Below are 72,089 nucleotides of genomic sequence, written 5' to 3' on the forward strand. Positions count from 1 at the left end.
AGGAAGAGGAATGACAATCTTAGTCAAACACCCCCACACTTTGACATATTCATAAAGAGGTCATCTACCTTTCCATAAATCATATGGAGTTTCATCTGATCCTTAAGGGTACTATATTCAGGATATACTAGTTAAGAGGACTTCCTCCTCCCACAAGACCGCAGGTAATCCTGAACTAATCAACATGGTAATTATGATCTCCTTAAGGATACAATTATATGTTCAAGGCTTCTAATTGGTTTCAACTTCAAGTTTATACATCTTAAGGCTTCTAAGGCATCATCCTTATCCCTAAGAAATTATACAAGATAGTACCTCGTACAATCATCTACGGAAGTTATAAACCATCTTTTACCATAGTGGTTTTGGGTTGAACTCATGTCAACTAGGCCTAACTGAATTAATTCTAAGGGATTAGAATTACTATGAACATTTGTGCTAAAAGATTTTATAGCATATTCATTTCACTTTTGTGTTCAAGATCCAAACTAAATTTGGGTACGAAGCCTATGCTAGGCAGTTTATACATTGACTTATAATTTTACGGTTCCAAGTCTACCATGCAAAACATTCAAAGACACACAAAATAAAGTACAAGAATCAACTATGTTCACTTTATCAGATTTTCCTTCAAACTTATATAGACCCTAAGTCCTATAATTGTTGCCTAAAAAATCAATGCCCTTAGTTATAAAAAGTTTTCCACATTTAATTAAGATCTTCAATCTTTTACCATCTTCAAGAGAACAAGATACAATATTATTTCATATGCTCGGAACATGAAAACTTCATTCAGTGTGAGAATATTACAGATATGAACTTATGCTCGACCTTTCCCTTTTATGCAACTTCTGTCGCAGATGAGTTACTCATATAGAGTTTCTCGACATCCCTTATCCTCTGATAAGAGGTGAACATGTCTCTGTTTCAACAAACATACTTAGTGGCTCCAGAGTCCACCCACCAGTCTCTCACATTGGTTATTAAAATAACTTCCGACATCATGGTTCATTTTGTTTCAACTAAATTAGCATTAACTTTCTACTTATTAAGGTTTTATGTTGTCTACACATTACTGCCGTATGGCCAGGAATTTTACAAACATAACAATCACCCTTAATTAAAGTAATGTCGGATTCAGTTTTAGGAAACATACCTTTATTATGAAGACTATGCTTAGAGTTATGTTTGATGTTCTCGCATTTGTCAGCTTTGGAAGACTTGTGTTCATCCACATGCGCCTGGTAGCCATGTTCCTTTTCAATTTCATGTCACAAACTTCGTTTATACTCTGACCACGGACACGGTAATTTCCCAATCACCTAATACACCATATCTCACAAACCTTAGTTCAGATAAAATATGAGTTTTGAAGATAATATCTAGATTTATAAACTTCGTTTAAACCAGCGTTTCAAAAAACTCATGGTTACCCCACAAAAATTAATTTAGTTAACAACAAATTTCTGCTTGTCAGAATTTTTTAGAAACGTTTTTCTGTTTTGTAAAATATCAAAAAAATATTTTTACAACTCCAATAATTCTGAAATTTTACGCGGGTAATTATCAGGATGTCTACTACGTTGTGTCAAAAGGGGTTATCGAAATTCCTTCTATGTTGAGAGATAAATTCGAAACTCTACAGCTGACCAAAAATTCGTTTTTTGTTTTTCACTCCACAATTAACATCCATGATTCACAAACCAACCAACCATTTTCGACTATTACAAATTATAATGTTTTAAGATTGTTGGGTGCAATAATCAAAAACAAGGAAAAATCAAATAAGCAAAAGTTATTGATACTTAGCTCCTTTATAATGGAAGTGATTGATTTGATGAAACGAATGAGCTCCTTATATCTCCGCAACAGCAACAAGGCAAAACTTTGGAAAAACAGAGTGAGTCACGTGTTCAACACGTTGCCCTTAAGACATTAGCGCCCGGCTACACTCAAGAGTGATGCTATAGCCCTCACAGGACGGATATCTCCAGGATAAAACACCCTAATACACCTACTACTAGCATATGTAGTAGATGCTCAACTTGAGCTTGGCAACTCCGAAAAAAACCATAAAGGAAAATCTCGAACGCTTGAGAAAAACAATATAAAATATTTTTTTTCCCTTGGGGGTCCCTCTAAATATTTCCCATAATTTTTACAAAAATAGTGAATTTGTTTATATAATTGACAAATAAAACTTAAGAAGAAAAACTCCCCGATGTGGGACTAAAAGGTTTATATAGTTTCATAAAACTACTAAAAATTGGAAACTCCACGATGTGGGACTAAAAAGTTTCATTCACAAAATAAAACAATAAATTATAATTTTTTATTAAAACTTTAAAAAATTATTTTTTTTATTAATCGTTTTCCAACATATGCTTAACACAACCAGCACCAATTCCTATGCCATCAGCTACAAGACCACCTGCTCTAGCTTCCATCCAACACTTCACATTGAGACAGCATCAAAAACATCCAATACTGGTCTGTAGCATCAAAGCCATTGCAGTTCAGCTCAACTCTGCAGCTTCTTTGATTCAGAACTTCACCCAAATGACAGTCACACACCACCAAGTTCACAACCTCAATCTTTCATCTATTTCTTGGTCTGAGAAGTAACTCAAAATCTCAGCTTCTCAGCTTCGATCATTGTCTCAAACCTAACCTGTAAACACACATCTATGCATCACACAGCACCACCAGCAGTTCAGCTAAATAGCAGTTGTACCACCAGTTCGAGTTCACCTGCAATACTCAATTGCAGCCTATACCCACAGGCCACAACTCCAGCTGCACTTCATAGCATCATCAGATCCCTGCAGTTCTTTGTTGGCTGTAAACTTTGCCAACTGCAACTTCAGTTCAATCCATCAACTTCAGTTCAGTTCAGCCCATATACCCATTCAAACTGCATCTTCACTTGCAATTTCTGAATCAAAAACCCATTACAGCACATACAGAGCCATTCTCCATTGCAGACTCAAACCCTCCTTCCAATTCACCTCAGGTACTGCTCCATTGCCACTGCAGCTTCAACTGAATCTTACCACCATCAATGCCAGCAGCACCATCAGCTATTTGCACCTTGCAACTTCATATTTTTCTCAGCACAAACTAAAATTTCTAACTCCTTGAAGCAACACCAGCTCAACTACACAGCTTACCTGAAATGCCCATTAAGTTCTCACTGGAACACCAATTGTATTTCCTTCTTGACTCCAAATCTGTAGCCAAACCCTTCGATTATTCTCCAAATCAACTGAATCAACATAGCATCATCAATTAACCCTTGTTGGTGATCTGAACTTCATTTAAGCGTAAAATCAACCAAAACCCATCTCGAATCGAACCCTAGTTTCACCATCTTCTCTTCAATTTCAGTTCAGGACAAACTAAACCCATCTTTAATTCATCTCAATCACCATTTCCATGTTTCCTCATATGAATTACGACCTACATCTGCTATTGCCTCCAGAGAAATCACCAGAACCCCTCTTCTGATTCATCCCCTTTCTCGATTCAAAACAGGTTCAACAACCCTAATTTCACCTCCATCATTAACATCTCCTCTGATTTGTTGACTCGAAACAAACCCAAATCTATTTCAATCAAAACCCACTTCAATTCGTCATCTACTCACTGCAAATCCCAGGTTCAACCATTACACCCTAATTTCACTGTTCTTCAATCACTGCTCAAACCCTCTTCATCTCTGTGTTATTCTCTCCATTGAACTCTCTTACAGCAGTCTCTTGATCCCTAATCTCTCTGAATTTCTCCCTTTCATCGAATGAAGCTGCCATCACTTCTCGGTTTCAGACAGAGGGTGAGGAGTAAAAACTAGGGATGGCCATTTGCCCCGCCCAAACCCATCCCCGTGGGTGCCCGCCCCTATTGGGTAGGGTTTTATCCGTACAAACGGGTTTGGGGTTGGGTATGGGTAATATCCGAAATTAGTGAAGCGGGGATGGGGCGGGAATGGGATTCCAGGTCCCCGCCGCATACCCGCCCCGTACGTTCCCATTTTAGGATCTTATATTCTTATTAATTATTTATATTATATTTAAACTAAGATATTATATTATATTATAAAAGAAAAGGTAAAAGTATAAGATATCATTAATTATTTATATTATATTTAAACTAAAAAATTATATTATATTATATTATAAAAGAAAAGGTAAAAGTATAAGATATCATTAATTATTTATATTATATTTAAACTAAGAAATTATATTATATTATATTATAAAAGAAAACGTAAAAGTATAAGATATCATTAATTATTTATATTATATTTAAACTAAGAAATTATATTATATTATATTATTTAATTATTGTATTGATTATATTATATTATTTAAGCTTTCTTTATTATATATATTATATTACTTTATGTGTATATTACACAGTGGTCCCAAAATGACAACTATATCCACACGATGTGAATCCGAACAGTCTGAACACCATGTCGAGACAATTCCAAGTTCTCCAATGGATGATGATCATGGTGAAACTGCCGAGGCAAACATTACAGGTGATTGTGATAATATCGAAGGTGAAATTGCTATAGTTTCAGGGAAGAAAAGATCCATAGTGTGTAACCACTTTGAAAAGAAAAAGATAAAAGGGGAAGACAAAGCAGTTTGCAAATATTGTCATAAACCATTAGGAGGAAAAAGCACAAATGGGACTAAGCATCTACACGCACACATGAAAAGATGTCCTCGACGTAAACAGCAAGATATAAGACAATCAATAATCACTCCGAGTAAAAAAAGTGACGGAAGAAGCCAGCTTAACACGTACAGTTTTGAGCAATCGTTCGCTAGGAAGGAACTTGCTTATGTGATAATCATACACGAGTATCCGCTTTCCATCGTTGAACATGCCGGATTTAGACGATATTCAAATGCGCTTCAACCGTTGTTTAAGGTGGTATCTCGGAGCACAATTAAAAGGGATATCCTTAAAATCTATGATGAAGAAAAAACTAAAACAATGGAGGTGCTACAAAAACATCAAGGTAAAATTGCGTTGACTACTGATATGTGGACTAGTAAGCAAAAGAAAGGATACATGGTTATTACGGCTCATTTCATCGATGAATCGTGGATCTTGCAAAGCCGAATTATCAGGTACGCGTATTCATTTAATGATTTCAGGCATTGGATATGCACGTCATAAATGAAAAATCACTACCATTAATTTTTTTACTGATTAATTACTAGTTGCTACGTAGTACGGTCTAATCAACCATCTGAATTTTATTTTGTATTAGGTTTATGTATGTGCCATGTCCGCACACGGCTGAAGTCCTGTCAGCCGCATTGATGGAGTGTCTGCTAGACTGGAATATCGATGGTAAAGTATCCACTCTTACTGTAGATAATTGTTCCACTAATGATCTTATGATCCAACTTCTCCTAGAAAAATTATCAAGTAACTTACTGTCGGGTGGAGATATTTTTTATATGCGTTGTTGTGCACACATATTAGCTCTTATAGTCAAGAAAGGATTAGAGGGGATCAAAGGAGGAATCGAATTGATTTGTAATAGTGTTGCTTACTGGAAAGCAACACCAAAACGAGTTGAGAAATTTGAAGAGGCCGCCCGTCAACTAAATATTTCGAGTATAAATAAGTTAGTTCTTGATTGTGAGACAAGATGGAACTCAACATACCTGATGCTTAATACTGCTATTAAGTATCAGAAGGTTTTTGCTCGACTAAAGCAACGTGAGCCACAGTATGATTGTTTGCCAGATGATGAAGATTGGTTGTTGGCAAAGGAAATGTGCGACAAACTTAAGATATTTTATACCTTCACAGAGAAGTTTTTCGGAGTAAAATATCCTACCACCAACCTTTTCTTTCCAAGTTTTTGTGATATTAGATTGTCATTAAATGAGTGGAAAAAATCTAAAGTTGGTGTGATTAAGGAAATGGCATATGAAATGATAGAGAAGTTTGAAGAGTATTGGTTTGTGATCAATGGAGTAATGGCCGTAGCAATTATGTTAGATCCAAGGTTTAAGATGAAATTGATTGAGTTTTATTTTCCACAAATTTATGGTCAAGCTTTTTCAAAAATCGAAATTGATCGAGTACGTGATTTATGCGTTGATTTGGCGACGGAGTATGAACTGAAAGTAAAATTTGCTGAAACATCTGTTAGCCAAAATGATTTGTATTTCACTTCAGAGATGCATGGTTTTAACGATGACGTAGATCCTTTGGAAAAGTTTGATATGTTTGTCTCTAATACTGCTCCTACTAGTACTGTTAAGTCAGAATTAACCAATTACTTAGAAGAAGATCTTTTACCTAGGATTGGTAATTTTGACATACTAGCATGGTGGAAGACAAATGAGATTAAATATCCAGTCTTGCAGTGTATGGCTAGAGATATTTTAGCGATTCCAGTTTCAACGGTAGCTTCCGAATCAGCTTTTAGTACCGGAGGTAGATTTGTGAGTGTCCAACGTAATAGACTTCATCCAAAAACGTTGGAAGCTTTGATGTGCGCTCAAGACTGGCTATGGGATATGCTGAATGGTAATGAAATTCTCTTTTTATTGAAATGTGTTTTTTTTACATTTAATACATCATTATGGTTATATGATACACTTTCTTATTTTGGCTAGGTGGATCAAAATTCGATGGTGAAACATTTTGGGAAGAAACTGAAGCATACGATGAGGTGATCAACATGGAGGAAGATACTTGATAAGAAATAATTAAGAACTAAAATGAGTGATGCTCGTTTATAGACCAATTTGTTTTTCTTTGCTTGTTTTACGATGAATTTATGAGTTTGAAATTTTAAATTATTATTATTATTATTGGTTGAACTTAGGTATTTATTATTAAATTAACTCATCATATTTGAACTTAATGTATGGGTAATCCATAAAAAAAACCTCCCCGTACGGGTATTTCCCATACCCGTCCCGTCCCAGGTCAAGCGGGTAATGGGGAGGGTGTGGGTTTTTTTTTGAACGGGGCAGTGACTGGGATACAAGATCCCCGCCCCATACCCGCCCCATGACCATCCCTGGTAAAAACCAATGATAAGAAGAAATAATTTGTGCTCTCTGATTTTTAGGTTAAGTGTAGGAACCAAAACTGCTATTGGCACCCCAGTTTAGTGGTTAAGGGATAACCAGCTCACACATGGCCTGTCAGTTATGGGAAACTGCCAGTTCATTGTCCACCTCTTCCTTGCGAAACCTAGTCTGCTCTAAATATAACTCGCAAGTGAATTGATATTTTTTCCCTTTTACGCTCAAAATGTACGATTTCTCCTTCTTTTGCTCCAAAAGATTCCATTGAAACCTAATGCCTTGTGAAACCTAGTCTGCTCTAAATATAACCTATGAAATTCCCCCATACTTAGACTTTGCTAGTCCTCGAGCAAATGAAACAAAACTTATTCTAAAATATACATACAACTCTCGTGAGGGTTTACTAGAGATATACCCACAAAACCTACTTTTCTAACTTACTAGTTCTCCGAAATGATAGCATCCAACGTGTTAAGAAGACATAGAAATTCTGCACACTAGTCATAAGAAGTTAGACACATAAATGAACACAATCCCTTATTGAAAGAAATTCGGGTTCGGAGTGATCAAAAGTCTCGACTCTGCCTCACAAGAAAGGGTTTTATGAAGTTGTTCTCAATAATAAATAGCTCTTTATGGGTCACACATGTGTCGAGGTAGGAATGAAGAGAGAATCCTGCGACACGTTGAATGGTAGGAAGGAAAAAACCCTTCGAATTTTTTTGAAAACCCACATCTTTTATTCATTTTGAAAACCCTTTTTTTTCTGACGATCTATAAGAAACGAAATCAACCACTTAACGAAGGTGGGAATATGCTTACTTACCTCGTTATCCGTTCGGCGTGCAGTTAGCACCACTCTCACAGCATCCATAGAAACGTCTTCGGTCTTCAATCCTTGTCTTCATCTTCGTGTTCGGTCTTCAACTTTTGATGATGAAATCATGAACTTCGTAGAATCTTGACAATGTGATTCTTTCCTCTAATTCCTTGTTGCTTGAAACTTCATTATTGATATTCCTTCTTTCCATTGGCTTTATTGAATGAATACAAAATCAAAAACGAACTAAACAGACCAAAATATGATGCAATGGATTTTTTTTTTTTATTTTCAATTTTTTTTTTTGAGATGCAAGATAAATAAAGTAAAAATTAAAACAAACAAAAAATTAAAACTAATGATGGACCTAATAAACTTTTCTCTTGTCTCTTTTTTTTTCTTTCTTTTTTTTTAACAAGGGACCTAGTATAATGATGACCATGTCCCAAGTTTTTTTTTTTTAGACAAGAGAAAGTAAAATACAAATTAACAAATAAAAATAAAGATAAAGATAAAATACAAAGGCCACAGTGTAAGTACTTTACCGCTCGATTCTTCACAACTTATATGTCTCGATATCATAAATTTCTTGACTCTCATCTTGATAATATTCGCTCTCGTACAATAGCCTTCAACTTGTAAAAATTCTGCTCCTTGTCTTGTTGCTTTACTTGAATCTGAAATCTGCTCATTTCTGTACTGTTGCTTGTAAACCTAAAACGTCTTCAACTTTCCTTCGAATTTGTGATGCTCCTCTTGTTGATGATGATGGTGTTTCTATGGATCTTTTGTTGTAGAGAGAGATAAAGTGGATGGTGCTAACTGCGAACAAGATTACAAGTGGTATGTAAGTTAGCAATTCGATGTCACCATTCATGATTGATAAAATAGCACTCAAGAGATCAAAATAGTGCTTCTATTGGTGGGAGGTTGGGTAGCTCACCATTCTACCCAGAGTTTACGTACGGTGACACACACTCTAAAAGCACAAATTTAGACAGGTACAAAGAACTGAAGGTCGGTGCCTCTCATGATGTAACATGGGTAGTCTCCACTATAGCGGATCACAAATCTAATACCGAATTCAGTCTGCACCTCATTTGCCACTGGGATGGTTAAATCCAACTTTAACTCTCATACAAGTAAGAAAGTTCATCGGGTTGAAAGTGAAAGTCGCCAAAAAGTGGCGGATTGCTTTTGAAACCAATGAAACCCGATCATGTTCTCTGTCATCTCTAAGTTCAGTCACTCTTATGAGAATCTCGATGTAATCTTAGCGACATGTATACTATGTGACTCTAAACTAACTAGAAGTTTGAGTTTTCTTATTCACTATTTTACACAAAAGTTGAAAATTTCATGAAAAATTTACAATGCAAATGCTTAACCACTCCCCCACACTTAAACTTTACATTGTCCTCAATGTAAATTGAGTCATCCAAAGTAAGTCAAGGTGGGAAATCCTACATGATAATGTGACAAGAAATCAGAAAAAAATAAATACAAGACAATAAAAAGCTAAAAACAAGACAAGAAAATAAAATATAAGACAAGAAATACTCATCCGATGGGTTGTCTCCCATTTAGCGCTTGGTTTAAAGTCCTCAGCCCGACTATCTCCTTGCTTTCTATGACTCCTCCATAGGGAGTGCATCCACAAAGTTAGCTCCTTCCACCACTTCGGAAGTGAAATTCTCATAATATAGTTTCAACCAGTGACCGTTAAATTTAAGTTCCTTGCCTGTAGCTATGCTACGAATTTCTACTGCACCATGAGAAAACACATTAGTAACAATAAAAGGTCTGATCCAGCGTGACCTTAATTTACCCGGAAGTAAATGCAAGCGAGAATTAAACAAAATCACTTTCTTCCCAATGCAAAATTGTTTCCTAGAAATCATATTATCATGAAAGGACTTCGTTTTCTCCTTGTAAATGCGCTTTCAAATGCATCATTGCGAATCTCCTCTAGCTCTTGGAGTTGTAACTTCCTTTGCGTTCCAACCCCATCCATCTCCATATTGCATTGCTTAATAGCCCAAAACGCCTTTTGCTCAATTTCAACGGGTAAATGACAAAGTTTACCATACACAAGCCTAAAGGGAGACATCCCAATAGGTGTCTTGTATGCGGTTCTATAAGCCCACAAAGCATCATTAAGTCGCATGCTCCAATCTTTCCTTGTTGTTTCACCGTCTTCTCTAGAATAGATTTCACCTCCCGGTTAGACACCTCGGCTTATCCATTTGTTTGGGGATGATAAGGTGTTGCAATCTTGTGCGACACATTCTACTTCTTCAACAAGGTTTGTAAGATCTTGTTTTTGAAGTGAGAACCCCCATCGCTAATTATGGCTCTTGGAATTCCAAACCTCGCAAAGATATTAGCTTGCACAAAATCTGAAACCACTTTAGAATCATTAGTCGGGGTGGCCTTAGCTTCCACCCATTTGGAGACATAATCAACAACAAGTAAGATATAAAAATTCCCATGAGAGTTGACAAAAGGACCCATAAAATCAATACCCCATACATCGAAAACTTCAATAAATTGAATAAAAGTTTATGGCATTTGATTTCGGGCACCTAGATTGCCTGTTCTTTGGCACCTATCACTAGTTGTACAAAATATATATGCATCTTTAAACAAGGTTGGCCAATAGAAACCGCTTTCAAGTACCTTGTAGGCGGTTATCTTACTCCCAAAATGTCCTCTGCAAGCATAGGAGTGACAAAAAAACAAGATATAATTAAACTCGGATTCGGGAACGCACATTCGTAATACTTGGTCACTACCTTGTTTCCATAAGTATGGATCATCCCATATGTATTGGTTCCCTAACCTCTTCAGTTTGTCCCTCTTAGCACGAGACAAGTTCTTTGGGATTTGTTTAGACACCAAGTAGTTGACAATATCGACATACCATGGTTCTCCAAAGGCAATTGAGAATAGTTTCTCATCCGGGAAACTTTCAGGCAATGGGATAGCTTCCTTGTCCACAGCAAGACAGCTCAAGTGATCCGCAACGGTGTTCTCAATTCCTTTCTTGTCTTTGATTTCAATATCAAACTCTTGCAAGAGTAAGATCCATCGTATAAGCCTCGATTTTACCTCTTTCTTCATTAGCAAGTACCTAAGTGCTGCATGATCCGAAAAGACAACAACTTTTGTACCAATTATATAAGAGTGAAACTTTTCCAAAGTGAAAACAATAGCAAACAACTCTTTTTCAGTGGTAGTGTAGTTTTTTTGGGCCTCATTTAACGTTCTAAAAGCATAATAAATAGCATGAGGTATCTACCCCACACGTTGCCCAAGCACCGCACCAACCGCATAGTCAATTGCATTACATATGAGCTCAAAAGGCTTGCTCCAATCCGGCGGTTTAATGATAGGGGCTGAAATCAAAAGTTCTTTCAAACGATTGAATGCCGCCATACACTTTTCATCAAAGTTAAAAACCACATCTTTTTGCAATAAGTTGCAAAGTGGTGATGCTATCTTGGAAAAATCCTTGATAAATCTACGATAAAAACCTGCATGATCAAGAAAAGAGCGTATCTCCCTCACCGTAGTGGGAGGGGTTAAAGCACGAATAAGGTCTATTTTAGATTTATCGACTTCCAAACCTTTAGAAGATATTATATGGCCTAAAACTATGCCATGAGTTACCATGAAATGACACTTCTCCCAATTTAGCACAAGGTTTGTTTCAACACATCGTTCAAGGATTAATGACAAGTTGTGCAAGAAAATGTCAAATGAATCACCAAAGACACTAAAGTCATCCATAAACACTTCGATTATGTTTTCAACATATTATGAGAAGATACTTACCATACACCTTTTAAAGTTAGATGGAGCATTGCACAAGCCAAAAGGCATCCTTCTATGAGTACGGAAAGGAAAAGTGAAAGTGGTTTTCTCTTGATCCTCCGGTGCTATCATAATCTGATTGTAACCTGAATAGCCATCAAGGAAGCAATAGTAAGAGTGTCCAGCTAAACGTTCAAGCATTTGATCAATAAAAGGCAATGGAAAATTATCCTTCCTAGTGGTGGCATTCAATTTCCTGTAATCAATACAAACCCCCCAACCAGTTTGCACACGAGTTGGGACAAGTTCGTTCTTATCATTCTCCACCATCGTCACACCTGATTTCTTTGGTACTACTTGTACCGGGCTCACCCACTTTCTATCGGATATGGGATAGATGACACCCACGCCCAAAAGCTTTAGTATCTCCTTTTTCACAACTACCATCATGGGAGGGTTCAAACGATGTTGCGCTTCCCTTGTAGGCTTTGCATCGTCCTCCAAACGGATTTTGTGCACACACACGGTAGGGCTTATACCCTTGATATCAGCAATTGTCCATCATATGGCCGTCTTGTACTTCCTTAGCACCCTTAGAAGTTTTTGCTCCTGTAATTCACTAAGCTTGTTAGAAACAATCACAGGTAAATCTTCCTTGTTACCCAAGTACAAGTACTTTAGGTGATCGGGAAGAGGTTTCAATTCTAACTTTGGAGATTTAATAATGGAAGGTACAAGCTTTTCATCACTGCATGGTAAAGAAATAAAAGAGATATTATGAGTTTCCGGCCATCCTTGTAGTGAATTAAGATCACCAAGGGATTCATTGACTTCATTACCACACTCTACACCATTATCCATGGATGTAGTTAAAACGGTTTCCAAAGCATCTTCACCATTCAATTCAAACACTTGTTGTGTCAATGTATCCGTAACATCAATGGAGAAACAAGAGTGGACATCACTAGGATATCTCATCGTTTCGAAAATGTTGAAACGTATTGTTTCTCCATCAAACTCCATAGTTAGCGTTCCCTTTTCCACATCAATAATGGTTTTCGCCGTTTTCATGAAGGGACGCCCAAGTAGCAATGGAAGAGACGAGTCCGGTGACCCTTCATTCATCTCTAACACGCAAAAGTCAGCTGGAAATACGATTTGATTAACCTACACAAGAACATCCTCAACAATACCCATTGGGTAAACATTAGAGAGGTCGGCTAATTGCAATACAATTCCAGCCTTTTTAAGAGGACCTAACTCAAGTGAATTGTACATAGATGCAGGCACAACATTAAAGGATGCACCTAAGTCCAACATAGCTTTGTTAAATGTGGCATTACCAATTGTGACTGGAATGTCAAAGCTACCGGGATCCTTACATTTCAGTGGGAATTTGTGTTGTAAGATTGTCGAAGCATTCTCCCCCACACTTAGCACTTCATTACCTTTGAGCCTTTTCTTATTGGTATACAAGTTCTTCAACACTTTTGCATACTTGGGAACTTGCTTGATCGCATCTATGAGTGGTATGTTCACATGGATCTTTTTTAGAACGTCTAAAATCTCCTTTTCTAGTTCCGCCTTCTTGGAGTTTGCAAATCTGTGAGGAAAAGGTAAAGGAGGAACATAAGTAGAAACCGGAGTTTTAGAGTTAGGAATAGGTACCTCAGAAGTTTGGGGAGAATCATCACTCTTCTCCTCCAAAACAGGTCCCTTTGGTGTTTCCACCTTGCCCGAATCAGTAACCTCGGGTTGCACAAGTTGCGTACCGCTTCTTAACGTAATAGCATTGACACCCTCTTTTGGGTTAATAGGTTGAGAATGGAGTTTTCCACTATTTTGTGCCTTCAATTTGTTTATATCAACCGCCATGGAGCGCATTTGTGTCTGCAACTCCTTGATAGCACTCTTAGTTTCTGTCTGACTTTCTTTAAACATGGTAGAAATGCCTTGCATAAACGTTTGAAGCTTTGCATCGATAACAAAACCTTGATTTTGAGTTGCTTGTTTTGTTTTTGGTTGCTGAAATTGTTGTTGTTGCGGTTGGAATTGTTGTTGTTGTGGTTGAAATCCACTCGAACGGTTGAAAGTAGGTTGTTGGACCGCTCCTTGCTTGTTGGCATAACTAAAGTTGGGATGATCTCTCCATCCCGGACTGTAAGTGTTGGAGTAGGGATCATACCGTCTTTGCTGATTTGGAAAGACCGCGCTAGCTTGCTCCAACTCTTCACCATATGAAGGTAAAATAACTGCAGCCATCTTTTCCATCATTTGCTCCATATTATCCATCCTTTGATCACAGTGTGATGATGAATCTGTAACTTCATTCACTCGCCTAACCATTGGTTCACCTCTTGTGTAGAATTGTTGCGAGTTTGCAGCCATGATTTCAATCAACTCGGTAGCTTGGGCCACCGTCTTGTTCACTAGAGCTCCACCACCCGCTGCATCAAGAAGATATCTATCACTTGTTTGGAGGCCTTCATAAAAGTATTGGATTATCATAGCGTCACTAAATTGGTGGTGTGGAAAGCTTGCCACCAATCTCTTGTATCGCTCCCACCATTCATGCAAAGATTCTCCTACGTGTTGCTTTATCCCACAAATGTATTTGCGAATTTGAGTAGCCTTTGACGCAGGAAAATACCTCTTTAGAAATAGTTTCTTCAACCCGTTCCATGTAGTGACACTTCCGGATGGTAAATAATACAACCATTCCTTAGCATTGTCCGTCAAAGAGAATGGAAAAGCTTTCAACATTGCACCATCGGCATTAGTCTCCGGTGGTAGCATGGCCGTGACTATGGTATGGAAATCCATGAGATGCTTGTTTGGATCCTCATTCGTCATGCCATGAAACTTCGGTAACTCTTTAATCAACCCCGGATTGATCTCGAAGGTTGAATTTGTTTGGATACACCATTATTGTGTATCAATCCTATGAGAAGCCAAGTCCTTGAGGGTACGATCACCCATTGCTTCTTCTTCAACTATTGGTCTTCTAAGAATGGAACCTCTTGTTCTTCTTCTAGTTGTAACTCTTCTTCCACTTCCAACTCTTGTTCTTCCGTTGTGTCTTGACTTGGTTGGAGTATTGTGCCTCTTCGAGTAGCTATCCCGCACCTTGGATAGTTCCAATCTTTAGAAGACAGGAATTAGGTACCTGAAAACAATTCTCACAAACAAGTGAGAAACAAAACAAGAAAACAGAAAGCAGGGATAAAAGCAGAAATGATGATAAGAAACTAAAAACTTAACAACCAGCCGTATGCCTCTCCGGCAACGGCGCCAAAATTTGATCGCAGTCGTCTGCGTCAAAAATAATTTCACTTTCTTACTTAACTAAAATAAATGAAGTATGTGATAAGAAAGAGTTCGTTTCCTCAGAGAGGCAATTGTTGTTATGCAATTTTTCAGATTCTTAAGTAACCAAGGGGGATTTTTGTTTATCAATGCAATAAAAATAATTGGAAGCAAAGTAAATAATTGGAATAATTAATGGAAGAAGATATTGGTCACCGGATAGTATCATTCACAAACGTGTATTTTCATCAATGACTAGAATTGAAATTTTAATATCTCATTTACTAAAAGTCCTAGGATACCTTGATCGCAAGTATATCCCGTTAATTCCCTGATTTCATCACAACCACATTGAAAGATGTATATGTGAATTCTTCCTAGAAAGCAACCTAAAGTGTAAAAGCACAATTAAGTTTAACTCCCTAAAAGCACTAAGTTCTATGGAATAAGACTAATCAAGGAAATCAAACGTGTAAAAGCACTAATTCGATTTAACCAAACTTATGATTCATATGTGACTAGTAGGATATATCACTACAAGAACTACTCACATTTAAGCTACTTGTAATCAGGAATTTATCACTTTTTCGTATAATAAAACCTAATTTAGCAATAGATATGAAGACCAATCAAATTGATTCCGTACTCAATCAAACTAACACTCAAATCATGCAACAATATTAACAATGAATCATAAACAATAAAGTTGAGACAAAACTAATCCACTGATTTAAATATCATGCTTGAGAAATCAACTTTTATCCCATAACCAATAATATGAGTTTAGTTACTCATAGCTTTTGAGTTCATCAAAATCATAATCAAAAATGAAATGAAGAAGATGAAAAATAAACAAAAGCAGACCCTAGTCGCCGCTCTCCAAAACTCCCAATAGAAAAATACGTGATCCACAAAGAAAGTAGAAACTTTCTCCTTTTGTAGCTTTTCGTCTTTCCAAAACTAGGTCAATCCTCCAAAATCCCATATCCAATGTGGTTCACCAAGCCCATATGTGAAAATACCCATGTAGAAAGTATACCCCAAAAGTGCTCGCCGGAAAACTGGTAAAATGGCCGGAACTTGGCCGGAAATAAGTCGGGAAAAGTATCTCAGGTGACCGGAAAAGTCCACCCGGTCACCGGTTAAAGTTTGTCAACGGGTCAACTCGGAAAAACTGACGGTCAATGTAGGATTAGAATCTCGCAATGATAATGTTTCAGCGAAATTATCAATGACACAGCATAACAGCATCGCAGAACAGTTTCAGAAATGATAGAATAAATGACGTCATCTAAGATCATGAGAAAGATGTGATAGTCCTGCGAAGATTAGAGAGTTTGCGAAATTAATAATTGTAAGGTTGCGAGAATATTGCAAATCATATCCGAAAATAAAGGACAGATTAGCTGTCATCCACTATGTATTTTCTTATAAATAGTTGTTCGAGTTGTAAAGGAGAGAGAGAGATATCTTTTTGAGTAAGAAACAAGTAAATAGGAGAGTGAAAGTTCAGAGCAGAGATCATTCTTAATTTCTTTATCTTTCTTGTAAGAATATTCAAAGATTTATCAATAAAATTAAGAGTGTAAACCTAAAAATGAGTTGATCAACAATGAAATCATATGAGGGGTGTAGTGTAGGATTTCCTGCAACTACATAATGGCGCTAGAAACAGGGACGAGTTGAAGATTATTCTAGAAAAAGCTAAAGATTGATATTGAGATTTTTGAAAATTTAAACTGATTGATTAAGAATTTTTCATAATTTTTTGCAATACTGTTAACATTGAAGAAATGGCTAGAAGAAGAAATATATCCGAACAACCGACTACTGTTAGAAGAAGCAAAATAATTGCTGGAAGAGCAAGAAGTGAAATGGGAGAATCCACTAGAATGAGAAATAATAGAAAAAATCAAATTCAACCGCCAATTCAACAAACACTAGTTCAAGAGAGGAATACAGATTATGATAGGGTGAGCGTACACACTTGGCGATCAAATTCAGCAGAAGAAATAGAATAAGAGCAACAAAATAGAAATTATAGACATGAAGAGAGAAATCAAGAAGCAGATGAAGGAATAATTCATGGAGGTGAGGAAATTGGAGCGTTAGAAACATTGAGACGAAGAATACATGAAGAAAGAAGAGCTGAGGCAGAAGAACATGCGAATTTAACAAGGCAAAATCACAAATTAAGGATGGAGAATATAAGACTACAGAATAGAAGATCGAGAAGTATTACAAAATCACATTCAAGATCGACTAGAAGAGAAATGAGGCGAAATTCACCCACAATCAATGCTGGAAACAATATTCAAGAAGAAATATCAAATCTTAATGAAGCATATCGCAAAAATAGAGAAAGAATTGATGATCGTTACATTCCACAAAATGAAACTTTTGATGATGGGCAAATTGGAGGAAATCAAGAGAACGAACAAAATCAGGGACAAAATAACCAAGATGGCGAAACCCAAAGAAATCAACAAACAATTGAATAAGAAATTGAAAGACATTATGCTGAACAAGCACGTTTAATCTGCGAACGTGAAAGATTGAGAGCGGAAATGGAAGAGCAAGAGCTTCAGGAGACAATTCGCCAGAACAATGATGACAATCGAGAAAGAAGGGGTACACAAAACCGGAATAACGACAATCTCAATGAGGAGTATGATAGAGTAAAGAGAATGGCTGAAAGACAGCAAATTGAATTGATAAGAAATGAACAAAATTATGGAAGGGAAAATGAAAGGCATCATCATTTGCGAATTCAAGATAGAGATGAGGAAGAGAATCGCAGAAGAAGACGAGATGATGCAAAATTTCGCGAGAGAAGATAGACGTGAACGCAGAAGAAGAGAAGCAAAATTAAAGAGGCCAATGGATCAAGATTCAGGTGTAAATAAACAAATCTTGAAAGAATTAGAAGAAATGAGAGGAATGCTAAATAACAGAGGAGAAGTAGGTAGAAGACAATTGGATAAAGAAATAGAAGAAGCTGCGAAAACTCCATTTACAAGGGAAGTACAATTAGGAGGAATACCACCGAAATGCAATTTGCCTGCATTAACTAGCATTTTTTATGGAACAACTTGTGCAATTCAACACATTAAAGCCTATGTGAGGTGTATGTTACAATGGGAAAATCATGATGCGGTATTGTGCAAATATTTCGCATCCAGCTTAACAGGAGAAACGTTAAAATGGTTTGAAGGTTTACCAAAGAATACAATAACCTCCTTCAATCATTTGCAGACTACATTCTTGGGGGAACATATAAGTAACAATTCCTTACGACCTGGTATAGAAGATGTGTTTGGATTAAAACAAAGGATTGGCGAAAGTTTGAAACACTTGACTAAAAGATGGAGAACTATGTGTAGCGAAATGTATGGCCGTGTATATGAGAGATATCTCATATTATTATTTATCAATGCTATGTTTGCAACAAACCTATTGTATGTCCAAATTTTCAGAGTCAAGAATACGATTACAGTGACTGAATTGCGAGAACTTCAAGAAGAATACATTGCTCTAGAGGAAAGGCAAAATGAAATGGAATCATATCCATTTGCGAACACCAGCTCATAAACAACGAATTCAAGCTTATTACCCAATCTAATAAACACAGTGGCGAATACTTCGCAAGTACAACAAGAGAAGGTGATAAGTAACAATCAGCAGAAATTGGTAGCTATGGGGAGCCGAGATCAAGAAGAGTATGAAAGAGAAAGAAATTTCTACAATCATGGAGGAAATAACAAGATTCAAAGGCTCGATCAACCGCAAGAAACTTATGGAATTCAAAGGAAAAACTATAATAAAGGACAAGGAAGTCACAAGGTAATATGGGAAGAAATCAAGATGCCACCTTTAAATGCAAGTGTTGAAAATATATGGGAAGCTATAATCTTGATGGAAAATATACCAGGGAACGGAACCACCTCCAAACCACATAAGTCATGAATTTTGTTCTTATCATCATTTTCATGGACATACCACAAACGATTGCAGAAATGTAAAAAGAATTATTTTTATAATTATAGATCAAGGAAAACTAAACGACTTTTTGGTAGGGCATCCGCAATCTCAACCATTACCACCACCACCAGAACATCAAAAAGTGAATACGATGAAAAAGAAAGAAACATTCTTCATAGAAGTTGGTGCAAAAGCAAAAAATCTATTCTGTCACTCTATCGTACATTCATATAAGACAATTGAAGATTTCCATGATAATGTTTTGAGTAGAGTGTTCGCAAGAGATAATGATGGAAGAGAAATTATGAATATTGCGAAAATCTCGCCATTAGAGGAATGGCAGAAACAGATCATTTCTTTTATTGCAGAAGAAACTCCCGAAGGAGAAGAGGTGCATGAAAATCCATTGGTAATAAAATTAGAAATTAATCCAAAACCGAAAGAAGAGGAGGATGATGAAGCTGAAGATTCATGGGCAATCAATAGAATTCTAGTCGATACTGGAAGCTCTGTGAACATCTTATTTTATCATACTTATAAAACCATGGGTGGAAGAGATGATGATCTTATACCATCAACATATAAGATATATGGTTTTAATGGTACTGCTAACAAGCCTAAAGGGGAGGTCACTATGCGAATTCCATTGAAGGGAATATCTTCTGAAATCTCATTCTGTGTCGTTGATGTAGAATCACCCTACAATGCGTTAATTGGTCGACCTTGGCTACATGGGATTCTAGGTGTAGCTTCAACTTTCCACCAATGCATCAAATTCTCTCACCCCAATGGTGTAGGAATCATAAAGGGAGATTGGGTCGAAGGAAAGAGATGTTACGAAACTGAGATAGAATCTTGCGAAGGAAGAGCAAACAAAAAGGGAAACTGGCGACACAAAATCAAAGATGTACAAATAAGTGAGAGGTTGATGGTGAATAAAATCGAAAGGAAAGGAGAAGAGATGTTGCGAAATTAATGCTAGCTCGGAACAAAAATGATGAACATACCACTACCAAGGAAGCAGAGGATGGCAAAGGTAATAAAACAAGAAATGTATGAATGATTAAGTTGTTGCGATAATTTCGCAATAAGTAAAATTCTCAAAACTACATTTGATTGAACAACAAAATTGAGATTGCGAAATTCAGATAAAATATAATGATTTGCGAGACTCTCGCAGAGATAATGAATTTTACAGAAAATAATCAGAGAAGAATGAAAAAAGAGAAATAGGCGAACCTTTATGGTGTACACCCTAGTTCGCGAATACAAATTCGAGAGGCAAATGTAAGACCTAAAGTACGTCATATAAGGAGGTACCTATTGCATGACTCAGGGAAAGGCTACACCGCCACAGGAACCTGAGTCATGGAGATTTGGGGTCAATGAAGCCCATCCGGGAGAGGCACCTTGGATTCTCAACATAAGCATATGACTTAGGTTGGGCGACTAAGGTAATAAGGACTCTCCCAAGGAGTGCAGATCTGATCAAGGCGCCGAGGTACACGGTTGAGTCAAGAGTGCCATATACGTTTGAAGCGTACTTTTCCATTCTTGACAAGTCTTGGATTATACTGCACTCGGCCTGAAGAAAACCCCACTTAGGGTGCAGTCTCGTAACCATAAACCCTATAGGTAAAAGGGATAAGAGGCTGCGAAAACAACTGGTTGTTGTTAAGACTGGATGGGAGGATCTAACCTTGTATGGTAGAAGTACGCCTCCTTGAAGGGGCAACCAGGGGGAAGATAAGGGCGGCACCCTCCATTAGGGAGATGATAAGTGTCTTAAGACGCAAATGTCATGAGGCTTCTTATTCACAAGGATATTAAGACTTGTCATATTTGTGCAAAAATCCTGAAGAGAAAATAATACAAAAGAAAAGGATAAGACGAGATCAATGGGTTTTCGCATGAAAGTGTGAAGACGTCCTGCGATTTCGTCGCAATACGGCAATGTCATGGGGCTTCATTTTCGCAAGAATATTTAGGCCTATCATATTGTCGCAACATTCCTGAAGAGGCCATAATACAAAAGAAAAATTTAAGGCAAGATCAATGGGTTTTTGCATGAAAGTGCAAGGACGTCCTACGCTTTTGTCGCAATGACAAGAGGTGGCATAATAATACCTTTAATTAGGAAGGCAAAATAAGACCACACAGGAATGAGACTTTGAAAAGAAACAAAATTCACTTCGCAAAAGGTTGCGAAGTTATACAATAAGAATTTTTTTATAAAATCTCTCATTTGGATTCAAATAACAGAGGCAAGTATGGGAATGTATGAAATTAGAAAATGTTATTTGTCTCCATATGAGAGATTTACTCAAAAATTCAAGAATTAATGATTATATTGATTAACTGTATTGCAAAGAAGAATTGTTTTAATTTATGCAGGTCAAAATGAAAGAAACACAAATATACAGAAAGAAGAAATAAATGTACAAGTATTACAAAGAATCAAAGAAAGAAGTAAAAACTATTTCTTGGTTAATCCTTCATTATCTGCATCAGACTTGTTTCCTTCTTTACCTGCGTCAGAATCTTCATCACCATCAGAACTTCCATCACTATCAAATTCTTATCATCAGCTTCACTATCAGAGATAATCAAACTAGAGCTGGCAAACCAAGCCAAAACCCGCGGGTTGGCCCGTCCCGTCCCGTGAAAACCCGCACCCGTCCCGGATGGTAACTAAACAAGACGGGCGCGGGTTGTACAATTAGTGGCTTGTGAAGAAACGGGTTAAACCGGCCCGTACCGTGAAACCCGCGGTCTGGCCTGTAACCCGTAATTTCATACCCTGCTGAAACTAAAACACGTAGCTTGTTACGTGTCACCCAAATTTCTATCGTATAAATCGGAAAAACCCTAAGCTTTTCTATCTTTCTTCTTCGGTTCTTCCTCTCTTTTTTTCTTCTTCCCTGACTCAGAGAGAGTCTCCTGAGTCCTGACGGACAGAACAACAAATTGAAGAACTATTAGATCTAGATATCAAAGGCAGTTACTTTGATCTAAAGATTCAAGGCTAGCATGTAATCAGATTTTAATTTTTGTTTTCTTCTTTATTTTCTTCTTCTAGGAATCTAGGGTTTTACATAGGAATCCCAACAAATCTTTAATATTCTTAGTATTGTTGTGATGGTGATTCTGTGAAGATCGGTAATCTTTAATATTCTTAATTTCATGAGGAAGAAGAAGAAGCGGCTGCAAATCACAACATGGTAAGTCCCTCTTTCAATCAAATGAACCCTAAATCATGTTTCAATCTTCATGATAGATGTTGATTTATACAAGTTTATGATTTTGAATTTCTGGTGATTTTGTTTTGATTTTTGTAGACGTTTAAGCGAAGGAATGGTGGTCGTAACAAACATGGCCGTGGTCATGTTAACTTCATCCGTTGTTCAAACTGTGGAAAGTGTTGCCCTAAGGTAACTAATTGATTTCATTTTCACAGATTTGATTTGATTTTTTCTTGGGATCTGATATGAATGGATGTAGATTTTCTGATTCAGTAGTTGTTTTTTGTGGTGGTGGTGGTGATTTGGAATAGGATAAGGCAATCAAGAGATTTTTGGTGAGGAACATCGTTGAACAAGCTGCTGTTAGAGATGTTCAGGAAGCTTGTGTCTATGATGGTATGTGTTTTTTGGAAATGATTTTTTTTTGTTTTTTGGATTGATTTTGGGTGTTTACTGTGATTTATAGATTGATTTTGATTTTGGGTGGGTGATTGATTCTTTATGTGTAGGATACACTTTGCCTAAATTTTACGCCAAGATGCTTTACTGTGTGTCCTGTGCTATTCATTATCATGTGGTGAGAGTTCATTCTAGAGAGAAGAGGAGGAACCGTGACCCACCTCAACGTTTCAAGCGTCGGGTATGTGCCCTGCACTTTTGTTTCTCATTATGAATGATTGGATGGTATTGTTTACTTTATTTTTTACCTGTGTAGCTGTACTTTCTTGTGTCGGTAACGAAGAGTTTGTCTCATAGTTTTGCGTGATTTTGTGAGTTAACTAGTTAGTAACCAATGTTGTGGACTCTGGTGAATTTTTTTAATGTGTAATGCCGATTTTGGTTTTTGGAATGCGGCATTGGGTTTGTTCTGAAGTAATTGGTAAATGCCAAAGAGGTGCATCTGAGAATCCTTGTAGCTATTCGTTCATGATGTACATTAAACTTAAACTGCTTCCATTGATCATGCATACTATTAGGATCACTATGCTTTGTGTATTAGTGGTTTAACCAGTTAGTAGCCACAGTTGTGGACTATTGTGAATTTTTTTTATGTGAAGTGTCCAATTTGGTTTTTAGCATTATGCAATGTGACAATGGATTTGTTGTGATGGAAATGTAATTCCAACTTTTATAATTGGTTTAGTGTAAGTATTAACTGCCGAAGAGGTATATTACATGCATTCTTGTAACCATTCCTCTGTTTTGTTCTTTTACGCTGCTTCTGTTTATCATACACACCATAGTGCTCTATAGTTAGGTTCATTTATGGTAGTGTGTACCTTCCCTTCACCCTGTTCTTTTCAATGACTTGCAACTTAAACAACTGTTAATTATCATGAAATTGTATGTGGTTGTAGTTTGAAGTTAGAGGTCCATGGTGAATTGTTTACGTGAAATGTCCATTTTGGTTTTTAGCATCATGCAATGTGACAATGAGTTTGTTGTGATGGAAATGTAATTCAAACTTTTGTTGCTGGTTTAGTATAAACTTTTGTTGATGGAAATCGGACCATCGCTGTGGATAAAGGATGAAAGGATTAGAGATGTTTTTTGGAGCAACTCAAAGATAAACATGGAATATGAGAATGTTTTTTGGACAGACAGTTATTTATCACTTACCAGTATCTCCAAATATTGCATAAAAAAGAGATTGGAGATGTTTTTTTGATAGTTAACATTTTTTTTGATTAACCACACAATATATATTTTGTGCAGGAAGTGGTTATTAATATTGTCGCACTTGGTGATACAAATTAGAAACAACGGTATCTACAGTCTCGGTCTCGGAAGTTTATTTTCATTATTTATCAATAATCATCATGAACTGATGAAGTATTGTGTAACTGTAACTAAAGTACTTAAGTACTAAAGTAAACTACTAATGACTAGTATGATAGTATCTGTGTCTGTGTTTCTTTAAATGCAAAATTAGTTTAGTTTTGCAATTTTGAGTTTTTGAATTGATATACCAAATGAATTGGATGAATGTTAGATACTTAGGTTGTAGCTTGTAGGTTAAGGAACTTTAGATGGCCTGAATGTGGAAGGAAATAGCCCAGAAATCGATTTCTGGCGAGTTGACTCAACAAAAACCAGGTAACCCGTGAGCACCCGTGAACCCGCGAGCTTTACCCGGGACGGGCACGGGTTGGATAAATGGCCACCCGTGAAGAATTTCAACCCGCAAGCTTAGGCTTGTATTAACCCGTAACCCGCGGGTTGGTCACAAGCCAGCCCCGTCCCGCCCGTTTGCCAGCTCTAAATCAAACTGAGAGTATTCTGTGGGATTTCTTCTAAAAGACAAGGATAATCAGAATGTGGGATATTATGATCATCACAAACCATTTGGATGGTTTGATTGCGAAAATGCATAGCATCATTCTTAAAATTCGCAACAGTGATCTTGATTTGATTATTTAATCTAGAATACTTGTCGTTGCGAGAAGAAAGATTCTTTGCGAGTTCCTCCTTTTCTGCTTCAAGTTCTTCAATCTTTTCACGATATTAATTTTCAGAATCTGCGAACAAAAGACAATCAATTATTAACTTGATGAAAATTCATAAGAAGCAAAAGATTAGTAAAGAAAAGCAATTAGCAACCTTCTCTGTCAGAAATCATATCTCTAATCAAGGCTGTATGTTCATCTTGGAGACTAACATTTACGCCTAAATCTTTTCTAGCATCATCTAAAATTTTAGCAACCCAAATAAATTCATCCTCACTACTTATGAGAAGACGAGAACGAATTTTATTTTCCCTTTCGCATAGTTCAATATTCTTGCGGTTAGCTTCATCTCGCTCAAGTTGAACTTCAAGGAGAGCCTCTTGGAATTTCTCCAAAGCCTTGGCACCTTGATCAGAGATACGATCCTTATCATATATGAGACCACTAATTTTGGTTCTTAAATCATTGGTTTTCTCTTTGGAATCAATAAGGAGACGCTTAAATCTGTTGGATAAGCCTAAACTAGATCTATGATCAACTTCTAAGAGGCGAAATTTAGATCTAAGTTCATTTAGATAAAGAGATGAAATTCTATCATTTGAGAAGCTATTTAAGGAATTGTTAAGACGTTCAAGAAGGGTATCATTATCCAAGGCATTAGGAAATGAGCGAAGAAGGGTAGCTTCATCAGAAAGACCATAAATGTCTGCAAAAAGGATCATTTAAATAAGATAAAACAATAGGATGAATGAATAAAGAGAAAAGTAACATACCGTAAAGCTGATCATTAGCTTGTTGAAGACTAGAAATTTTGTTCTTATACGAGGAAAAATCAATTTCTAATTGTCTATTCTTTCCGCGAAGACCTTTAACTTCAGCTTCCAATTCTTCATTCTTTTTGCGAAATTGAATATTCTTCTTTTCAAGATTTTCACGTCTTCTCTCTAGATCTGAGGCAACAGCAAAAGAAGCTTTTCCATCCTGCGAAAAATATTAATATAGAAATAAATTTTGAATTATAACAATGAAGAAGTAAAAGGATAAAGATATACCAGACTATTGAGAGAATGCAAAAAATCGGGAGTCACAAATCTGGAAACTCCACGAAGAGAGCTATCACCATCCAGTAAAGGAACATCGCAAAGAGTAGCGAGAGCTTTGCAGGTATCTGCGAATTGGCTATATCCCATTCCGTGTAGAGAATCAGAAAAGAGGCCAGATAACTTAGCCATAGAAGATTCAGGTGGAGAATCTTCGCTTGCAGCAATATCATCGTTGTCCTCATCACCCTTATCACTTTCATAATTTTAGTGAGGAGGAATATTTGAAGGGGAAGAAGAACGAACTTTCCTTTTCTTTGGAGGAGGACCAGTTGATTTTTTTCTGCGAAGAGCACCTTTACCTTTATCACCAATCTTCGCAACATCGGCAGATTCTTCTACTTCAGCAATAATCTTCACACACAGATAAGAATAAGAAATAGAAGCATGGAAGTAACAGTACTATTTAAAATCATAAGAGATAATTTCTTACCTCATCTGTGCATGAGCGAAGAGCTAACATAGTACTAGATTTCCCAGTCCTGTTATAACTATCTTTCAGTTTTTGGATCTGCGAAATGTCGCAAGAATTAGCGAACATAATAGAAAAAATCAATGAAGAAATATAAAATGAGTTAAAGGGGAAAAACATACCTCTTTCTCCTTTTCGGGCCAAGAGAAAACCCAAGGTTGATAAGCAGCGAGATTCGCAGGAAGAATATTTGATCCAGCATAGTAGGGTCCCTTTAGCATTAAAGGAAAAACACACCATTTATCATCTTTAGATTAGCGAGGAGTTGTGCTTTTACCAGAATGCCAGTCAATATCTTGCATGAGAACTTTTGATTCATCAATATTATCTTTCCTTTTTAAACGAATACCCCAGCGAGTATTCTCTTTCTTTATGGAGATAAGTTCATAGTTCTCAAAGAAATTCGCCACTGTATACTTCTCAGCAACTATCTCTAGGTTTGCGAACTTAGGATCCCTAAGTTCTTTGGAGTACAAAGATCCTCTACCAGCACCACGATTAGCGAACTCTAGCATCAGACGGATGCAGTCCCCACTCAGTTGGAAGATGGCTCGCGAAAATCCCGAATGAACGAGAATTTCATAAAATAAAGGAAGATCTGTGTTATAAAGAGGAATGGGGAGACATGTGAGAATCCGACCTAGCGAAATTATGATTGATTGATCATCACAATATTGATCAGAGAAAATCTTGACAGAAAGAATTGATTTGGCATTCTCACCAGGAATGGTGGAGAGTGTGAAACCTTTATCAGCGAGATCTTTTTGGACATCTTGTAAATTCTTCTCATATCTATGACCACTTGGAGCCATGTTTGAATATAGAGTATGGGAATGTATGGAAAGTAAAATGATTGAAGGAAGAAGAAGTTACAGCAGCAGAACTTGCAGAAGAATAACAAAATTGCAGAAACGAGAGAATAAAAATAGAAGAGAAAGTAAAAAGAAAAATAGAAAGAAGAGTAAGATGAATATATAAAGGAGATTTTTTTTTACTCGAAGAAATAAACACCATTAAGACGAAGAGACGTGAGTGGTTGAAAAGTTGTGGTTACAGAAGACGTGTCAAGAAACAAATGGACCAAAGAATACGTGTGATAAATGCAGAATATGAAAAGATGAGCAGCTGCGGCATTTCTCATATCATTCCCTACTTTGCAGAGAAGATATGAGAATAGGCAAGATGTAGGATCAGAATCTCGCAATGATAATGTTTCAGCGAAATTATCAATGACACGGCATAACAGCGTCGCATAACAGTTTCAGAAATGATAGAATAAATGACGTCATCTAAGATCATGAGAAAGATGTGATAGTCCTGCGAAGATTAGAGAGTTTGCGAGATTAACAATTGTAAGGTTGCGAGAATATCGCAGATTATAATCGAAAATAAAGGACATATTAGTTGTCATCCACTATGTATTTTCTTATAAATAGTTGTTCGAGTTGTAAAGGAGAGAGAGATATCTTTTTGAGTAAGAAACAAGTAAATAGGAGAGAGAAAGTTCAGAGCAGAGGTCATTCTTAATTTCTTTATCTTTCTTGTAAGAATATTCAAAGATTTATCAATAAAATTAAGAGTGTAAACCTAAAAATGAGTTGATCAACAATGAAATCATATGAGGGGTGTAGTGTAGGATTTCCTGCAACTACAGTCAAGATAACGGAACTAATGGACGCTGAGTTAGATGTTGAGTCAGGAACGAGTCAGCTTTGAGTTATCTGACTAGTCCCAGGACAGGCCAGTTGCACAGGCCTAAGTCTTGCATGAGCCATAACATCTTTGTTGCACCATTGTGGTGCATCACAACTCCACTCCAGCTACAGCTTCTCTACCAATTCCTGCAAATTCATCTTGCCAGCACCAGATCCTTCTCATTGCAGCTGCATTCAACTGCAGCTCATCATCTGTAACTCCATACTCTCACCTGCAATTCAATTAACCATTTCAGCTGCACCAGATCTTGTAAAGTACCACCACATCCTGCAGCTTCAGTTCCACCACAGCAATGACCCAAACTACCAGAACCCATCAGCTATAATTCTACCTGCATCTATGATGAATCCAACAACGACCCTGTAGCTTCTTGTCTCACTTACTGTCACGACCACCGCATGACTTGAACTACAACTCAAGCACCACCACCGTTTCCATATCAGGTTCACCACCATATGCTTAACACAACCAGCACCAATTCCTCTGCCATCAGCTACAAGACCACCTGCTCTAGCTTCCATCCAGCACTTCACATTGAGACAGCATCAAAAACATCCAATACTCGTCTGTAGCATCAAAGCCATTGCAGTTCAGCTCAACTCTGCAGCTTCTTTGATTCAGAACTTCACCCAAATGACAGTCACACACCACCAAGTTCACAACCTCAATCTTTCATCTATTTCTTGGTCTGAGAAGTAACTCAAAATCTCAGCTTCTCAGCTTCGCTCATTGTCTCAAACCTAACCTGTAAACATACATCTATGCATCACACAACACCACCAGCAGTTCAGCTAAATAGCAGCTGTACCACCAGTTCGAGTTCACCTGCAATACTCAATTGCAGCCTATACCCACAGGCCACAACTCCAGCTGCACTTCATAGCATCATCAGATCCCTACAGTTCTTTGTTGGCTGTAAACTTTGCCAACTGCAACTTCAGTTCAATCCATCAACTTCAGTTCAGTTCATCCCATATACCCATTCAAACTGCATCTTCACTTGCAATTTCTGAATCAAAAACCCATTACAGCACATACAGATCCATTCTCCATTGCAGACTCAAACCCTCCTTCCAATTCACCTCAGGTACTGCTCCATTGCCACTGCAGCTTCAACTGAATCTTACCACTATCAATGCCAGCAGCACCATCAGCTATTTGCACCTTGCAACTTCATATTCTTCTCAGAACAAACTAAAATTTATAACTCCTTGAAGCAACACCAGCTCAACTACACAGCTTACCTGCAATTCCCATTAAGTTCTCACTGCAACACCAACTGTATTTCCTTCTTAACTCCAAATCTGTAGCCACACCCTTCGATTGTTCTCCAAATCAACTGAATCAACATAGCATCATCAATTAACCCTTGTTGGTGATCTGAACTTCATTTAAACGCAAAATCAACCAAAACCCATCTCGAATCGAACCCTAGTTTCACCATCTTCTCTTCAATTTCAGTTCAGGACAAACTAAACCCATCTTTAATTCATCTCAATCACCATTTCCATGTTTCCTCATCTGAATTACGACTTACATCTGCTATTGCCTCTAGAGAAATCACCAGAACCCCTCTTCTGATTCATCCCCTTTCTCGATTCAAAACCGGTTCAACAACCCTAATTTCACCTCCATCATTAACATCTCCTCTGATTTGTTGACTCGAAACAAACCCAAATCTATTTCAATCAAAACCCACTTCAATTCGTCATCTACTCACTGCAAATCCCAGGTTCAACCATTACACCCTAATTTCACTGTTCTTCAATCACTGCTCAAACCCTCTTCATCTCTGTGTTATTCTTGTTGGAGAAAGTACTAATAATGTAACTGAGAAGAAGATACTTAGCTCAAAATAATGTTGCTGATGTTGCTGCACAGAGAATGTAGAGGCACGTAAACTACGCTGTCCTAAAGGAAATATCGCCTGCCACTCCTCTGAGATGCTACAGCAGTTGGCGAGTCACCTCCAGGATACAACTACAGTTAGTACCCCTCAATGTAGCATACAATGAGGGTACCCTTAGAGCTTGGCAGAACTTAAAACAGTAGAAGAAATGTTTACAGAAAAACAGAGGGAGAGTAGAAGAGATGTTTCTCTGTGGTGTGTCAAATGAGCTCAAGACTCCTCCCTTATATAGTGTTTAAGACGTTACAAACGAGAGGAAAAAATGCATGCAACCAAACCATGCGTATGACAGAAATACTGGTAATGTTGGGTTAAAAACAGTGTTGCTTTTGTCAGGCTTAGAGCAGTGTGTTGTCAAGAAGCCAAGCCAAACATGTACGGACAAGAAACCCAAAACAAATACGTACAGACAAGAAAGCCAGGACAAACATGTGCAGACAAGGAAAGCAAGACAAACACGTACAGACAAGAAAGCCAAGACAAACATGTGCAGAAAAAGAAGAAGATTCTTCTACATGTGTGTAAAACACGTACCAAAAGTTTCAGCAAAAAGATAGGATCTAATGAACCCACACCCGAACCCGAACCCGAGCCCGAGCCCGACCCGACCGGACGGACGGCGGCGGCGTGCGTGCTTCTGTGCGAAGCACCGCGCGTACGGGAAAGGCAACCTTGCCCTAGTCTAAGCCTTCCCTCCAAGCACAAAAGTCTAATGACCCAAGGGCCATGCCCTTATATCCAATTCTATGGTATTTATGTCTAAAACTCTTTAGATTTTAGTCAATGTGGGACTATTGTTTTATCTATTCAAAAGAAAAAACAATTAATGGGCAATAGGTCTAGGGATCAAAACATAGTCCAAGGAAAAATTGGTAATTTTAAATCGTTTTTTCTAACAATCCCCCACATGAATGATAAAACATATCGACGAAATACGAGAAAACATATTACATCAAAATTAGGCTAAGGTGTTCCAGAGATTGAACCTTAACATAGTGAGAGGTTACCGGAACTGCTTGTTGTTTCGGTGAACACAATGTCTTGAACCGTCAACAGTGAGTGCAATTCAGAAATAACAACCACACTTTGATGTCTCAAAGAAAAAGAAAGCTGCCAAGCTCTTGCCGTTGTGCCCGTTTTGGCCGTGGGCTTAATCCCGGACTTAATGAATGTCTCTAGAGAAAAAGCTCAAATTCTCATAGGAAGCGGCCCCACTTCCAACATCCACATAGGTGAGTCCATTAAGAGTGTCCTGCCACACTCCGTTTTAAGAAAAGCCATGGAACTCATTAAGATCTTGACAGATCATCCTAAAACATGCAGGCAGCACTATCATACGGTTACACCATAGGGAGGGACAAAGATAGTGCTTTCTCTCGACATCACCAAAAATTAGTTATCTCATTGAACCTTGATCTTGGAGCTCCGTTCACAAGGTTGAGTGTCCTTCATGGCGATTTATTGTATGAGCTTGAGTCCCATCCCCTTCGATGTGGATCTAACTACCTCTCTAGATAACCCTTTCGTCAAAGGATCTGCAATATTCTCTTTAGACCTTACAAAGTCTATAGAGATGATGCCAGTAGAGAGTAGTTGTTTCACTGTCTTGTGTCTTCTTCGAAGATGTATAGACTTTCCGTTGTATACACTATTCTTTGCGCATCCAATAGCAGCTTGACTGTCACAGTGGATTGCGATCGAAGACACAGGCTTGGGCCAGAGTGGAATCCCACCCAGGAAACCTCGTATCCATTCAGCTTCCTCTCCAGCTTTCTCCAAGGCTATAAACTCAGACTCCATGGTGGATCGGGCTATACATGTCTGTTTGGTAGACTTCCATGACACAGACGCACCACCAAGTGTGAAGATGTACCCACTAGTGGATTTGCACTCATCTGAGTCTGATATCCAGTTAGCATCACAATACCCTTCTAGCACAGCAGGATACTTCCCAAAACTTAAGCAATAGTTTGAAGTTCCTCTCAGGTACCGTAGAACTCTGTAGAGAGCATTCCAGTGATCCTGCCCAGGGTTGCAAGTGTACCTGCTTAATCTACTCACAGTATAGGAAATATCAGGTCTTGTACAGTTCATTAAATACATAAGACTGCCAATAACACGAGAATACTCAAGTTGATAAATACCCTCACCCTTGTTCTTTTTCAATTTGCAATTGGGATCATAAGGAGTAGTTGCAGGTTTAGAATTTTCATGATTAAATCTCTTAAGCACAGTTTCAACATAATGAGATTGACTAAGACTATATCCATCAGACATCTTTCTGATTTTCATCCCTAAGATTACATCAGCAGGGCCTAAGTCTTTCATGTCAAAGTTTTCGTTAAGCATGCTTTTAGTGGTATTAATACTATCAAGGTTACTACCTAATATGAGCATATCATCAACATATAGGCACACAATAACATGAGAATCATCCACAGATTTAATGTAAACACATTTATCAGATTCATTAACCTTGAAGCCATTAGATATCATTACATGATTAAATTTTTCATGCCACTGTTTAGGTGCTTTTTTTAAACCATACAAAGATTTTTTCAGTTTGCGTACTTTATCTTCAAAACCTTTCACAACAAAACCTTCAGGTTGGTCCATATAAATTTCTTCATTCAATTCACCATATAAAAAACAGTCTTAACATCCATCTGATGTATATGCAAATCATAAATAGAAGCAATAGCAATCAACATCCGGATAGAAGTGATTCTAGTGACCGGTGAATAGGTATCAAAGAAATCTAATCCTTCATGTTGTCTGTACCCCTTAGCTACCAACCTAGCTTTGTGTTTTTCTATAGTTCCATCTGTTCTAAGTTTCCTTTTGAAGACCCACTTGCAACCTATGGTTTTACTACCAGGAGGTAAGTCTACAAGGTCCCAAGTTTCCTTTTGAAGACCCACTTGCAACCTATGGTTTTACTACCAGGAGGTAAGTCTACAAGGTCCCAAGTTTCATTTTGTTGAATGGAATCCCACTCATTAATTGAAGCTTCTTCCCAGAAGGGAGCTTCCGGAGAGGTCAAATCTTCCTTATAAGTTTGGGGTTCAGTCTCTACCGTAAGAGTCACAAAATCTGGACCATAACTTTTCTCGGTTCTGACCCTCTTACTTCTTCTAGGTTCGGTTTCAGCATCTAGAGACGGGGGTTGACTAGTCGAAGGAACATCTGAGAGATCATCGCGGACCCTTTTATGAGGTCCAGACCCTAAAGGGAAAATGTGTTCGAAAAACACTGCATCTCTGGATTCCATTATGGTGTTCTCACCAATTACCATGAACCTATAAGCACTAGTGTGCTCAGGATATCCTAGGAAAACACAATCTACAGTTTTAGGTCCTAGTTTGGTTTTCTTGGAACGAGGAGTGGCCACCTTGGCCAAAAACCCCCACACTTTAAAGTATGCATAGGACGGTTGTCTTCCTTTCCATAACTCATATGGAGTTTTATCGGATTTCTTAAATGGAACTCGGTTCAAAATATAGCAAGCAGAGAGAATTGCTTCCCCCCACAGTTTCGAAGGTAGCCCTGAACTAGCTAACATAGCGTTCGCCATATCTATGAGTGTTCGGTTTTTCCTTTCAGCTACTCCATTCAACTCAGGTGAAGAAGGTGCAGTAGTTTCATGAATGATGCCATTAAGTTTGCAGAATTCTCCTATAGGTATCACATACTCACCGCCTCGGTCCGACCTAAGAGTTTTAATAGTGACACCTCTTTGGTTTTCTACTTCAAGTTTATATAATTTGAAAGCGTCTAAGGCTTCATCTTTACTTCTAAGAAGATAAACCTGACAGTATCTTGAGTGATCATCTATAAAAGTGATGTACCATTTTTTACCTCCTCTAGTTGGTGTTGATTTCAAATCTCCCAAATCTGAGTGGATTAGTTCTAGGGGAGTTGTACTACGTTCAACCTTTTTGTTAAAGGTTTTTCTAGCATATTTAGATTCAACACAAATTTCACATTTATGACCTCTGTCAAAGTTTATTTTAGGAATGCAGCCCAATTTAGCAAGTCTTTCAATAGATTTGAAATTAACATGTCCTAGTCTATCATGCCAAACATGTGAGGAGTCACAAACATAAGAATAAGAAGATGCATTATCATTCAAGTTCAAAGAAAGTACACTAAGCTTAATCATGTTATCAGTGACATATCCTTTTCCTACGAAATCACCTCCTTTAGAGATTACAACCTTGTTAGACTCAGCTACAAATTTAAAACCTTTCCCAAGTAAGATGGTTTCTGAGATAAGATTCTTGAATATGTCCGGGACGTGATACACGTCATTCAATGCGAGAGTTTTTCCTGAAGTGAGTTTCAATTCAACCTTGCCTTTTCCCACCACTTTAGAGGTAGAAGAGTTTCCATAAACAATTTCTCATCGTCTCCTACTTTGTTATAGGAGGAGAAAGCATTTCTGAATTTACAGACATGCCTAGTGGCTCCAGAATCAAGCCACCAGTCTCTCACATTGGTCACATTAGAGACAAGGTTGACTTCAGACACCATGCCAGTAAAATATCCAGAATCATCTACTACGTTTGCCTTATTTTTCTGTTTAGGATCATTTTTGGTCTTTTTAGGTGCCCTGCAATCTTTGGCCATATGACCAGTTTTCCCACAGTTATAGCAGTCGCCTTTGATGGTGTTTTTGGAGACACCACCCTTTGGCTTAAGATGGTTACCTTTGGAGTTACGTTGTTTGTTACGTTTACCATTTTTGCTGGATTCTCCGTGCTTTTTCTTTGACGCAGCATTATCGTCCAGGACATGAGCTTTGTTTGACATGTCTTTGCTCAGCATCAGGCTCTTGTCCTTGCAGCACAGAAGTTCCTCCACCTGGATCTTTTTCCCCAGCTCCACCATGGTGATTTCACGATTCTTGTGTCGCAGCCTCCTCTTGTACTCGTTCCATGAGGGTGGTAGCTTTTCAATCACTGCAGATACTTGTAGAGATTCATCAATATGCATGCCTTCAGCAAGAATTTCGTTGATGAGTAGCTGGAGTTCGACGAATTGTTCTACAACAGGCTTTTCATCAGTCATCTTATATTCCAGGAACCTAGCCACCAAGAACTTCTTGCTTCCATCAGCTTCAGCAAGATATTTTTCTTCTAGGGCTTCCCATAAATCAAAAGTAGTAAAATTCTCTTTTGCATTATAAAAGTCGTACAAGGAGTCATCCAGACAGTTAAGAATATGGTTTTTGCACATGTAATTTTTTCTAGTCCACCTATCCAGTCTATCTTCATAACCACGGTCATGAAGCCTTCTTGAGGGTCTTTCTAAGGCAACTTCATCTAGTCTTTGGTCTTTTAAGAAGAATAACATTTTGGACTGCCATCGTTTAAAGTCTTTGCCACTAAACTTTGGGGGTTTGTCTACAATACTCTTTCCCATGTTGTTACAAAATATAGTAAAGAGGATATTGCCTTTAGATTGTTGGAGAAAGTACTAATAATGTAACTGAGAAGAAGATACTTATCTCAAAATAATGTTGCTGATGTTGCTGCACAGAGAATGTAGAGGCACGTAAACTACGCTGTCCTAAAGGCAATATCGCCTGCCACTCCTCTGAGATGCTACAGCAGTTGGCGAGTCACCTCCAGGATACAACTACAGTTAGTACCCCTCAATGTAGCATACAATGAGGGTACCCTTAGAGCTTGGCAGAACTTAAAACAATAGAAGAAATGTTTACAGAAAAACAGAGGGAGAGTAGAAGAGATGTTTCTCTGTGGTGTGTCAAATGAGCTCAAGACTCCTCCCTTATATAGTGTTTAAGACGTTACAAACGAGAGGAAAAAATGCATGCAACCAAACCATGCGTATGACAGAAATACTGGTAATGTTGGGTTAAAAACAATGTTGCTTTTGTCAGGCTTAGAGCAGTGTGTTGTCAAGAAGCCAAGCCAAACATGTACGGACAAGAAACCCAAAACAAATACGTACAGACAAGAAAGCCAGGACAAACATGTGCAGACAAGGAAAGCAAGACAAACACGTACAGACAAGAAAGCCAATACAAACATGTGCAGACAAAGAAGAAGATTCTTCTACATGTGTGTAAAACACGTACCAAAAGTTTCAGCAAAAAGATAGGATCTAATGAACCCACACCCACACCCGAACCCGAGCCCGACCCGACCGACCGGACGGACGACGGCGGCGTGCGTGCTTCTGTGCGAAGCACCGCGCGTACGGGAAAGGCAACCTTGCCCTAGTCTAAGCCTTCCCTCCAAGTACAAAAGTCTAATGACCCAAGGGCCATGCCTTTATAGCCAATTCTATGGTATTTATGTCTAAAACTCTTTAGATTTTAGTCAATGTGGGACTATTGTTTTATCTATTCAAAAGAAAAAACAATTAATGGGCAATAGGTCTAGGGATCAAAACATAGTCCAAAGAAAAATTGGTAATTTTAAATCGTTTTTTCTAACAATTCTCTCCATTGAACTCTCTTACGGCAGTCTCTTGATCCCTAATATCTCTGAATTTCTCCCTTTCATTGAATGAAGCTGCCATCACTTCTCGGTTTCAGACAGAGGGTGAGGAGTAAAAACTAATGATAAGAAGAAATAATTTGTGCTCTCTGATTTTTAGGTTAAGTGTAGGAACCAAAACTGCTATTGGCACCCCAGTTTAGTGGTTAAGGGGTAACCAGCTCACACATGGCCTGTCAGTTATGGGATACTGACAGTTCATTCTCCACCTCTTCCTTGCGCAACCTAGTCTGCTCTAAATATAACTCGCCTGTGAATTGATATTTTTGCCCTTTTACGCTCCAAACGTACGATTTCTCCTTCTTTTGCTCCAAAAGACTCCATTGCACCTAATAACTCAAAACTAAACATAAGAGATGCATTTCACAAGGATAATAGCAAAGAAAGCATAAATACTAGATATAAAATTAGGTGCTTTACAACACCTATCAGCCTTGCAAGGACTTTAGTTTATGCCGAATCAAACAAGCGTACTCTTGCTAAATCTAGCAACAGAGTAATCTCCAACACCTCAGGCATTTCTCGGTGTGAGAATTTGGATGAGACACAATTGGAGTTAACCAATATTGTCGACGATTCTCCCCCTGATCCTTAGGATGGAATGTCTCATCAACAGAACATGCAGTTCCGCATTACTCTACCTATCAAGGGAGCAACTGGGCGCAGAAAATAACAATAACACGCAACCCAGGAAAGGTAACTGATCAGGTTTCCTCTCTCGATTACTATCTAGCTGGAATCATTTTAAGAATTTACATTGCCATGCAAAATTAACAGTAAACTGTAAAATAAATTCTGTGAGCATAGACACTATCTCAACATCAGTTCCAGTCCTGCTAAGACGACTGACAGAGATCAACAGCAATAAACGTCATTTCAGATGCACGTATTGTGTCTGTCACAACTATAGCAGAGCTTTACCAGGCTCAAAGATGGCTTATTTTCCCAATCATTATGCTACCGTCCCGTATTCTCCACTTATGGTGGTACGGGGTTTACCAGATTCTCAAACCTGATAACTATTGTGGTTCCCATATTTAAATATGCCTACCACAATTGTATTTTCCTTCTTTGCCAAAGATAGACTTATTTGCATAGATACTGCTGCAAATTTAATTCACCAAATTCAGGATTTTAGGTAATAGCTCAGGCGACGAGAAGACATGATATTAACTCTAAATATCATTTACAAAAATGCAACACTCATTATCGCTCGACATTTGTACATCTACGAGGCGCAATTAACATTTGCAGCACTCGGTGTTGTTGACACAACATATACAAAGTGCAAATTAAGCACTAGCTCCTTAAAGCTCGTCGATGCATATAATTGGCGCATATAATGTACGCCGCAAAGCTAGCGGGAACATATAAGGGCGGAAAATATGTCGCTCTCCTTATTGTTCACCACAACATTTTATACGGTGCATATATCTTCTCCAGAAAATTAAGCCGAACTATTTACCACAAAAACCAATGGTGAAACGGTTCTAACATAATACCGATAAATCTCCAACTTCGTCTATTAGGATCGACGAAATACTAATTTTTCAAAGCTGAAATATGAACATATTCTTTATATCCTGAAAGAAATTGTCTCAATATCAATTGCAGCCCATTTCAAGGACCGCTGATAGAGACTGGCTAACCATGTTAACCCAATGTCTATTTTTCATTGTATTCCGATCTTATGTGGAACGACTTTGAATTCTTGAGATTATTATAGTAAAGGAATATTAAAATTTTGCCATCCCTCGGATGCAACAATTCCTCGCTCTGCCGATATTAAAACCGTTAACACCACAAAAATCATTGGTGTACCAACAAAGAAAATTTCATTCTCTACGCTATCCAAAAGGACGTGGAAAAACCTTCTGTTGGTTGGCTAAGAAGGAAAATAGCAACAACGGTTACAAAACACAAATGTTTGACTAAATTCGGAAACCGAATAACATCAGAAATATGAGTCGTTGCTCATACGTACCTATTTTGGACATCTCTTCATATACCGTATAATTTCCTGTGTTCCAAATAGCACATACAAGACACGGTAAGATGTCTAACTTTCTCTTTAACAAGTCCTAATCAAAATAGGAAACAAAGTTAGACATAATAAAAATTGTATGCACAAAACTACTTAGGAATAGTTAAATTAAATATACAAGAGTTGAAGAGAATTATCCTTTTCTATATCGTCAGCCTCATGCCGATTGCCAAAGAACAATTCGTGCTGATAACTTCTTGTATTACTCGTGATTAGAGACCCTAAATTTCTGAAGGCCTCGTTACATATCTTCTATGGCCCGAAGTCTAACCCACATAACCAAAGTTGTAAACTAGCCTCACTCTCTCGTATATTAAAATGGAAATGAAAATGTAAAGAGAACACGATATAAAGAAGAGAAAAGTGGGGACTTCTATTCTTATTATTCACTTCGTCTGTTACATATATCTCAGCTATTTATAGCCTGAGATTTTAGTACTATATGATACATGGATATGCCACGTCATAGTACATCTGTCACTATAAAGATAAACCAGGAATTTACATGTTTATCCTTTGATGGATAAATATTATCTTAGCCGACGCTTGTAGTACCACTTAGAGCTGGCAAACGGGTGGGACGGGGCTGGCTTGTGACCAACCCGCGGGTTACGGGTTAATACAAGCCTAAGCTTGCGGGTTGAAATTCTTTACGGGTGGCCATTTATCCAATCCGTGCCCGTCCCGGGTAAAGCTCGCGGGTTCACGGGTGCTCACGGGTTACCTGGTTTTTGTTGAGTCAACTCGCCAGAAATCGATTTCTGGGCTATTTCCTTCCACATTCAGGCCATCTAAAGTTCCTTAACCTACAAGCTACAACCTAAGTATCTAACATTCATCCAATTCATTTGGTATATCAATTCAAAAACTCAAAATTGCAAAACTAAATTAATTTTGCATTTAAAGAAACACAGACACAGATACTATCATACTAGTCATTAGTAGTTTACTTTAGTACTTAAGTACTTTAGTTACAGTTACACAATACTTCATCAGTTCATGATGATAATTGATAAATAATGAAAATAAACTTCCGAGACCGAGACTGTAGATACCATTGTTTCTAATTTGTATCACCAAGTGCGACAATATTAATAACCACTTCCTGCACAAAATATATATTGTGTGGTTAATCAAAAAAAATGTTAACTATCAAAAAAACATCTCCAATCTCTTTTCTATGCAATATTTGGAGATACTGGTAAGTGATAAATAACTGTTTGTCCAAAAAACATTCTCATATTCCATGTTTATCTTTGAGTTGCTCCAAAAAACATCTAATCCTTTCATCCTTTATCCGCAGCGATGGTCCGTTTTCCATCAACAAAAGTTTATACTAAACTAGCAAAAAAAGTTTGAATTACATTTCCATCACAACAAACTCATTGTCACATTGCATGATGCTAAAAACCAAAATGGACATTTCACACGTCAACAATTCACCATGGACCTCTAACTTCAAACTACAACCACATACAATTTCATGATAATTAACAGTTGTTTAAGTTGCAAGTCATTGAAAAGAACAGGGTGAAGGGAAGGTACACACTACCATAAATGAACCTAACTATAGAGCACTATGATGTGTATAATAAACAGAAGCAGCGTAAAAGAACAAAACAGAGGAATGGTTACAAGAATGCCTGTAATATACCTCTTCGGCAGCTAATACTTACACTAAACCAATTATAAAAGTTGGAATTACATTTCCATCACAACAAATCCATTGTCACATTGCATAATGCTAAAAACCAAATTGGACACTTCACATAAAAAAAATTCACAATAGTCCACAACTGTGGCTACTAACTGGTTAAACCACTAATACACAAAGCATAGAGATCCTAATAGTATGCATGATCAATGGAAGCAGTTTAAGTTTAATGTACATCATGAACGAATAGCTACAAGGATTCTCATATGCACCTCTTTGGCATTTACCAATTACTTCAGAACAAACCCAAATGCCGCATTCCAAAAACCAAAATCGGCATTACACATTAAAAAAATTCACCAGAGTCCACAACATTGGTTACTAACTAGTTAACTCACAAAATCACGCAAAACTATGAGACAAACTCTTCGTTACCGACACAAGAAAGTACAGCTACACAGGTAAAAAATAAAGTAAACAATACCATCCAATCATTCATAATGAGAAACAAAAGTGCAGGGCACATACCCGACGCTTGAAACGTTGAGGTGGGTCACGGTTCCTCCTCTTCTCTCTAGAATGAACTCTCACCACATGAGAATGAATAGCACAGGACACACAGTAAAGCATCTTGGCGTACAATTTAGGCAAAGTGTATCCTACACATAAAGAATCAATCACCCACCCAAAATCAAAATCAAAATCAATCTATAAATCACAGTAAACACCCAAAATCAATCCAAAAAACAAAAAAAAATCATTTCCAAAAAACACATACCATCATAGACACAAGCTTCCTGAACATCTCTAACAGAAGCTTGTTCAACGATGTTCCTCACCAAAAATCTCTTGATTGCCTTATCCTATTCCAAATCACCACCACCACCACAAAAAACAACTACTGAATCAGAAAATCTACATCCATTCATATCAGATCCCAAGAAAAAATCAAATCAAATCTGTGAAAATGAAATCAATTAGTTACCTTAGGGCAACACTTTCCACAGTTTGAACAACGGATGAAGTTAACATGACCACGGCCATGTTTGTTACGACCACCATTCCTTCGCTTAAACGTCTACAGAAATCAAAACAAAATCACCAGAAATTCAAAATCATAAACTTGTATAAATCAACATCTATCATGAAGATTGAAACATGATTTAGGGTTCATTTGATTGAAAGAGGGACTTACCATGTTGTGATTTGCAGCCGCTTCTTCTTCTTCCTCATGAAATTAAGAAAATTAAAGATTACCGATCTTCACAGAATCACCATCACAACAATACTAAGAATATTAAAGATTTGTTGGGATTCCTATGTAAAACCCTAGATTCCTAGAAGAAGAAAATAAAGAAGAAAACAAAAATTAAAATCTGATTACATGCTAGCCTTGAATCTTTAGATCAAAGTAACTGCCTTTGATATCTAGATCTAATAGTTCTTCAATTTGTTGTTCTGTCCGTCAGGACTCAGGAGACTCTCTCTGAGTCAGGGATGAAGAAAAAAAGAGGAAGAACCGAAGAAGAAAGATAGAAAAGCTTAGGGTTTTTCCGATTTATACGATAGAAATTTGGGTGACACGTAACAAGCTACGTGTTTCAGTTTCAGCAGGGTATGAAATTACGGGTTACGGGCTAGACCGCGGGTTTCACGGTACGGGCCGGGTTAACCCGTTTCTTCACAAGCCACTAATTGTACAACCCGCGCCCGTCTTGTTTAGTTACCATCCGGGACGGGTGCGGGTTTTCATGGGACGGGACGGGCCAACCCGCGGGTTTTGGCTTGGTTTGCCAGCTCTAGTACCACTGCCACGTAAGAAACTCGAATGTCCTGGAGATGGGGTAGAAATGGTGGGTCATCTCTAATGTCATGCTTACGTAATATGCTGCACCTTCTTTTTCTTTCTTTCTCTCTTTTTTTTTTCCCTCTGAAATAGCGATAGTTAGGCCTGGACCCCCACCCAAACCGAGTCAGTCGGGTCGGCTCCACTGCCTGACCGGACCCGCATACCCCTTTGTAAATTACAACAACCCTACTGGGAATTGAACTCCTGCTGCACCTTTATATGGAATGAAGGCTGTGTTATTTTGACATAAGATCCACTTGGAGACCCCCCACCCCACCCCCACCCGCATTGTTGCGTTTGACTACCAGTAACAGTGATTGATTCTTCTTCAGCACCACATAACCATTCAGATACTTGTTGCCAAGAAGTTTGCATTTGAGTCGAGAAACTAATTCCGGTTCTCATCTTTCATAGATCCCATAAAATGCTAAGGACCATAAGGAGCTTATTATCCTCGTCAAAGTCTATCCATTTCATAACTATCTGCCTTAGATCAGCAATCTCTTCCTCTTGGGTAAGGCCAAGGACGGCCCTGACACGAAGTATAGCTTCGGGCAGAATAAATTTAGGGCATCAAAAACAATTTTTTGCCCATTATTCATTAAAAAGTCAACAACATTTAGGTATAATTAGTTGGTAACATGGTCTATTACAAGAGCAGCAAAACGCTCCAATTAATAGCTTTACACACCTTCTTTTATGTATGGGGCACCCATTTTGGAAGCAGATAAACACGGTAGATTACATTTCTTTCTAACTCTTTTATTTACTTTCCTTGTATTTTTCTTTTTCTCTTTAGATATTTTTTATTTGGGTATTCTTTGAGCATTTTCTTTCCCTTGTGGGTAATTTTGTCTTTTTTTTTTTCTTCCTTTAACGATGAAGATGAAAAAGGTAAAAACAAAAAAAATGATGGTATTATTTCCTTTGAAAACATTACAAGGTAATTAATTTACCATGTTTAATGTTAGAACTATGTTGAAAACAATTTCCAAAGCCTTAATGCGAGCACCCTTCCAAGTGCGATGGAAGTCAGTAGCGTATAGGCCATGGACCTTTGATCATCCATAGATCACGTCTAGCTTTGATCAACTTCTCTTTAAACTTATCTTATAGATTGCCTTATTTTTATTTCTTAACTTTTATTGAAATATTGCAAACACTTAGGTGTAACACCAAATCAAGGATTTGATATTATACATCTTATACGCAATAAAAGAAGATAAATGTTCAATAATAATACTAAGAAGATATGAAAGATTAATAAGATGTGAATATTTAATATTATGCAAATCCTATTGTATTTTAGTTACCTTAGTGTAGTCATTTGTTACTGTGAATATTTTATGGGTGTAATGTTAGGATCTTAGTTTCCTTTTTACTTGATTTTCTTCTACTTATATTTTCTTGTTGTGAAGCCATAAATTCAATAGAAAAAATCAACGACTCCATCAAAATCATTACTAGTGCATCCCCAAGAACAACATTACAGATTATTTGATTTGTGGAAAAATGGCAAAGTTTTGTTCCCCTTGTGTTGTTTTACTCCTCATTGTCTTGTCAGGTTATTGTTTTAACTTTTGGAGCTTAATTTGTTTTCACTTCTTGTTCTTTTTCACAATTTATTTTATAAGGAACTTCACTAATGATTTTGTTAATTTGATAATGTGATGTGTGCAGTTGATAATGTCCCTATGAAAGCTGAAGGTAAGACATGTACGGTAGCGTGGCAAGGTTGCAAGACTGCATAAGATTGTGACATACAATGTTATGGGAAATATCATGGCAATGGATATTGTTTTAAACCTCATATATCTCCTTACGTTGAATGTAGATGTGAGTACCCCTGTTAGGAGTTTAATCATAATCTTGACACTACCAAGGAGAAATCAGTCATCCGTTTATTTTGATATATTAATCTTTTTTTCTCTTCAATGTAACACTGAAAACATTGATATAATAAAGACTATAAGTTCAACCAGTGGAGTAAATGGTGTTATTTTCTTATTTCAAAGGTTACATACATCTTTAGTTAAAAGGTAATAGTGAAGTTATAAGTGGTGATGGTTTGGTGAAATACACGGTTTTGGATATGGTCAAGGCCCTCCCTGACATGAAGTACACGAAGTATGGCAAAAACAAATTTTTTGTTCGTTATTCCTTAAAAAAGTCAATAACATTTAGGTATAATTAGCCTCGCGTTTTTAGGGACCACCCGAAAGGATTTAGGGGCCATCAATTTATACCCAATCAAAGACTCTAGTTAAGGGGTACCCTATATGATATTGAAGTTACATAAATGTCCTTCTGGTAAAACTGTATAAAAACCAAATCAAAAAATTCTACTCATTTCAACTCTTCTTCTTCCAGTTTCATATTATCTTCCGATTGTGGAAGAAAAAAAACTTTCCCTCGTTCAACCGAAACATCGCCGCGAATCGTAAAATCAAAACATCGTCGATTCGTTTATAAAACAATGGATAAGGGAAATGAAACCCACAGACCTAGAACCAAAAACGTTGCTCGGGGTATCGATCCAAAGATTGGGATTTTAGCAAGAAATAAAGAAATTGTTGCTGCAAATGAAGAAGAACGCGAAGAACAAGTACCCGTCGATGTAGTCGGTGGTGGTGATTCCGATAGTCAAACACTTCGTCAACTTCAAATGGCCCCAATTAGGTAAGAATCTATCATTTTTGGGGTTTATTTCGCTTTAATTCGACGAATCGAGAAAAAGAATTTCAAGGGTTTTCGGTTATTTATCCATATTCGGGCGATATTCATGCTCATTTACTTCCGAATGTAGTCGTGTTCTTCATTTCTCAAGAACATCGACAGTATTCGGGAGAAATATTTGATGGTTATCGGCCGAATATTATTGGCCATATCTTCCTGGATACAAACCGGTAATAATCGGTAGTTTAATGAATTTGTTGGCTTCCGAATATATTTAAGTAGACACACAGTATTCGGAAGTACAGTCACTACCGAATATATATATATATATATTGAACAAATCTCAAAATTTCTGATATAGGAAAAATCCCATTTTGGGGCCAGTATTTATTCGGAAGACAATATAATGTTTTATACCTCCGATTGTGTAGGATAAAATTTTAGAATTTCTGAACTCCAGTTGATGAATATTCGGTTGTAAACATGTTTAGTTATATTCCGATTGTTTTTCATTCGGGAAAAATATGTGTCTTCTTACTTCCGAATTTGTTCATTCGGGTTATAGTTGTGTATAAGGGTGCACAGGAACCGAGCCGGACCGACGGACCGTCCCGGAACCGGTGGAACCGTACCTGGTTTTGTACCGAACCGAGGAACGGGGTACAGGTACCGGTCCTAAAAATAGGAACCGAGGCTAGGGAGGTACAGGTACACGGACCTGGCCTAGTCCCGTGCCGAACCGTACCGTCTGTACCGATTAGTTGTAGCCGTCAGATTTAGGGGATGATAGATCAATAATAACCGTTGGATTAAGTGGTGGTATATAAGCAAACATTATAGGGCTAGAGTTTCTATTCTCAATTTCGTTTCTTTTTTTCTTTCCGTCTCTCCTCTGTCTCTGAGAAGGAGAATAAGTGAAGAACTCTGTTGGAACTTGGATTACTCCTCTGTCTCGTTGATTGATATGAGTTTATGTCTCAGTTCTTACTAAGAGGTAATCAGATGTTGCGGATTTTGATTTATTTTTTTTTTCAATTTAGGTTAACGTTTCTTCTAATCTGCATCTTCTTATCTGTGTACCTCTCTTTCATTATAATCATGTTTTCGTTGATGATTCGTGAAAAATCAAGACAAAGCTTCGATGTGTAATCATTACTTTTGTGAAGTTTTGAATCTTTTGATCTTGAAAGCTATGTCTGATTATATTAGGGTTTCACTTTCACAGGGTAAGACAAAGGGAAAAGAAAGGAACTGAACTGGATTAAGTATCAATCAGATTATCTAAGGGAGTGGAGAAAGAGAAGGAAAAGGTTAGAGATTTGTTGTTGTTTTGGATTATGTTGTTCCTAATTCACTGTCTAGTGTCTAGTGCTAATCTTTGAATGGTAATGGTGCTGTTTTAGTAATTTGAGTACTTCTTTTTCTTTTTGTTAATGAAATTAGGGTGTTAGTAATTGTTCTGATTTCTAATTTACATGATTGCTAGAAGTAGGTAGATAATTAGTTAGTTACTCAATCTTTTTGGTGTTGTCAAAGTGCTTTTACTTGCAGTGATGCTCCAATTCTGTGGTTTTGTAACTTTTGTTTATAAAGTTAATATGGGTTAGGTGTTCCTACTAGTTACAATTAGCAATCTGGGATTAAGATTTGGTTCATTATACTGCTGTTAGACTTTGTTGATGATGCTATATAAGTACCAAGTAGTTAACTGCAATTACATGTTAGAGCAGGACAAGAATGACAAGTAGTTAGTTCTTATGTTTCATGAATCTTCTTATGTTTCATCACCTCCATGTTTGTCTAAATAAAATGGATTTTATTGAAATGAAGAATCAATAGGTACTGAGAAGTTATCTGACTTGATCAAGTGTATGATTAGGTGCTGAAGTGCAGATTTAAGTTCTTGGAGTGGAGTGGGTTTTCTGAATTGGGTTTATTAAATGTTGTTGAAATCTAATTTATTTGTTTTTCTTGTGCTTTTGATTAGGTGCTGAAGTGCAGATTTAAGTTCTTGGAGTTCACTAATTCAGTAATTCTAGAGGGTTGCTGATACTGCACATTCAAGGTTTGTCATTTGGTATTTGTGCATTCAAGGGATATGTAAATGTGAATGTGTGGTGGCTGAATTACAAGATTCAAGTTGCTAATTAGGTTCCCTTCGTGGATAGGAATTTATCTATGAGATTAGGATAGAGCTGGTAACACTTGTTGATATTCTAGAAATGGTCTATGTTGTCCATATGTAATTTATCTATGAGATTAGGATAGAGTCTTAAGTCCTTGTAGAAGCTCTTTATCTACAAGGACAGTTGAGCATTGCTTTGCACACAAAGCTGGCTAAGGAAGCCAATACAACTTGATCTTCTATCTGATTACATACCAGATGATGATGTTGAAGTTGAATAAGGTAACATATTACATTATTACTTGTGTTTGGCAGTAATAGATATAGTCTAATAGTTACTAACTGCTATTATTTGTTTTTTCAGCGTTACTTGGTCCTATCAACAGTGATGACACCACAAGTGCTGCTGACATAGATTAGAAGATCAAGATTCAAGATTACAGAAGCACTAGCTGCACAGCTAGTTGAGTAGTTGTTCTTTTTTCAGATTTTCTCATTTTCAAGACTTAGTGTGTGTGTCTGTGGCTACTGCTACTTTTTTTTCCATATTTTCAAGACATTGTTTGTTTGGTTTGTTAGTAATATTGCTACTTATTAGTTGTTGCTTTGAATGAGAATTTGTTCTATAGAAAAAACAGGTAAAAAACAGGTAAAAGAAAAGGCAGTCATTTTTGTGCTGAAAAGGTACCGACTAGTACCGGAACCGTGCCGGAACCGCACCGGAACCGCACCGGAACCGCACCGGAACCGAATGGTACCGGAACCGAGGTACACGGTACCGGTCCAAAATCTTCGTCCCGATCCTAGGGAGGCACAGGTACTCGGCCTCGGCAAGAACCGATCCGAACCGTACCGTGTGCACCCTTAGTTGTGTACTTTGTCTTCCGATTGTGTAGGATGAAAAATTTAGAGCTTCTGAACTCCAATTGATGTATATTCGGTTGTAAATCTATTTAGTTAGCTTTCGATTGTTATGTATTCGGGAACAATATGTGTCTTCTTACGTCCGAATGTACATTCGAGTTATATTTCCATACTTTGTCTTCCGATTGTATAGTTTGTAAATATTGTTCCTTTCTTTGTTGTTTAGACAAAGTCGAGAAAGGAGGAAGAAAGTGACAGCTAGTGCTAGGAGGGAAAGGAGTGCCAAGGATAATTCAAGTGCTCAACAAAGCTTACAAGAACAAAGCAGTCAACAAGGAGTGCAACCAAGTGTTGAACAAAGTGTAGAACAACAAGGCAGTGAACAAGGGGTGCGACCAAGTGTTGAACAAGCCGCTCAACAAAGTGCAGAACCAAGTGTTGAACCAGTTGATCCAGTGCCAAGAGTAGAAGAAGAAGGACAACCAAGTGGTACCCAAAAAGCCAAAAAAGGAAAAGATGGTGTAAAGAAGGATATTGCTAAGAAAGCATCACATCTTGTCCCTCAGCACTTGAAGAAGAAGGGTATTCCAGCAGGCACAATCCTTGGGCTACCAGCGGATGGAGGAAAATTGCTATTTGGATACAAAGACTCATGGGCCAGAGAAATATACGAAACCGAGGTAATAAAATTATTATTTTTTATTAATGTGTTGTCTATGTGTTATATCGTAATATTTGTATTAAGGATTTTTTTATGTACTTTCATAGGATCATCAAGATGCGGTCCGTCTACTCAAACCTACCGCCGCACCAACAAAAATGCTTGCGTGGCCTTTATCCGGTGAATGTGAAAGGTTCAAGTCAATTGTTGCCAACTCGGGGTTAGCTAATGCCGCCGAGAATTCATTGTTGGAACATGATCGTGTGGCCATATCGGCGTTCGTGGAGAGAATGTATCCTAAGACCGATACTTTCCATATGCCGTTTGGGGAGATGACGATTACCCCGGATGATGTTGTGCATATTCTTAACCTTCCCGACCAAGGCACAGCTGTGAAGTTTAACTACACAAAGCAGTTAAGTTGGGCAAAACTTTATGCTCTAACTAAAAAGTGCTTAGGTTGGGATGAAGAGACAACAACAACAGAGTTTAGGAGGCATGCAAGTTACAGAACAAGACAGATCAACATTACAGCTTTGATGAATATGTTCCGAGGCACCTTGGAGAAGGAAAAGAATGGAACGTTAACTGATGAGCAAGTGAACCACGCTGCCACTGCATATCTCCTTTGTGTATTGGGATGTGTCATATTCCCCAATACTTTTGGCAACCGGATCGACGCCAACCTTATACAACTTTTGGATCCTCTCCATGAAGTCGGTGACTATTCTTGGGGCACGGCATGCCTAGCATTCTTGATGGAAGAGTTGAGAAAGGCTTAGAGGCTAGGAACCTGCCAAGTTGCCGGGAACGTGGCTCTATTGCAGGTTTTTTCTTTAACTCTATAACTCACTCTATAGTTATTCGGTAGACAATACATATGATGCATATTCATAACTCCAAAGGACGCATATTCGGTAGGAATTGATCCATCTCTTTTTCCGAATGTTGGTTATTCGGTGGATAGGTACTTTTTTTTTCCCGATTATATGTAATCGGAAATATTCTTTTGATATTAGAACCGAATATACAGGCCAGAAAAACTATAGGTTACTGAACTCCAAATGACGCATATTCGGTAGGAAATGATCCATCTCTGTTTCCGAATGTTGGTTATTCGGTGGCTAGGTACTTATTTTGTTTTTCGATTATATACAATCGGAAATATTCATTTGATATTAGAGCCGAATATACAGGCCAGAAAAACTATAGGCTACTGAACTCCAAATGACGCATATTCGGTAGGAAATGATCCATCTCTTTTTTCGAATGTTGGCTATTCGGTGGATAGGTACTCAGTTTTATTTCCGATTATATATAATCTGAAATAATGTTTGAAATTACTACCGAATATACGCAATCTATTTACTAAAACTTGGTTTCTTATGTATATAGGCATGGATCTATGACCACTTCCCTATCCTGAAGTTGGACGGAGAGAACCCGGGGTGGTGCAAAGGTACTCCTAGAGGAACAAAGTATATATTTGAAGACAACCGTTCTAGGACAAAAGAGCAGCAGTTGATTCGCATGAGGGAGATTTTGGACCAATTGAAGGCCTCGGACGTATGCTTTGATCCATACAAGGAAGATCGAGCCAGTGGGAATATAAATGTCCGGTCGGACTTGTCCCTTTAGTTTGGACCATTATGGCACCCCACAGGATATGTGATGTATAACCCCTCTAGGGTGATGCGACAACACGGGTATATACAACATCAACCTGTGGAGAAAATGGGGGATTACTACAAATTGGAGTTGGAGTTGTGCTCTTCTAGTGGTGATAATCTCACGATTCTTCACATAGGCCCACCTACTGTTCTTGATAACTGGGATACGAGGAATGACTTCATTATCGACACTGGTAGACGAACCACCCGAGGTGATGAAAATTCTCCAGACTATATGAGTTGGTATAACAAGGTATCACATCCTTTGGTTATCCGTGAAATCAAATCCAACACTACTGCGGCGGGTTCAAGTTATAATTGTATCATCAAAGACAAACCAGTTGGTTATGATAGACTGGTGCGTGTTCTTATATTTTTGTTCATTTTATATTATTCCTATAAATCTTAGGTAATTACCGTTTGATGTTATGTCATTACGTATAAAAAACAGGTGAATAGGTTCAAGCGTGTTTCCAATTTCAAAATTTGAAAAGTATCAGTTTTTCCCAAATTCTGATTTTTGGGCCATCGTACATTCAGGACTTTACAAAAAACATTATCCTCCGAATATTACAAGTTCAAAACAAACCATGCCATGGCTCTAGGTGGTTCCAAGGACCAATATAGAAGGTTAGACAGCCCATATTCGGAAGTTTTGGTAACTAAGTTAACTTCCGATTATTTCAATTTCAAAATTTGAAAAGTATCAGTTTTTCCCAAATTCTGATTTTTGGGCCATCGTACATTCGGGACTTTACAAAAAACATTATCCTCCGAATATTACAAGTTCAAAACAAACCATGCCATGGCTCTAGGTGGTTCCAAGGGCCAATATAGAAGGTTAGACAGCCCATATTCGGAAGTTTTGGTAACTAAGTTAACTTCCGATTATTTCAAGTTCAAAATTTGAAAAGTATCAGTTTTTTCACAAATTCTGATTTTTGGGCCATCGTACATTCAGGACTTTACAAAAAACATTATCCTCCGAATATTACAAGTTCAAAACAAACCATGCCATGGCTCTAGGTGGTTCCAAGGGCCAATATAGAAGGTTAGACAGCCCATATTCAGAAGTTTTGGTAACTAAGTTAACTTCCGATTATTTCAATTTCAAAATTTGAAAAGTATCAGTTTTTCCCAAATTCTGATTTTTGGGCCATCGTACATTCAGGACTTTACAAAAAACATTATCCTCCGAATATTACAAGTTCGAAACAAACCATGCCATGGCTCTAGGTGGTTCCAAGGGCCAATATAGAAGGTTATACAGCCCATATTCGGAAGTTTTGGTAACTAAGTTAACTTCCGATTATTTCAAGTTCAAAATTTGAAAAGTATCAGTTTTTCCCAAATTCTGATTTTTGGGCCATCGTACATTCGAGACTTTACAAAAAACATTATCCTCCGAATATTACAAGTTCAAAACAAACCATGCCATGGCTCTAGGTGGTTCCAAGGGACAATATAGAAGGTTAGACAACCCATATTCGGAAGTTTTGGTAACTAAGTTAACTTCCGATTATTTCAAGTTCAAAATTTGAAAAGTATCAGTTTTTCCCAAATTCTGATTTTTGGGCCATCGTACATTCGGGACTTTACAAAAAACATTATCCTCCGAATATTACAAGTTCAAAACAAACCATGCCATGGCTCTAGGTGGTTCCAAGGGCCAATATAGAATGTTAGACAGCCCATATTCGGAAGTTTTGGTAACTAAGTTAACTTCCGATTATTTCAAGTTCAAAATTTGAAAAGTATCAGTTTTTTCCCAAATTCTGATTTTTGGGCCATCGTACATTCGGGACTTTACAAAAAACATTATCCTCCGAATATTACAAGTTCAAAACAAACCATGCCATGGCTCTAGGTGGTTCCAAGGGCCAATATAGAAGGTTAGACAGCCCATATTCGGAAGTTTTGGTAACTAAGTTAACTTCCGATTATTTCAAGTTCAAAATTTGAAAAGTATCAGTTTTTTTCCCAAATTCTGATTTTTGGGCCATCGTACATTCGGGACTTTACAAAAAACATTATCCTCCGAATATTACAAGTTCAAAACAAACCATGCCATGGCTCTAGGTGGTTCCAAGGGCCAATATAGAAGGTTAGACAGTCCATATTCGGAAGTTTTGGTAACTAAGTTAACTTCCAATTATTTCAAGTTCAAAATTTCAAAAGTATCAGTTTTTTCCCAAATTCTGATTTTTGGGCCATCGTACATTCGGGACTTTACAAAAAACATTATCCTCCGAATATTACAAGTTCAAAACAAACCATGCCATGGCTCTAGGTGGTTCCAAGGGCCAATATAGAAGGTTAGACAGCCCATATTCAGAAGTTTTGGTAACTAAGTAACTTCCGATTATTTCAATTTCAAAATTTGAAAAGTATCAGTTTTTCCCAAATTCTGATTTTTGGGCCATCGTACATTCGGGACTTTACAAAAAACATTATCCTCCGAATATTACAAGTTCAAAACAAACCATGGCATGGCTCTAGGTGGTTCCAAGGGCCAATATAGAAGGTTAGACAGCCCATATTCGGAAGTTTTGGTAACTAAGTTAACTTCCGATTATTTCAAGTTCAAAATTTGAAAAGTATCAGTTTTTTCCCAAATTCTGATTTTTGGGCCATCGTACATTCGGGACTTTACAAAAAATATTATCCTCCGAATATTACAAGTTCAAAACAAACCATGCCATGGCTCTAGGTGGTTCCAAGGGCCAATCTAGAAGGTTAGACAGCCCATATTCGGAAGTTTTGGTAACTAAGTTAACTTCCGATTGTTTCACTTTCAAAATTTGAAAAGTATCAGTTTTTCCCAAATTCTGATTTTTGGGCCATCGTACATTCGGGACTTTACAAAAAACATTATCCTCCGAATATTACAAGTTCAAAACAAACCATGCCATGGCTCTAGGTGGTTCCAAGGGACAATATAGAAGGTTAGACAACCCATATTCGGAAGTTTTGGTAACTAAGTTAACTTCCGATTATTTCAAGTTCAAAATTTGAAAAGTATCAGTTTTTCCCAAATTCTGATTTTTGGGCCATCGTACATTCGGGACTTTACAAAAAACATTATCCTCCGAATATTACAAGTTCAAAACAAACCATGCCATGGCTCTAGGTGGTTCCAAGGGCCAATATAGAATGTTAGACAGCCCATATTCGGAAGTTTTGGTAACTAAGTTAACTTCCGATTATTTCAAGTTCAAAATTTGAAAAGTATCAGTTTTTTCCCAAATTCTGATTTTTGGGCCATCGTACATTCGGGACTTTACAAAAAACATTATCCTCCGAATATTACAAGTTCAAAACAAACCATGCCATGGCTCTAGGTGGTTCCAAGGGCCAATATAGAAGGTTAGACAGCCCATATTCGGAAGTTTTGGTAACTAAGTTAACTTCCGATTATTTCAAGTTCAAAATTTGAAAAGTATCAGTTTTTTTCCCAAATTCTGATTTTTGGGCCATCGTACATTCGGGACTTTACAAAAAACATTATCCTCCGAATATTACAAGTTCAAAACAAACCATGCCATGGCTCTAGGTGGTTCCAAGGGCCAATATAGAAGGTTAGACAGTCCATATTCGGAAGTTTTGGTAACTAAGTTAACTTCCAATTATTTCAAGTTCAAAATTTCAAAAGTATCAGTTTTTTCCCAAATTCTGATTTTTGGGCCATCGTACATTCGGGACTTTACAAAAAACATTATCCTCCGAATATTACAAGTTCAAAACAAACCATGCCATGGCTCTAGGTGGTTCCAAGGGCCAATATAGAAGGTTAGACAGCCCATATTCGGAAGTTTTGGTAACTAAGTTAACTTCCGATTATTTCAAGTTCAAAATTTGAAAAGTATCAGTTTTTTTCCCAAATTCTGATTTTTGGGCCATCGTACATTCGGGACTTTACAAAAAAAAATATCCTCCGAATATTACAAGTTCAAAACAAACCATGCCATGGCTCTAGGTTGTTCCAAGGGCCAATATAGAAGGTTAGACAGCCCATATTCGGAAATTTTGGTAACTAAGTTAACTTCCGATTATTTCAAGTTCAAAATTTGAAAAGTATCAGTTTTTCCCAAATTCTGATTTTTGGGCCATCGTACATTCGGGACTTTACAAAAAAAATTATCCTCCGAATATTACAAGTTCAAAACAAACCATGCCATGGCTCTAGGTGGTTCCAAGGGCCAATATATAAGGTTAGACAGCCCATATTCGGAAGTTTTGGTAACTAAGTTAACTTCCGATTATTTCAAGTTCAAAATTTGAAAAGTATCAGTTTTTCCCAAATTCTGATTTTTGGGCCATCGTACATTCGGGACTTTACAAAAAAATTTATCCTCCGAATATTACAAGTTCAAAACAAACCATGCCATGGCTCTAGGTGGTTCCAAGGGCCAATATAGAAGGTTAGACAGCCCATATTCGGAAGTTTTGGTAACTAAGTTAACTTCCGATTATTTCAAGTTCAAAATTTGAAAAGTATCAGTTTTTCCCAAATTCTGATTTTTGGGCCATTGTACATTCGGGACTTTACAAAAAAAATTATCCTCCGAATATTACAAGTTCAAAACAAACCATGCCATGGATCTAGGTGGTTCCAAGGGCCAATATAGAAGGTTAGACAACCCATATTCGGAAGTTTTGGTAACTGAGTTGACTTCCGATTATTTCAAGTTCAAAATTTGAAAAGTATCAGTTTTTCCCAAATTCTGATTTTTGGGCCATCGTACATTCGGGACTTTACAAAAAAAATTATCCTCTGAATATTACAAGTTCAAAACAAACCATGCCATGGCTCTAGGTGGTTCCAAGGGCCAATATAGAAGGTTAGACAACCCATATTCGGAAGTTTTGGTAACTAAGTTAACTTCCGATTATTTCAAGTTCAAAATTTGAAAAGTATCAGTTTTTCCCAAATTCTGATTTTTGGGCCATCGTACATTCGGGACTTTACAAAAAACATTATCCTCCGAATATTACAAGTTCAAAACAAACCATGCCATGGATATAGGTGGTTCCAAGGGCCAATATAGAAGGTTAGACAACCCATATTCGGAAGTTTGGGTAACTAAGTTAACTTCCGATTATTTCAAGTTCAAAATTTGAAAAGTATCAGTTTTTCCCAAATTCTGATTTTTGGGCCATCGTACATTCGGGACTTTACAAAAAAAAATTATCCTCCGAATATTACAAGTTCAAAACAAACCATGCCATGGCTCTAGGTGGTTCCAAGGGCCAATATAGAAGGTTAGACAGCCCATATTCAGAAGTTTTGGTAACTAAGTTAACTTCCGATTATTTCAAGTTCAAAATTTGAAAAGTATCAGTTTTTCCCAAATTCTGATTTTTGGGCCATCGTACATTCGGGACTTTACAAAAAACATTATCCTCCGAATATTACAAGTTCAAAACAAACCATGCCATGGCTCTAGGTGGTTCCAAGGGCCAATATAGAAGGTTAGACAGCCCATATTCAGAAGTTTTGGTAACTAAGTTAACTTCCGATTATTTCAATTTCAAAATTTGAAAAGTATCAGTTTTTCCCAAATTCTGATTTTTGGGCCATCATACATTCGGGACTTTACAAAAAACATTATCCTCTGAATATTACAAGTTCAAAACAAACCATGCCACGGCTCTATGTGGTTCCAAGGGCCAATATAGAAGGTTAGACAGCCCATATTCGGAAGTTTTGGTAACTAAGTTAACTTCCGATTATTTCAAGTTCAAAATTTGAAAAGTATCAGTTTTTCCCAAATTCTGATTTTTGGGCCATCGTACATTCGGGACTTTACAAAAAACATTATCCTCCGAATATTACAAGTTCAAAACAAACCATGCCATGGCTCTAGGTGGTTCCAAGGGCCAATATAGAAGGTTAGACATCCCATATTCGGAAGTATTGGTAACTAAGTTAACTTCCGATTATTTCAAGTTCAAAATTTGAAAAGTATCAGTTTTTCCCAAATTCTGATTTTTGGGCCATCTTACATTCGGGACTTTACAAAAAACATTATCCTCCGAATAATATAGTCGTGTTTAGAAATACCAACTTAATCGGTAGATAAAAAATTTAGTTTGCCACCGAATGTTTTATTCAGGGGGAATACGTGTATCGTTAGCAACTGACTGTAGTGCATCATTGATACGAAACCTCAACAGCCATATTTTCAGAAACCTCAACGGCCATATTTTCAAAAATTAGATCCGTTGGAACTCTAATCTATATAAGGAGGGTAACCCCTCTCAGTTATTATTGAGTAAAAAATCGGAATGAAAAACCTTTTCAATGACAAGTCCATCATCAATCGACAACATACTTCGAAGATGCAAGCGAACAACTACATCAATTGCAGCAATGGAAGAAGAAATACAAAAAAGGAACAAACAACCCAAAAAAATTAAACCATCGTTAGTGGCAACGGAAGAGGAGGAAGAGGAAATCAAGGCTAAGAAGCGAGGTCAAGAACAATTACATCATAGAGAAAGATTAAAACAAGTTGAGGAAGAGACCGAATGGATAAAAAATTATTACATTGTGAAAGATCTACCCAAAGAACAGCAGGACGATCGTATATTTTGGATTAACGTTTCATTGGGTCCTTTTGTTGGTAAGTACAAGAAGCCACGCCACAATTATGAATCATCCCATGTTTCTTGAAGGGTGCACCATGTTATAAAATTGTGCACCGAGTACAACCGTATTCTTGCTAGGCACAAAGACGACAGGTTTGCGGCACAAGATGCTTATTCCAAGTGGAGAGGAGAGTCGTTTCTACATTTCGAAGCCTCCTTGATTGTTGCATCTCGGACTGGGAAAAAAGAATAACATGTGATGTTTGAGTGCTGTAAATTCAAATTTTTAATATTAATCGACGGTTTGATAAAATATGGAATTCCCGAATATGATTAATCGGATTGAAGTGTTATAATACTGTTGTTCCGATTACATAGTTTCAAAAAAAATTATAGCCGTGCCTCGAAAAAAAAACGATCAAACATCGTCATCATCCGAGGGGATCAATTCGAGTAACTCAGCGGGAAAGTTGTTTTCCATAACACGATCCCAATCAACCATGTTGGACTCATATTGTTTCACCCAATCCTTGCAATGGTTCATCGGGAAGTAATCGTGCCACTTACTCAACGGAGGTAACGGACAATCTTTCTTTACTCTTAAACCGATAAAATGCATTTCATTCACAAATGCCATTAAGATTCTTCTATCTTTAACCGACTCGTCGCAAGCCGTTCTTGTGGGTGCAAACGTCATGCTAAGTCCATACATAGGAGGAACAAAGAAATGTACCACGCAATTCAAAACGTCCGCTAGGAGATATCCAAATTTAGGCATTGTCATCCAATACTTGGATCCGATTTTCTTCAATCCCTTTCGGCACATGTTATCTTTTTCCTTGTTCATAAGACATTCCTTTGCCTCCTTCTTACTTCCAAATGTCTAAACGTGCATAAAACAAAACAAATCTAATAAGCATAACCATTTAACATATAAATTTTGAAAAAAAAAGTAGTAATGAGTATACCAAATCGTTTGCATAGTATAGGGAAGTGTCGGGTCTCAAATAGAAATCATCAACAAACTCTTCAACAACCTGCATATGAAAGCAACAAATTATTAAACAATAATCGGAGGTTATTAAATAAGTCAAACTGCCGAATATACTATATTCGGAATCCTATCAGTTATCCAAAACACCCGATTTATGCAAATGAATGTACACAGTTTACTGAGTGCAAAAAATGATATAATCGGAAGCTAAAATATATAGTAAAACAGCCGAATATAAATAACCGGGAGATAACTTTAATCGATAAACATCCGATTTTCAAGTTTTCGGAAATTTTATTTTGAGGCCACTGTTATATTCGGCAGTCAAATAATGTCAAACTATTACCGATTGTAAAGGATAAGAATAATGAGTTTTGAAATTTTTTGAGGAATTCGTTTTTGGGGCCATTCGGGGGTAAATAACTCTACATAACTACCGAATGTAGATTTTTTTGGAAAACCAGTTTGGGGTTTTTTCTCATATTCGGCAGTAAACTACTATTTTGGAACTACCGAATATACATATTTGGTACTCAATGTATTATATTCGTAAGTTTATTCGAGAAATTATCTACCGAATCTGGGTAGTTCATGGCATTCAATGCATGCAATAATCGGCTTTTCTTGTTTACAAAAGCACACAAACGCATGCAAATCGAGTATTTGAGATTCTTAACACAATACCTGTGTTTTACATGCATCGTTAGCTTCAATATCAAGCGATTCTCCATTTTCTTCCATGAAAGGGTCGTCTAGGTTTTCCTCTCCACAAAAGTTTGGATCATTCAACATATACCCCAAATCGTCTTCTCTAAACGGTCGTGAACCCTCAACATTTTGTTCTTCTCCATGATTCTCACCTTCTTCTTCATATCCATCCATTTTTGTAGTGATAAAATGGGTTTTCCCTTTTTTCCTTCACCTTCTTCTCTATAACTCTAACAACTCAAAAATGAAAAAGAAATGGAAAAAATGAAACATAAATCATTCTAATACTGCACCGACTACAATCGGAAGTCTGGGTAATATTTTGGCTTCCGATTGCAATCGAAGGATAACAATGTTATCATATCCTCCGACTATATAAGGGTAATTTCGCCATTACGAATTACGCGAGATAAGGGCTGACTACATTTTCCCTTTGGGTGACCTTTTTTGTTTTATTGTTGGCCCCTAAATCTTTTTGAGTGGCCCCTAAAAACGCGAGGATAATTAGTCGGTAATATGATCTGTTACAAGGGCAGAAAAACGATTCAATTGATAGCTTCACACACCTTTTATGCATGGGCACCCACTTCGGAAGCAAATACACACGATACAATACATTTCTTTCTAACAATTTTATTTACTTACCTTTTCTTTTTCTTTTTCTCTCTAGGCATTTTTTATTTGGGTATTCTTTAAGCATTTTCTTTCCCTTGTGCATAACTTTGTCTTTTTTTTCTTCGTTTGACTATGAAGTTGAAAAAGGTAAAAACAAAAAAAATTAGGGTACTATTTCCTTTGAAAATATTACAAGGTAAATTGTTATTTCCTTTATTAATTTACCATGTTCTATGTTAAAATGATATATATTTATGAAATAAATTGAATCATGTTATAGGGCTTTAGCCCATGGATGTGTGGGCCAATATAGTAGTTAGGGCCTTATTCATATTATATGTAAAGGATTATAACTATGTAATATATACTTCCTCTAATGAATGGAATTTTCTTTTCTGCTCGCCTTTTTATCTTTTTCATCCACTGCAATATGTTATAAGCACGATCTCTTTTTCCACTGAGATTTTTTCTTAGTTATCATTGATATTGAGTCATAGTTTTAGGAATCTCCATTTGTCCTGATCTGTTTTTCTTTTTCCTACGACGCTCAAAAGCATGGACTCTGCCGCTGCAAAAAAGGTTCGTCGAACACAGAAGAGAATTTTCTACGTTGGATCGCGCAAAGTAATTGAACACATCTCGGTATTCCTAAACTTCCGTTTATTCAATTATTATTTTTTAGTTTTTTTCTAACATGATCTGACTGAAGAGAAAGTTGTCTATTATGGTCATCACATGATTTTTCTTCTCTCTAAAACTACAATATTATTGTTCTTTATACCCTAAGTATAATGTATTATTATAATGGTTGATTACCCATGATTCATTTTTTTGTTGGTACGTACGATTTGATCTAAGCACTTTTAAAAGAACAATTAATTGGGGATAGAAAAAGGAATTAGGTGATATTGATTACTTCCCCCAATCCATGGTGTGTACTAAGGGGTGATTTTTGTGTATGAAAATACTAAAATACCCTTTGATTAATTAAAAAATATTATGTAAAGTCTACTATACCCTTTCCCCTAAAACTTAAAATCTAAAAACCAAACACATATCCCCCATTCTTCCATCTACCGGCACTGACCTAGGTTTAAGTTTTTGAAAAAAAAAATCATCGTTCTTCAACCGTTCTTCGTCGATTCAAAAATTTCTTCGTCAATTAACCTACCCGAATCATAAACAATGTCTCCGTGAAAGAAAACGAATGCCCAATCGAACTCAAAATCGATTGCTCAACAAAAACAGGAACAAAGAATTGCTAAGATTGCTCAAGAGCAAGAAGAAGAACAAGCATCGGATTCGGACAATCAACCTCTCGCAACCATGGATTCTGTGAGAAGGTAAGTGATTTTAAACTACTTTATGAGTGTTTTAATCGATTTATAACAATGTATTTAGGTTAGAATCGCAAACCCTAACTGAAACAGTTGAGTTTCAGTGATTACCGACACTGAAATATGTATGAATACGGTGCCGTTTTACCTTCCGACATTCAATCTAGGATGAATGCAATGCCGGTTTCACTCCGCAGATTCACCATAAACTGAATTTTAGATACCGGCATAGAATTTGGGTCGAATTCCCTGCCGGTTCTTAGTACCGGCAATCATTTATAATTGTTCGTGTATGCCGGTAGTGGTCTAAAAACATACAGGAGAGTTTATGAATTTGTCACCAGTACTGATAGACGCAGTTATGTGTCTAATTTGTCCTCAATATTTCGTATTGTTAGTACTCGATTTCGTACTTATTATGGTGTTTTGTGTGTTTGTAGGCATTTTTGGGAAATGTGCATTTTTTGAAAATTCGGCTCGAAAAGTTGATTTTGTCACCCGGAGGACACGTGTTATTCAGACTCCCCTGCCTTGATAAGGGGCACCTCAGTTTATAAGGGGCGCCCTAACTGGGCAGCTGCTATTTACACTCCACAGCCGGATAAGGGGTACTTCTTCTTCTTCACGGGAGACAGAAAATTGGCAGGAATTCTTCAGTTCAAATATTTTGTTACGGCAAATTTCTGGCGGAAGATTTTGAGGCGATTAATTGAGACTCAATGCCCGGTTTTGATTGTTACAACCCTGTTTCGATTAAACAGGGGTGGTAATGTGTTTTATCTCGACAAATTTGGGTTGTGTGCGTGGGAATGACGTGAAACATGATTGAGAGACTCACGGGATTCTGTTGGATTCGTTTTGGAAAGTTGGAGCGAGTATACAGCGTTGTCATCTCATTCTGGAACGTGTATCATTCAGTTTGGAGTGTGTAAACAACAGCTAGCTGCGTGAGAAGTTAAAACAGGGAAGAAATTCCCGTATCTTGAATGAAAATAATTTTTATTGATTACCGGGTAATGGAGGATATTTGGGGAGTAATGGCGAGATATTTTGGTCATGTTGAGTATATATAGGGTGCTGGGAACTCAGAGAGGGAGGACGGAGAGTTTGAGAGAGAAATAGAGCACCACAGAGTCGAAACACCAAGTTGCAGAGAGACCTGCTGCTGCTGCTGCCATTGAAGAACACGAAGAACGGACCATTCAAGACCGTCGTTTTTCAACAGTAACAACGACTCACAGCCGAGGGTCGTATATCAGAGGCAGACTTATTTGCATTTGCGACACAGAGCCGTGGGTCTTAGAGCAACAGTAACAGTCACATCCTCTGTATCGTTTTTTTTGGTTTGTAACAAATATAATTGTTACAAACCCGATTTTTATTATAATTCTGCCATTTTCATCATTTGTAAACACCATTTGAGCAATAATAATGATTTTTGAGCGTGTTTCCAACATGATGAGCGGCTAATTCTCCCACAACCAAGGCAATGAGGAAGCTATGTACGCATGAATAATTGGTAACTATTTTATTTTCTCTAATATTTAATTATTATTCACTCAATCACTGCTTTTGCAGAGTTTTAAATTGTTTGCGTAATTTTCCTAATCAGTTGTGATTCAATTAGATAGGTTATGCTTTGTTTAGATAATCTATGCTTAAGGGATACAATTGATGTTTGAGAATTTGCTTGATTATTAGTGAGTTAAGATATAAAGGACTTAAAAGATAATTAGAGTTTTGGATTATTTACCATCATTAATTCATGTGTAATAGTGGAATCAGTGTCTTGGTTATTTTCTCATATCTTGAAGTCAATTTTGTAATAAGTTTTCTTTATTTTTAATTTTTATAAGTCTAAAATTCCATTGCTTTCACAAGCCTCAACGAACCTTTTTACTAAAACTCAATTGAAAAACACATCAAGTACCGGCATAGACATTTGGTTCCATTGTATGTCGGTTTATAGTACCGACATTCTTTTGTGAAAATTCGAGCATGCCGGTAGTGGACTTAAACCATACAGGAGAGTTTATGAATTTATCACCAGTACCGGCATACATTTTTAGGTTGATTTGAATGTCGGCACCAGGTTACGGCATGGAATTGATTTATTTCGAGAATGCCAATAGTGGACTAAAAACATACAGGAGAATTACATATGATTACTGGAATTGTCGACAGTCATTGTTTAATGCCGGAACATACAACCGGCGTGCTTTGTTTCAGTAAGTCAATGCCGGTGGAAAAACTGAAAGTGAGTTGTCTCACATTCATTTCGTGTGATTTTATGATATAGGTCAAAAGCCAAGCAGACTAACAAAAGAAAAACTAAAGATGTTGTCACTAAGAGAAGAAGGAAGGACGGCTTGATACTCCTCAATCTCTCCCTCCTCGAGGGAAAGATGAAGGTCGTAAAAAGCGTTTGGGGGCTGAGGCAATAGGGATAATTTGGGAGAGTGGTGGTGACCGTAGTCGAGCTATAATCCATGACCACGATGATCAAGATGAGCAAGATGAAGAGGAAAGTGAGGATGAAGATAATGTGGTTCCTCCAAGTCAATTATCAAGCCAAAACGAAGTTGGTGGGCCAAGTCAACAACCAACACAAGGCAATGGCAAGAAGGGCAATGGAAAAATGAAAGTTTAAGGTTCCCACCTTCCTCATATTAATGACATGATATGAACAACGGCATATTGTATTTGTTTGTCTTGTAGGTACAATCCATCATAAGAACACCACAACATGTATTTGCCAATTGTGAAAGCAAAGTATGCGAAATGAATATTTGGAGGGGCTTCTCGTCCGACCCTATTTTAATGATACGCGTGTAGTTGTAATCCCAAGCCATCTTCTCAAATTCTTGCATAACAGACCTCCCTTCCCATTCCACCCTTCTAATAGTTGCTTGTGCGCTATAAATTGTACGTAGAGAAGACACGTTGGACTCATCATTTTCCTTGAAGCCTCTGAGAATTTGTCTCGGTTTGATAAGTGCTTTGGTCAATCTCTTTACATCCTTGAACTCATGAGGTTTCAGCTTCGCAACTAGGTAGTGACCAACAAAATCTTTCGGATCCCGGTGGTTATGACAACCACACAAAACCTCACAATCCCAATTGTTCATGTCATTTAAATGGAAAACAAGCTTAAACGGGCAATCATTCTTCCTCGTACGAGTCTTGTATACCCTATTAGTCTTCTTTGGATATACATAATTCTTTCTCTTGTGGCTATTCTTCTCCTTGTATTTCCCACTTCTCTCGCAAGTCATCTCAAAACGCCTCTTTGAATGTTCGGTATTCCTCACCAACACACACATGTTCTTAAGAGCCGTCTCTTTATCCCAAACGATTGCTTCATTTCGATCTATTATTCCCTACATAAGATCAATTTCACATTCATTAGAAGGTTCATTACTAGCAATCCATTAGTAAAGTATTCTTTGGTCACATACCGGAGGTATTTTATAGTATTCCGACCTATCCCGATAAAACGGCTTTGCATTTGTTGGATCAATATATGTCACTACCTAAAGATCGAACGAAAATTAGTTCCAAACGAAATTAAAACACTATGCCGGAAACAAGTACCGGCATGCTCGACCAATGTTCCGGCATTGTCGAACTTAGCCAAAACTGAAGACCAAATTTGAAACATATTCTGGCATACATTATTCATTAGACAACAACGCCGGAAAACAAGGTGCCGGCACTGTCGTAATTTATTGTCCCAAGCCGGTACACGCTGCCGGCATTCCAATTAATTGATATGTAATGCCGGTATTTAGATCTAGAAAACATTTATTCCTGTATGTTTTTTTGTAGGTGCCGGCATTGTAAATTTGAAACTCAACAACGCAGGTTCCACTGTCGGCATTCTCGAAATTGATGGTACCACGCCGGTAATTGGTTCCGGCTGATGGTTATTAATTTTCCATGCCGGTTTTTGGGTTTACATGGAAATGTTTCCTGTATGTTTTTCATGCAGTTCCGGCATGGTAACCTATCAATGAACCCATGTCGGTTTAATATTTTGTAGTATATTCCTTGGTAGGTAAAAAAGTTAACTACGTACCGTCATAGTTTTAATACTATGCCGGATCAATATTCAAATTGGGGGATATCGCTTTACCGGCATGGTTGTAGTATGAATACCATGCCGGTAATGCGTCTGCCGGCATGGTATTCATACTACGACCATGACGGCACCGAGGTTTTACATTTGAAAAAATGGCGGGTTTAAAGAAAAAAATCGATTTTTCAACCTCCTAGCAGCTTTACCTGTGTATTGGGGATGCTTGCATGTTGTGCAAGTTTACTTTCTTGTGTAGATTCTTCGAAAAACTCTCCATACTCGTTAAAATCATCATTCAAGGGTGTTGGCTTAACAAATAGTTGCAATTGAGAGTTGTTGTCGGTAGCTCCTTGTTGTAGTAGAGCTAAAGATTCAGCAACTACAATTCTCTCCTCACAATCATCTTCCATTTTCACAAAAAAATTTCCACTCAAAAATATTTTTTCCATCCTTCTACTCTCACCTCACTCACCCAAATTCAAATAAAACACACACAATCATTTATCAAAAATCTTAAGATTTTACTAATTATTATTAATCACTAATCCTGATTAGTGAGGGGCAGATTAGGTAATACGTAAATTACTTAGATAAGGGGTGACCCCGAATTGATATCTGGAACCAGTTTTTGTCCTTTTCTTATATCCCCCAATTCCTTTTTTTATCCCCCAATTAATGGTTCTTTTAAAATCCATCTATATCTTGTCTTTTTATATGAATATAAAATTATATTTTTAATCTATTTATCATTATATATAATTATTTTTATCATTTAATTATACAAAGGAATTTACACTAAGTTGTTAGAAAGGGTGGGAGCCTAGCAACAATCTGCGCTCCAACACCTTTCTGAATAGCTAAACCTATCCTATGAAAGATATAATTGCCCACCTTATAATTTGCATCATAGTTGGCCAAGCAATTCCTCAATCTATTTAACAATACTATAAAATCATCACCCAACTCTCCTAATGTCGAGAAGGCAAGAACTGTAAAATTATGCCCATGAGATAAGCATCTATCAAGATACTTGGTATTCTTGCGCCTAGTAGCAGCAGCAATAGCGCGTCCCGGAACAAAACCTCGAGGTCCATCACCTGTAAAAGGGGAGATCCCGGTAACATCGAAGCAAGTGTCACGTCCATTTTCCCAATTATACACTAGTATATCAGCCGGTCGAATGTTATTGCCATCGTACATGAAATTCAAGTCCACTTCTTTCCTCGCAGCCACTCCAGATTTATAATAAATGTCCATAACTACATCACGCACTATGTTATGTCGAAATTTCCCTCCTATAACATTAGCACAATGAATGGCATGGTCACCGAACACATCCATGACGCGACCACATCAAGAACAAGAACTGTCTTCAGGAACAAGAACTGTCTTCAGGGAAAAGAGGCATTCCTAAGCGATATTGTAATACAACCCTGAAGCGTCTAGGACCAATATTCTGACCCATGCCTTCAATATAATAATATATATATATTATTATATTGATGTTGTGATTCTTTGTATAAAAGATTGTATGTCTTGGTTTTATCAATTGATTTGCGGTGATGTTAGTTTACACGTATTATGTGAATAGTGGGGTTTATGAAAGAAAAAAAGAAAATGTCTGTCGATTCATGATTGCTCTTGCTTTAGTTTGATTCCTTTCTTCACCACTATTGACGTACTATATGCTAGTTTTGTGTAACGTAAGAATTAAATCCAGATCTTGACTGATTTTAAAAAAATTAATAATACAAAATGTTTTTCTTTTTTGCATTAAATGTCTGACCGATTTTGGAAAGAAATAAATTTTAAAAAAACTGTTTTTCTCTGCGCATGAAAGTGTATTTATTGAGTGTTTATTTAAGTTAATTTCCTAAATTTCGCTTAATTAAGTTATAACACGTAACTAAATCTTGATAAGCTAAAGATTATTATTTCTTCCCTAATTTTAATAAATATTTTCCTAATTAGTTATCTAAATTGTGTCTAATAATTTCAATTAAGAAATCAATTTCAATTAAGAAGATAATTTCAATTAAGGAAGGAAATTTTAATTAATAACAAATCAATCAGCAAGCAATAATGAAAATACATGCAAAAGAGTTATTAACAAAATAAATAAAAATTCGTTTCTATCTATATATATATATATATGCATGGGTTGACCACTCACAACACTACTCCATAATTCACGTTACCACTATCAATGTCAATTTTATCTAATTAAATATGAATGAGTAAAAAAAAAAATCATCAAAATAATGAACTCCTAATTATGTAATTAATAAAAAGAAAATGACACCCAATAATAGTCATGAGGAAGGTTTCTAAATCGTGAATCGAAACGTGAATCGTTTTTTCATTTTTAAGAATTGAATCGTATGTTGAATCGTGAATCGTAGATTCATGGTTTATTTTTGAATCGTATGTTTGCCTGCAAATGGTATTATTTATGGGAAACATTAGACAAAAATCATAATCATTTTGGATATTTGTTGCATTAGTATTTTATAAAACTTAAATAGTTTCAATATTTATCAAAACAAGCGGCCTAGTACAGTTGTTAGGGGATGTGTGAGTTAGCAGGTGGCCTGAGGTTCGATCCTCGACTTCACTTCGTATTTTATCACCTTTTTTTCCTTTCTTCCCACCACATAATAAAAAAAAAGAATCTTCAAGTAAACGAGTTGAAGCGAACTGAAAATATTTGACTCGAATCGTACGAGTCACGAGTTGACTCGTACGATTTTCAAAACCATGGCCATGAAGCTTAACCTCTCTAGTCTTATGCCTTTATTAATTTCTTAATTAATGCTAAGCATGCCTAACTAAGCCAAGTATCCACCTTAATTAATGTCTAATTAATACTACCTCTGATCAGTTTTCAGACCCCCAATATGATAGATAGAGAATAGGCTACACAAGTAGAATAAAAGAACTAACAAATTGCAATAGAAACGTTTTATCTTTATTGCTTGTTTTGAGAGAACAATACAATGTTTTCCTTTAAGCTATTTTCTGCCCTAGGAATTGTACCCTTGTTTTTCTTTTGCTCTAGAATTTTCTTACTAGTATTTTCTCTAGTAATCTCTAGTTTTCTCCCCCTCCCTACAGGTACTAAACTGCACCTTATTTATAGGTCGAGTTGCTTCTAAAAATTAGTCTTTCTATGAAGGGAAACTGCCCAATGTTTATAATCTTCTGAAAATAGGTCTCGTTCTAGGATTAAGAAACTACTTCTAGAATTACTAGGACTTCTCTTGTATACAGACTTGGGTATAGGGTCTTTTGACGGGCCTATACCTAAAAAACGGATCAGACCTCCCCCATCAGGAGGCTTTTGGTCCCTCAAAAGCATTAAGTTAAGAGTTGCGGAAGTTTAGTCCGCAGCTGTAGTACTTTTGAATACCACTTTGCATGCTTTGAACTTTTCCCGTTAATATAGTCTTGAGACAAATCTTGTTCTCTTGCTGTAGTCATTTGTGTCTTCTTTCTAAGAGTCGGATTATCTTTTGTTACTTCACTTAGAACTAAGTCTTGCGCAACTTGTAATGGTGGCGACTTATTTTTCTCGTCAAGTAGCTTGAATTATGGTTCAACGCGCTGTTTTGGTGGTACCTTCTGCGGCTGTTGCAAGGTGTCTTCAAACCCTTCTAACAACTGTTGTTGTTTCTTCTTTTGAGTTTTAATGCACTCGCAAAAGTTTGCACAAACCAATTCACTAGGTTCTTTGACAGTTTGTCGAACCGTGAGTAGACTAAACTTCTGACCAGCATTCACTAAGTGGTTGGTTGGCTGTGCAGGAAGAAGTTGTAGTTTCTTCTTCTCTTTAGAATCTAGAATGCGAAACCTTTTTCCACTTTTTACCAGCCTCCAAACCTTTTCTCGTCTTGAGAACGTTGCATCTCTATCCCATAGGTAAGGACTACCAAAATACAATATGACAAACATCTAATGGGACAACATCACATGTTACCTGATCTACGTATTTCTTGTTGATGGTGAATCCGAAGGTGAATTGAGCAGTCACTTGCATCTCTGTATCCTTTTTCAACCATCCCAACGGGTACGACTTTGGGTGTGGTTTTGTCTTCAACTTAAGCTTCTTCACTAGTTGTTCAGATATTAAGTTTCGTTGCGATCTGCTATCAAATAGACTGAGAACAGGTGTTCTCTTAACTTCTGCATTCACCCAAAATAACTCTTCTTTAGTAGATTCTGAGATAGCGGATTTTGGCCTTGTGACTTTTCCTTGTGTCACAGTTAAAACCCTTTTTCTTGCCATCATAACAACTTTGTTTTCGGGATTTGGCGATCCATCGATTACCTCATCTTCATCCCCTTCTTCTTCTTTATTATAGATGGTTGTGTTAGCTTGGTTGTCGTCTTTCCACCATGCTGGTCTTAGCTCCGGATGTAATATCCAACATCCTTTCTTTGAATGTCGAAAAGTTTTGCAGTTTTCGCAGTATCGGATGTTTTCGTTCGCCACTACATGATTAGTTCTTCCCTCTTTATGGACAAATTTCACAATCTCTCCTTCTTCGGTTCTTAATTGCTTTGCTCCAACGGGTTGATTCTTCATCTCAATGTACATATCTTTCTTACAAGCATCGTCAATGTCATTCACTGAAAATAATTTAAGTTCTGTCCGTATAGCAAAAGGAAAACCTCCTTTATATTTCTCAATAGTCTCGGAATCTCTCATATTCACGTTTAATTCTATAGCTTGCTTGCGAAATTCAGTAGTGTATTCTTGGACGTTTTTCCCTTTTACTTGTCGCAAGAATTGCCATTGTTCGCGTAGTCGTTCTTTATAACCAATTGGGTAAAACTGATTTTGGATAGCAATTGTGAATTGCTTCCAAGTAGTTACTGGTCCTTCATTGCTAAAGAAGTATACGCTTCTCACCAAATTAGGGCATGTCCATCAAGTCTTAGCCTAGCGAAACTTACATGTTGCTCTTCAGTAAATCCCTTGGTGCTGAAGTAAACCTCCATAGATTTGAGCCAACCATCTAATTTTTCTGGATTCAGATCCCCATCGTATGCTGGGATTTCAATTCTTGCCTCCACTTTGAAAGGCGAACTGTCTATGAACCCTACTTGTTTTCCCATGTTCATAGTTAAATCAGAACCATTTGTTGATTTGGTATGTGAAAGCTGTAATCCTTTTATCATCTCTTTTAGCTCTGCCATATCTTTCTTCATTGTTTTTATATCTTCCTCCAATTTCTCCATTGCGTTTTCTTGTAGATTGGATGATGATGATGAGACAAATGTTTTTTTTTCTTCTATCAATATTAGGATCTAACTGTAATACCTTGTTACCCTTGGATCGAAGCCCTTCCATTCATCACCGGAAACATTGCTTACTTAACTTCTTGCTCTGATACCACTGATCAGTTTTCAGACCCCCAATATGATAGATAGAGAATAGGCTACACAAGTAGAATAAAAGAACTAACAGATTGCAATAGAAAGGTTTTATCTTTATTGTTTGTTTTGAGAGAACAATACAATGTTTTCCTTTAAGCTATTTTCTGCCCTAGGAATTGTACCCTTGTTTTTCTTTTGCTCTAGAATTTTCTTACTAGTATTTTCTCTAGTAATCTCTAGTTTTATCCCCCTCCCTACAGGTACTAAACTGCACCTTATTTATAGGTCGAGTTGCTTCTAAATATTAGTCTTTCTATGAAGGGAAACTGCCCTATGTTTGTAATCTTCTAAAAATAGGTCTCATTCTAAGATTAAGAAACTACTTCTAGAATTACTAGGACTTCTCTTGTATACAGACTTGGGTATAGGGTCTTTTGACGGGCCTATACCTAAAAAACGGATCAACCTTCGTCCCGAATTAGATGACCTAGTTAAAATTTACTAGTAAATTTAGAAATGATTTATCTCTCAAACTATACAACGGATTTTCGTAAACTTTGTATCATCGGAAAGCATTTTAAAACATCTATCTAATGAATATAAATATGGGTATCAAATTTTAGATATTTCTTATAATAATACTAATCTATCACTCCACTTATTCATGGTATAGGTCATCTAATTAGGGATGGAGGGAGTATTTATTTTATGAAGATGAACCAATAACAATTGTCACTGTTGTAGGGCCTATGGCCCATTGGTGTGCGACCCAACTAGATATCTAGGGTCTCCCTTCTACATGTATATATAAAGAATATTGTTCCATGTAACCTTATTATCCTGATGAATGGAAACTACTATGCCTCTCTACTTTCCCCTATATTTGCACTAGAAAACGTTATCACGCACGAGCTCACCTAAATCGTTTTTTTTCTTCCAATCAATCACCGGATAAAGTTTGGGAAATCTCAATCCTCATTGGATCTGTACTTAGAAATTGAGAATTGTTAAAACAGAAGCTTATTATACCGTTTAAGGTGAAAAGATTTATTATCATGAAATCACTGAATCCGCGGCTGCTGTTATTATGGGGAAATCACTGATTTTCGTCTCGAGAATCCAAGTCAGCTGTGTTTGTCATGACTGATTTTGATCTACTCCACCATTCGTCTTATACAATTTCTTCATCGCTTAGTTTCTTAAATGTTTTGGAAAGTAATTGATTGTTACTAGTACTCTGCTTGTGTAAATTTATGTTGTTACTCGAAAGTGATGATACGCTTTCAGTGCTCTATGTGTATTAGCATGTACTGTAAATTAATCAAGGGATTGTAACGTCTGACTTTGTACACGTTTTCATATTCTTTGTTTGCAAATTATTCTTATAACGTATGTACTAATTTTTGTCTCATTGAATCTCTGGCCGTGTTAATCTACTGGGTGGGAAACCTATTGTTCTGTTGTGAATCTGTTGGGAGGGAATTCCGTTCCTGTTCGGTGGAAATCCGAGGAGACGATAGAGGAGAAAGAAGAATCTTGGAAATGGAAAGAAAAATCTCAAGTCCTGGTCAACTCGGTCCGGTCCGATCCAACCAATCAGGTCCAGACAAACCAGTCCGGTCCGACATGTTCGGTCCAACCCAAACGGTGCCCCTGTTCCGGTCCTACCTGTTCCAGTTTTCTGGTGTCATGTTCCAGTTCTGGGGTGGGCGCGATCAAGGTTGTTCCGGTTCTGTTTATAAACAACGGGAACCAAAGTCTAAGGTATGTAACTATTATGTACTTGCTAGGCCTATTTATTTGTTTTTATAACATGCCTAGTTTTGTTTATTTTGTCTTAAGATAAGTCTACATTATATAAATGGTCAATTTAAACTATGATTACTAATCTCGATCATTAAGATTTTTTTTGGTCTTAATGCCTTGAATATGATATTGTCTATAGTTGAATGGTGTCTTTTGTTCAATTGGTTGTACCAACTCCAATGTATTTATTTGGGGTTTAGAAGTAGTTGGACCATTATAGCTTACTTGATATTGTTTCCCTAAATTTGAATGTTTCGTGGAATGTAATCCACGTGCTAGACTATTAAAAAGTTAGTAGTTTCAAAAGAGTTGCACATAAAATCACATGTATTTCAATTTTAGTGGAAGAACTCAGATAAGATGATATGAGTCCGAAATTCTCATTTCATTACTTCATCCATGATACGAAACAATATATGTTTAAGTATGACAACAAGAGAACCATCTTTAGTAATATATTCAACCTAAAGTACGCGGTTGACATGTGTAGTGAGATTCTCTTGGCCTCTTGAGATAAAGAAATTTCTCAAATTAAGCTTAATGTAGCAAAATTGAAAATGGAAAGAACCCCGAAGTAATGAGGGTTAGACGTACCGACTCATATAAAGCATGTGAAAAGGGACATATAT

The 72,089-nt window shown here is 37.2% G+C and overlaps 3 protein-coding genes and 1 long non-coding RNA gene across 4 annotated transcripts; 3 read left to right on the forward strand and 1 right to left on the reverse strand.

The window, feature by feature from the left end:
• The first annotated feature begins 4,428 nt into the window (after positions 1 to 4,428).
• On the forward strand, positions 4,429 to 6,412 carry LOC113332884 (zinc finger BED domain-containing protein RICESLEEPER 2-like). Its single transcript, XM_026579385.1, has 3 exons — positions 4,429 to 5,144; positions 5,288 to 6,342; positions 6,402 to 6,412. Exons 1-3 carry the CDS (start codon positions 4,429 to 4,431, stop codon positions 6,410 to 6,412), a joined length of 1,782 nt encoding a protein of 593 aa, XP_026435170.1.
• A 15,775-nt stretch (positions 6,413 to 22,187) lies between these two features.
• LOC113333275 (40S ribosomal protein S26-like) lies at positions 22,188 to 31,653 on the forward strand (the record flags this gene model as incomplete). The annotated part of the gene is made up of 6 exons (XM_026579789.1): positions 22,188 to 22,217; positions 22,335 to 22,427; positions 22,550 to 22,634; positions 22,748 to 22,878; positions 26,850 to 26,857; positions 31,605 to 31,653. Coding segments are annotated over exons 1-6 (369 nt in total), but the record flags the coding sequence as incomplete, so codon positions are not given.
• Positions 31,654 to 39,486: 7,833 nt separating this feature from the next.
• Positions 39,487 to 41,332, reverse strand: LOC113332632 (40S ribosomal protein S26-like). The gene is made up of 5 exons (XM_026579153.1): positions 41,303 to 41,332; positions 41,093 to 41,185; positions 40,886 to 40,970; positions 40,636 to 40,766; positions 39,487 to 39,558 (listed from the first exon to the last, which is right to left on the reverse strand). The coding sequence occupies exons 1-5, from the start codon at positions 41,303 to 41,305 to the stop codon at positions 39,517 to 39,519; spliced, it is 354 nt and encodes a 117-aa protein (XP_026434938.1). The 5' UTR covers positions 41,306 to 41,332; the 3' UTR covers positions 39,487 to 39,516.
• A 4,156-nt stretch (positions 41,333 to 45,488) lies between these two features.
• LOC113332972 lies at positions 45,489 to 46,539 on the forward strand. The gene is made up of 3 exons (XR_003351746.1): positions 45,489 to 45,626; positions 45,858 to 45,942; positions 46,512 to 46,539. It is a non-coding gene; the product is annotated as an uncharacterized LOC113332972 (long non-coding RNA).
• Positions 46,540 to 72,089: the final 25,550 nt, after the last annotated feature.

Source organism: Papaver somniferum, unplaced genomic scaffold (assembly GCF_003573695.1).
Source record: "Papaver somniferum cultivar HN1 unplaced genomic scaffold, ASM357369v1 unplaced-scaffold_132, whole genome shotgun sequence".
NCBI classification, from domain to species: Eukaryota; Viridiplantae; Streptophyta; class Magnoliopsida; order Ranunculales; family Papaveraceae; genus Papaver; species Papaver somniferum.

Coding starts and splice junctions, on each gene's coding strand:
- LOC113332632 (XM_026579153.1), bottom strand. Junction 40,971..41,092: donor GTGGAAAGTGTTGCCCTAAG/GTAACTAATTGA, acceptor GATTTGGAATAG/GATAAGGCAATCAAGAGATT. Junction 39,559..40,635: donor CTCAACGTTTCAAGCGTCGG/GTATGTGCCCTG, acceptor TATTTTGTGCAG/GAAGTGGTTATTAATATTGT.
- LOC113332884 (XM_026579385.1), top strand. CDS start 4,429: ATGACAACTATATCCACACGATGTGAATCCGAACAGTCTGAACACCAT. Junction 5,145..5,287: donor TTGCAAAGCCGAATTATCAG/GTACGCGTATTC, acceptor ATTTTGTATTAG/GTTTATGTATGTGCCATGTC.